This window comes from Camelus bactrianus, chromosome X (genome assembly GCF_048773025.1).
Source record: "Camelus bactrianus isolate YW-2024 breed Bactrian camel chromosome X, ASM4877302v1, whole genome shotgun sequence".
In the NCBI taxonomy this organism is placed as follows: domain Eukaryota; kingdom Metazoa; phylum Chordata; class Mammalia; order Artiodactyla; family Camelidae; genus Camelus; species Camelus bactrianus.
In genome coordinates, this window is record NC_133575.1 from 47,348,464 (window position 1) to 47,420,552 (window position 72,089).

Sequence of the window (72,089 nt, forward strand, 5' to 3'; positions counted from 1 at the left end):
CAAGAATACAGAGTCCAGCAGCCAGCCTGCTGCTCTGCTACCATAGATGCCAATGAGAACTAGGACAGGTTGCTGCAAAAATGAAACATAGATGAAAGCATCTGGTAAACAGCAAAGATATTAACACACAGGTGAACACAGGTCTTGGCAAATCCTTCTGACCATTACTAGCTTATGTTTTGGTGGGAGGGAAATATTCAAGGAGTCAAAAAAAATTACAAAGATTAACCAGCTCCTTTTGCTCCCTAGCAATCCTAAAGGATACCACTTACACCATGATAGAATCCCAGAATGACTGAGCTAGAGTACCAGACCAGCTAGTCCAATCCCATTGTGTTAGGAATGTGGGAACAGAAGCCCAAAGAAGGGACCAGACCTCTCACAGAGAGTTAATGGCAAAGCTGGACAGAGAACCCAGGTCTCCTGCCTCCTCTTCCTCCCATTTGAGTGACTCTGAGTAAATGAGGAATTAATGAGGAAAGGATTGGTGGCAAATGTTTCCACTAAGTTGATGAATTTTAAAAACCATATCTAGTAAAAAATATAATCTCATAATGTCAGCACTACATAAGGCCCCAGAGTTCACCATCTAGTGAGATAATTATTTTACAAATGAGTAAACAGACCCAGAGAAGGTTTGATTGGTTAGTGGTGCAGTCAGTCCCTCAACTCAGCTCTCCTGCTTCCTTAGTCTACCTCTTCATGGAATCAGATCAGCACAGATTTAGAAAACCTGCATACATTTATTTACAAAATAAATATAACAAAAGCAAGTGTTCACATGATTTCTCTTCTTTCCTGATTAGAATGCAAGTGCTGTGGGAACAAGCACATAAGGAAAAAGTTCAGGGAAATGAGAGAATGACTGCATCCTTTAGAACAGGATCAATAGGAAAGGACAAGGGCAGATGGATTAAATGACTCATATCTACCAGGAGTTGAGGGGATTGGGAGGATGGATGACACAGGGCAATAAACCAGGGAGGGCTCTGTGCTTACATCTTATTGGGCTTAGAAAATGAGGTTTCAAGCATGTATCCTCTGTCAACTAAAATTTGTCACTCACCATCTGCCTCTACAAGGATGAAGTCACTAGCCACTTCAGTTGCTGACCTTCAACACATCCTGAAAGGAGTTCAGGGTGGAGATCAGGAATGAGGTCTTCAGATAGTTAGATATTTTCAGGAGGAGTTTTTATAAGTCCAGTTTCCTACACCTCATATCTAGAAAAGTACTAAAACCATTAACGGAGATATCTGCTCTTCATGACTAGCAGCAACCTTCCACCAAAAGTGTGCTTGATTGCATGTACTCCCTTCACCAAAATCACATATATAATGACTTCTCCTATGATCTCCAGAGCAGTTCCTCAGAGATATCCAAGAGGCTGTCTCCCAGCTATAGTCCTCATTTTGCCCCCAAATAAAACTTAACTCACAACTCTCATGTTTGCATTTTTTTTTTTTAGTTGACACCTCTGTTAAGTATTTTATTTTAAGTTCTAGGTGACATTAGAGTTCCATCCTATTGTTTTACAGATGGGAAGACTAAGGCAGTGTCAGAGCTGGGATTTGAATCCAAGGTTCTGGACTCTGCAGTATGTCTTCTCCTCCCTTGAGTTATGGAGGAAACTGATAAATGTTTACTAAGAAAATTCAGTAGATGTATACCAGGCTACTTTTATAATAGGGTTTTTCACAACAGAGTTTACAGACTTGGAGTGGGGCTCCCTTACTCTGCCACCTCTTCTTTATACATTGTACTTTGCATGTGGGGGATCTAGGTCAGTGACATTGGGTAGTTGAGAAAGTATAGAAGGGTAAGAAAGTTCAGAGACACAAAGCCATCAAAAATAGCAAGAATATCTAGCACAATCCATGTAGGCTTATGCAAATTATATGCTAATTACCCACAATTCCCATCTACTAGGGGAATCTTGGGGAAGGCTTCCATTATTCCTCTATCATAATTATATGAATTATTAGGCCAGATTAATTGAAGTGATGGAAGGCATGCAAGTTTCTGGAAGAGTGTGAAAATGAAATTACCCATTCACTGGTTGTCCCCAGGCAGGTCAACGATAATTTTTACTCTATGTGCCCTTCCGATTCTAACATCCTATGTTCTCTTCCAGTCTTTCCTGTCTCAGTGAATGGTACTACCCTATTGCCCAGGCCAAAAATCCAGAAGTCATTTTAGGAGCCCCTATCTTTCCCTCTATAACTCCTCATCCCATCTATGAGCTAATTATATCAGTTCTGCATCCAATAATATGTTTCCAGTCAGCCTGTTTTTCTTCATATTCACTGTTATACTCCAATCCAAGCCACCATCATCTTTTTCCTGGATAACTGCAATAGTCTCCTGGCTGATATTCCTGTTGCCATTATTGCTCCAGTACAATCTATTTTCACAGCAGTCTGAGTGACCTTTAAAAACTAGATCCTGTTACTCCCCTACTTAAAACCCTCAATGGCTGTCTATTGTAATTAGAATAAAATCCAAACTCCTCATCTTGATTTACAAGATGCTGCTTGTCTCTGCCTATTTCCTCAATATATTATTGCTCCCCTCCATCAGACAGAGCCCTGCCTACTTTCTTTCATAGGACAAGCATGTTCCTGCTTCATGCCTCCTATGAAAGAAGGCTCATTGCACTGGCTATTCCCTCTGCTTGGAAGACTTTCTCCAGATCATTGCATGGCTGGGTCCTTCTCAGGTCTCTACTTCAATGTCATCTCTGAAGAGAATCCTTCTCGAACCATCCTACCTAAAACATTTCCCCTTCTGCCACCACTCTATTCCATCATCTTCTTTTAGTTTGTTTATTGGTCTTATCTCCACCTAAAATTCTCATATTTATTTGTTTTTTCTTTTCCATGATTATTGCCTGGCAACTCCAACAAGAAAGTAAACTTCATGAGGACAGGAATCTTAGGGAAGCAATATATAACATAGTGGTTAAGAGCATGGCTTCTGGAGCCAGACTGTCTAAATTCAAATCCCAGTTCTGCCTTATTAGCTGAGTGACTCTGGGACAAAGTTACTTAAATTCTCTATGCCTCAGCTTCCTCTTCTGTAACATGGGGATAATAATAGTAATACTTCATAAGGTCATTACAAGGATTAAATTGACAATACATGCAAAGCACTATATCTCCAGTACTTAGAAGAGTGTCTGGCATGTAGTAAGTGCCCAAGAAATATTTGATGGCTGACTGCATGAATGAATCTTTGATGACTCCTGCTCCTCTCCTTCTTTCCTTCCTTGTTTTCCCTCAGGACTCTTCCTTCAGAAAGCTTTTCCCTGACTGTTCCCTTTCCTATTTCCTAAGACTAAGTTCATTCTCTTGTTTTGCATGCTCACAGAACCCAGACTTCTTCCAATTCCTAATTGCTGGATATAGCTATATACTTATGTGTGCGATCTTTATAATAACAGGCCTCTCCAATTGTAGGCTTGGTGAGGGCAGGGCCTATGTCTGTCATATCTACTGTGGGATCTCTGCTGCCTAGCATAGTGCCTGACACAACAGGTACATAATAAATATTTCTTGGCTGAATGACCCCAAAAATTTGGCTCATTTTTCTCTTAGAAATACTGATTAAGAAATATGACTTGAGAAATTCAGTAAGTATTTTGCAGCATTTTTTGAAAGGCAATTCAAATTGAAAGCTACTGTAGCATCTCTGCCTCCTCTCTTAGTTCAGTTTATTATTGAAGCACAGGGAATGATATATGAATTCAAATATTCTGGCCTCCATTCTTTAAATCTTAATCTATTCTTTGAAAGTATCAGGTCAACAAGAGACTGGTTGGCTTCCCCTTTGCTAATACTTTACACTTTAATGGTATTCATCCCAACATACCCTGCCTCATTATCTGTTTCTTAGCAATAAGGACAATGTTGATTCTGATAGGACCAAGATTTTTCATTCCCACAACCTCAAATCAATCAGTTTTTTTTTCTGATAAAATAACACATTATAACTCACTGCTAGTACAACTCCTAAATATTCTCTCATTTATTATAGGCTTCTGATCAATCGAGAGTTATTGAATACTTACTATAAGGCTACCAGCTTGGCTTAAAGATATTGTTTTAAGTACTGCTTCAAGAGAAGAGACAGAAGGTGATGGTTCCTTTCTATTCCCCTCTCTATCTGTAACATTTTCCTTCCTGTCACTGCTAGCCTGGTTTCTTACAACTTGGCAAGGAGCAGGTGAGACACCTGTTACTAAAGAGGTCAAGAAGCCAAGATAAATCCATGGAGGCTAAGAGGCTTATGGACCCTTTCCTTAATTGGACACCTTGACTGTTACAAATAGTAAAAAACTTCTTCCAAGCTCTAAGTGCTCCCAAGGCCCCTTCTCCTAGATTAACTGTCATCGTCCTTCAGTGTACTTGGATTGGGAGCATGGAACATACTTGGCCTTCTTCAGGGTCTCCATATTGCAGTATACTGTCTGGCTGAAGTAACACAGACATTTGGATTCCATGGGGGCAGCAACAGCTTGATACAGGCAGTGTGGGGCTATGGGAAAAGCATGAGTCCCTGAGTTCAAAGTTTGGTTTCTATATCAGACAGGCTGGGTTACCTTGGATAAGTCATTCACTTCTCTTGGCCTCTTTCCTTATCTGTGAAATAGGGCTTTGGTGAGGCTTGAAAGAAGATATTTGCTAAATTACTTTGAAAATCAGACTGTAAATCTATTAACACATTTAATTTAAACAGAACAAAGCCACATCTAGATCCTGACCAGACACATGAACAGAGCATGAGGTAAAGATTCTAAGAGGAAGTGGATGATGAAAGAAGAGACATTAGTTTTAAAACCTCAAAGATCATTCCTAAATTACTTCCCTCACACCCTCATACACTCCCTCCATTTCTCCTTAAACCAAAGTTAACCCATAAAGTAATTTTTTGACATAAATATATATACTTAAGACCTCATTTTACTTCTGTTCTTTGTATTTTTTTCAGAAATATTCCCTTCCTTAATCTGTAAATTCCTTTGTCCAACCTGAGTCCAGGCTTTAGCTTTGTAACTAATTTTGTGGCCTTGGCCAAGTCAGTTTTCCTGAGTCAATTTTTCTTCCTTGTAAAAAGGGATAAATCTACTTACCCTCTCCACAGTAGTTGAGAGGATGAAATGAGGGACTGTACATACAGCTCTCAGCACAGTAGTTGATACATGCCAGGCACTTACCTGGATTCATTCCCTTCCCTCTCCTCTTATAGAGCAGAGCTGCAACCAGTTTCGGCACTGAACTCTAAGGTAGAGTAGCTCAGATCCACAGTTTTTGTGACCAACCAGTTGTCTTCAAATGCCTGTTAGTGGCACTATAAGACAGGTTTCTTCAAACCATCAGGAAACTGTTAGGCTAGACACCAGAGAGAACTTCCTAGTTGTGAAAGGGATGTCTGGGATCCAATAATGAGAAGGGATTCAATTCCTTCCCTAGAAAACTCATAAAATCACTGTGGACATCCAGATGTCCTGAGACTCGTGCTCTACTAACTTCTCTCCAGCTTCCCAAAATATCAAGCCCTGTATTTTAATACCCTCTGGGGATGATCTCATTGAATACTCAAAACAAGTCTTTGAGGTGGGGCCAAACAGGTCCATTTTTCAGGTGAGGAAACTGAAGCTCAGAAAAGCAAAGGGCAAGCAAGCTCAATCAGAGAGAGATCCAGCTCACTTTTAGTTGGGAATGAGTCAAAGTCCTCCTTTAATCCAAAACCCAGCTCTATGGGCCTGTCCATGCTCTCTGAGCAACTAGATCTTACATGTTCTCATCTCCTCCAAATCATTCTCCACTTTGCTTCTAGAGTCATCTCCCTAAGACATCTCTCCAACCTTATCACTCTCTGGCTTTGAAACGTAAAGTAACTTGGCATTATTTGGCACACAGTAAGCACTTAATAAATGTACTGGATAAATGTGTGCCTATACAATTAAATCTAACTCTTTAGTTTGGATTTAAATCAAAGGTCTTTCACAATCTGTTTCCAACCTACATCTTCCCATTTCTCTTTCCCACCTCCCCACTCGATATATGATCCTTATGCTTCAGATATCTTACCCCACTTGTCCTTTGCTTTTTATATGTGTTATGCCCTGTTCTAGAAAGTCAATCCTCCTCAAAGTCCTGGAAAATTCTCAGTTACCTTACATCTTCTCTGCTCAGGTTACACCTTATTCATTCCTGTATTATGACAGCACAATTAACTGTAATTAGTGGGTTACCTTTCATTCTCTCCTGCTCCTCAAAGGCAAGGACTTGCTTTTATTTATCTTTGCTTCACTCAGTGCTTCCCCTAGTACATCTCCTTTATAGACTGGCAAAGTTTGAGGTCAATAACTGTGGAATGGTTGGAGGGCTTTAAGGAACGAGGTCACCACAGCCCCATCCCTCAGCTTTAGCAGCTGCTCCCTCCTCCCTTCCCCCTCTTCTCCACAGCACCCCCGCCCCGCTCCATCTCTGTCTGCATGCGAAAGCCACCAATTCCCAAACAGCTGCGAGAACGCGCAACATCTCAAAAGCGAATTCACCTTCAGGGTTTCTCTCCAGCCCCAAACTGTCCACTAACTAGAGAATCCTGGTAAGCTTTTGTTGGAGTGAGGGGCCCCGGCGGGGTGCGAGTATGTCTCTCATCTCTCCAGTTACCTTCTGGGGTATTTCTTCCCCATTTTTTCCCGCGCACCTGCCAAATGAATATCGCCATTCCCTTGTACTCCTCACAACCTTTGACACAATTATCTGTAACAAATTGATTTAAAGTGCAGATGCAGGAAGAGAAACAGGCATGTCGCGCTTAGCCTTCTGGGAGTTGTAGTCCTGCAGGTCCCTGAGCTGCCTGGCTGTTCCTGGAGCTGCGGACTACAGCTCCCAGGCCTTCTCCAAATTCCTACCGCACAGGCTCAGATCCCCATGCCCGGAGGAGGTGGCTACATTGTGTCTATTGTATCTCTGGGCTTGTGTGTTTGTACATTTCGCAGGACGTGAAATTGAGAGTGAAAAGCATGGCAGATGAGCAAGAAATCATGTGCAAATTGGAAAGCATTAAAGAGATCAGGTAAGTGGAACGTTGCAGCACCCCTCAGACCCCCTCCGAAGCCCCCCAAATCCCTCACTGTGGGAGAGGGCTGAGGTACCTATGGAAAGTATCTATTGTTGAGCTACTTGCGGAGGGAGACGGGAAAGGATCCTATTCATCGCGGAATCCAAGGATGGGAAGAAGGCTAGGGGAAAGTCGGAACAGAGACAAGCAGAGAGAGAGAGGCAGAGAAACAGAGAGACTAAGTGAGAGAGATCTCTTGCTAGATGTGTCTGAGAAAGGCAGCTGGAGACACAGTATGTGTGTTTGGAGGCAAGGGTGTTGGTCCCAAGACAGCTTTGTTCTTCTTGGGTGGAAGTTGGGGGACGGCATTCTTGGACCTATTATTTTTTTTAAGTGTTTGTTCGCTCCAAGGTGTATTTGGCTCTTTGGTTTTCAGGAGACTAGTTCTTTTTCAGTCTCTTGTTCAACTTCAGGACCTCGAGCTCAGGCGAGCCTTTTGAGCGGCAGAGTCTAGCGCATCCGTGCTGGTGGCGGCTGGCTGCCAGGGACTGCCTGCTGGGGATGCGGAGGAATCCAGCTAGGCTGGGACTGGGAGGACAGAGAGCACTGGCTCGTGTGTATATATATATATTTTTTGTTTTTGCTTTCAATCGCCACTTTCTTCCTCTCCTACTCGGTGCTCTGAAGGGGTATAGGAGCGATGGAGACTGGGGAGGCAGTCTCCGCGCCTCTGGTGAGATTGCAGCAGTTGCTCTTAGTCCCTAGAGGTGATGGGTTCATGGGAGGGCTGGTAAAGTGGTTATTGCCTGTGTTCCCTACCCCTTGTCTCCAGGAGTGGCTTTGGCAAGGCAATGATACTGTCCTTGCTCAGAATACAATAGCGCCGGTTGAGTGGACTGCCAGTACTGACCCCAGGCCTTCTTTCACCTGCCATCCTCTGCCAGACCCCCTGCCGCCCCCACTCCCTGCACCAGTCCCGTTCCCTCTACTCACCTCGTCCCAGCTTCCACACTTCTCCTGAGGGTGCTCTGGGTCAAGCTGTCTACCTTTACTATTTTCCAGGAAATCTGAAGAAAAAAGAGGGGGATATCAAGTGTATCCCTTTAAGAAATAAGACTTTGACCAAGAGATTTAACCCTTAGAGTGAATGCTTTGGGTGAGACTCACACTTGAGATGCGGAGTGGGGAAGCACGTTGTTTTTTGTTTTTTGTTTTTTGTCCTTTGTAGGGGTTTATCTCTACTACTGGAGAGTAAAAGGAAGGGAAGTACTATTTATTGAGCCCCTGGTTTGCCAAGCTCTTTGAGCTACTATCGCTCATGTAGCAAGAGTCCTGAGAACTTTCTACTCCTTTGCAACTGGGAAAATGGAGACTCAGACAATTTAAATAACTTATACAGAGCCAAAGAGTTTGAAAACGCCAGATTTTGACAGGAATCTAGTCAATTTGCATGCAGAGGCTGTGGTCTTCCCTCTCTATCCCATGGTGGGTCTGGGAAAAGATAGAGAGGGAGGGTATATTGCAATTTTTCTCTGCAAAAGCATCAGGAGACAGGGAGTGAGATACCATGGTGCAGGAAAAGGTCAGCTGTCATAGTAACAATGCAGCTAATAAGAAGTTTATGCCTGCAAGTGAAGAGCCTAGACTTATTCTTACTGGACTTTAAAGAAGTCCCTACCCAATACCAAGAGAATGAACAGTTCAGAACAAGAAAGTGACTCCTCTCAGTGGAGACCAAATGGGGGGCCATGGCTTCAACCCACACCAGTGGTAAACCTGGCATTCCTACCACTACTAGCTGGGATGGGATCCTCAGAGGCCTAGAGAGAGGCTTGATCTCCCACACTCAACCAGCAGTAACAAGGAGCCTCTTTCCAACCTGGATGTCAATCAGAGACCCACTGGAGAACCTGGACTTATACTGCCCCCCTTCCCAGCAAAAGTAGCATGTCAGAGGCCTGCAAAAACAATAGTATTAAGAGAGATCCAGAGTGTCCAAATTTAATTTAAAAAATAATTTGCCATACCAAGATTATCAATTTCAATGACAAGGAAAAGTAAACAGATGCTAGGATTGAGGTGACACAGATGTTAGAATTATCTGACAAGGATTTTAAAGCAGCTATCATAAAAATGCTTCAGAGAGCAACTGCAACACACTTGAAACAATTGATAAAATAGAAAAATCTCAGCATGTAAATAGAAAGTCTTGACAAAGAAGTATAAAACGCAAAGAGCCAAATGGAAGTTGGAGAACTGAAAAATATGATAGCCAATAAATAAATAAATAAATAAATAAATAAATAAATAAATAAAGCAAACAAAAACCTCTAAAAACTCAATGGATGGGCTCAACAGAGAAGACAGAGGGTTGAATCAGACAACTTAGACATAAAACAGTAGAAATCAACCAATCTGAACAGAGGGAAATTAGATGCAAAAAGAAAAAAAGAAAAAAGAAAAAAAAAAAGGAATTGAGCTGAGCCAGAGCCTCCAGACCTGTGGGGACTGTAACAAATGATCTAACATTCATGTCAACAGAATTTTAGAATGAGAAGAGAAAAAAGGCAGGGTGATAAAAAATACTTGAAGAAATAGTGGCTAAAAGCTTCCCAAATTGAGCAAAAACATAAACCTCCAGATCCAAGAAGCTAAGCAAACACTATCAGGATAGATCCCAAGAAATTCACACCAAGACACATCATAGTCAACCTTCTGAAAGCAAAAGCAGAGAAAAGATCTAGGAAGCAGCCAAAGAGAAACACCACCTTTAGGGAAAAAAAAAAAAAAAAAGAATGTAAGCAGATTTCTCATCAGAAAATGATGAGGCCCTAGTAGGAAGTAGCACAATATTTTTCAAGAGCTGAAGGAAAAGAATCAACCCAGTAGCCTATGTTCAGTGATAATATCCTTCAGGAATAAAGGGATAATCAAGACATCCTCAGATGAAAGGAAACATGAGATTTATCAGTAGGAGATTTACTCTATAAGAATAACCAAAGTAAATCTTAAAACAGAAAAGAAATGATAAAGAAGGAACCTTGGAAGAAGGACCCAGTAGACAAAAACATGGGTAAATACCACAGAATTTCATTGCCTCTTGAGTTGTATGAATCATATTTGATGATTGGATCAAAATTTATTACATTGTCTCATGTGGTTCTCAATGTATATAGAGGAACTATTTAAGACATTTATATTATAAACAGGGGAGTGTAAAAGGATGTAAAAGGGAGGAAAGTTTCTATAGTTTACTCAAACTGCTAAAATAATGACATCAGAAAACTGATAAATTATGTACATATAATGTAATACTGAGAGAAAATCAATAAAAATGTTTCATAGATATGCACTGAAAAACATGGATAAATCACTAAGCATAATACCCTCAAGGTCCATCCATGTTGTTGCAAATGGCAAAATTTCATTCTTTTTATGGCTGAGTAATATTCCATTGTGTGTGTATATGTGTGTGTGTGTGTGTGTGTGTGTGTGTGTGTATATATATATACCACATCTTCTTTATTTATTCATCTGTTGATGGAAACTAAGGTTGCTTCCATATCTTGGCATTTTTAAATAATGCTGCTATGAACATTGGACGCATATATATTTTCAAATTATTATTTTTGTTTTTTTAGATATATACAAGAGTAGATCTATTTTTAGTTTTTTGAGAAGACAAATTCTGTATGTTATCACTTATGTGTGGAATCTAAAAAATAAAATAAATGAATAAATATAACAAAATACTGAAACTGACTTACATATTTAGAGAGCAAACTAATGCTTACCAGTGAGGAGAGGAAAGGGGATGAGGGGCATAATGGGGTAGGGGATTAAGAGACATAAAATACTATATATAAAGCAAATAAGACACAAGGGTGTATTGCACATACAGGGAAACATAGCCAATAGTTTATAATAACTTTAAATGGAGTATAATCTATGCAAATTATTGAATCACTATGTTGTACAACTGAACCTAATATTATAAGTCAACTATACTTTAATTTAAAAAATTATAGATACATCAAAATGGAATTTGAAAAAAATATTCAAGTCACCCACAGGTAGGCAGGACAAAGAAAATAGTAAAAACTAGAAACACAGAGAACAAACAGGTAAAAAAATGACAGACAGCCTTAACATGTCAATAATTATGTTGAATATAAATGGTCTAAATAAACCAATTAAATGACAGTCGATTTAAAAACATGACTGAATTATGTGAGAAAGGGTCAATCCACCAAGAAGACATAACAATTATAGATGTATATGCACCAAAAGGGATTTAAATTCCCCTGCTTTTCTCAATTTTACAGTAATATGCAAAAGTTACTTCGCTTGGTTTAAGAATTTAAAATGGGAAAGTATTATAAATACATACTTGATGTTCACATATGGACAGGTAAAACATGTATAAGAGGTGGAGAGAAGGCAGGGGTAGAAGGAACTGGAGAAAACAACTAACGTTTGTTGAATACTTACTGATTTAAAAGCTTTTGGCTCATTTAATATTTAATCTTGCTAATGGAAATCTGAGGTAGGATTTATTGTCCCCATTTTACAGATAAGGATACTGAAGCTCAGGGAGGTTAGGTAATCTATCTATGGTCACACAACTAGGAAAAGAAGAGAGAATATATCTTCCAATTCACATGGCATATTCATTTCAGTAAATGCTGATAATCTAATTAACCATTATTCACAGTTCTTCAACTGCTCTAATCCTAAATCCCTTAAAGCTATAAATAAAGCAGCCTATTTCTGTTTAAAAAAAGTAATAATGTTACTTATGGGCTGAAGTAGCGGTGGTGATGGTAATATCACCTCAAGACCTGGTTAGGTCAGGCTGAGAGCCAGACTCACTCCCAGGCACAGAAATATATACATTCATAGTCAGTGCTCACATACATTGATGGCAGAATTTGAAGTGGGAAATGTCTCAGGAATAGATTCTCCCACCACAGACCATTCCCCACTTCTGACTCTGACCACATGCTCACAGCCCTGTCTTTCTTCCCAATGCAACTACACTCCAACACTATGCTCCAGACTTCAGCCCCCAAATCCCACACTGGTCTATTTTGCCCATCTGTTCCTTGAGCTTTCAAGTGGTGATAAAGGAGCATGTGGATATGCGGAAAGGGGAAGGAAAGAATGGAACAAAAGAAGGGAGATGGAAAAGAGGGAAGGAAAGAAGTCATGAGTTAAAGAAGGTGAGCACAGCCATCACTAGATGAACCAGAGCCCTTCACCAGCTCCCCAAATGCATACTAATAACTCCTTAACATGCATGTGCCATCCATAGACACATATGCACACATCCATGCCCCGATGCACACATACCAATACATAATGAGCTTTCCTAACTTAAGAAAGGAAAAACTCATTTTGGAAGTAAATACTGTGGTGTTAAGTAGTTCCTCTTAAGTCTAAGTTTCTGCCCTGGATCCTCTATGTTTTCTCCCTCTAAACATTCTCCTGGGTTACCTCCTGTACTCTTATGGCCTCAAATATTACCTCCAAATTTTCAATCTATACCCCCTACCTTCCTTCCAAGCTGTATCCTGATACAACCCATACCCAAATGGGCTTGTCCACCTGGTTGTTCCACAGGCACAACTCAAGTTGGCCAACTCTTTTTTTTTTTTTTAACATTTTTTATTTACTTATAATCATTTTACAATGTCGTGTCAAATTCCAGTGTAGAGCACAATTTTTCAGTTATACATGAACATATATATATTCATTGTCACATTTTTTCTTTGTGAGCTACCATAAAATCTTGTGTATATTTCCCTATGCTATACAGTATAATCTTGTTTATCTATTCTACAATTTTGAGATCCCGTCTATCCCTTCCCACCCCCCCCGACCCCTTGGCAACAACAATTTGTATTCTATGTCTATGAGTCTGTTTCTGTTTTGTATTTATGCATTGTTTTTTTTCTTTTTCTTTTTTAGATTCCACATATGAGCGATCTCATATGGTATTTTTCTTTCTCTTTCTGGCTTACTTCACTTAGAATGACATTCTCCAGGAGCATCCATGTTGCTGCAAATGGTGTTATGTTGTCGGTTTTTATGCCTGAGTAGTATTCCATTGTATAAATATACCACATCTTCTTTATCCAGTCATCCGTTGATGGACATTTAGGCTGTTTCCATGTCTTGGCTATTATAAATAGTGCTGCTATGAACATCGGGGTGCAGGTGTCATCCTGAAGTAGGGTTCCCTCTGGATATAAGCCCAGGAGCTGGATTCCTGGATCATATTGTAAGTCTATTCCTAGTCTTTGAGGACTCTCCATACTGTTTTCCATAGTGGCTGCAACAAACTGCATTCCCACCAGCAGTGAAGGAGCGTTCCCCTTTCTCCACAGCCTCTCCAGCATTTGTCATTTGTGGAGTATTGAATGATGGCCATTCTGACTGGTGTGAGGTGAAACCTCATTGTAGTTTTGATTTGCATTTCTCTGATAGTTAGTGATATTGAGCATTTTTTCATGTGCTTATTGATCATTTGTATGTCTTCCTTGAAGAATTGCTTGTCTAGGTCTTCTGCCCATTTTTGGATTGGGTTGTTTGGTTGTTTCTTATTAAGTCGTATGAGCTGCTTATATAGTCTGGAGATCAAGCCTTTGTCGGTTTCATTTGCAAAAAATTACTCCCATTCTGTAGGCTGTCTTTTTGTTTTACTTATGGTTTCCTTTGCTGTGCAGAAGCTTGTAAGTTTCATTAGGTCCCATTTGCTTATTCTTGCTTTTATTTCTTCTAGGAGAAAATTTTTGAGATGTATATTAGATAATGTTTTGCCTATATTTTCCTCTAGGGGGTTTATTGTATCTTGTCTTATGTTTAAGTCTTTGATCCATTTTGAGTTTATTTTTGTGTATGGTGTAAGGGAGTGTTCTAACTTCATTATTTTAAATGCTGCTGCCCAGTTTTCTCAACACTATTTGCTAAAGAGACTGTCTTTATTCCATTCTATATTTTTGCCTCCTTTGTCGAAGATGAGTTGGCCAAAAGTATGTGGGTTCATTTCTGGACTCTCTATTCTGTTCCATTGGTCTATATGTCTTTTTTTGTGCCAATACCATGCTGTCTTGATGACTGTAGCTCTATAGTATTGTCTGAAGTCTGGGAGAGTTATTCCTCCAGCCTCTTTTTCTCTTCAGTACTGCTTTAGCAATTCTAGGTCTTTGATGGTTCCATATAAATTTTATTATGATTTGTTCTAGTTCTGTGAAATATGTCCTGGGTAATTGGATAGGGATTGCATTAAATCTGTAGATTGCCTTGGGCAGTGTGACCATTTTAACAATATTGATTCTTCCAATCCAAGAGCATGGGATATCTTTCCATTTTTTAAAGTCTTCTTTAATTTCCTTCATCAATGGTTTATAGTTTTCTGTGTATAATTCTTTCACCTCCTTGGTTAGATTTATTCCCAGATATTTTATTACTTTGGGTGCTATTTTAAAGGGGATTGTTTCTTTACTTTCTTTTTCTGTTGATTCATCATTAGTGTAAAGAAATGCAACTGATTTTTGTACGTTAATCTTAACCTGCTAACTTGCTGAATTCTTCAATCAGCTCTAGTAGTTTTTGTGTGGACCTTTTAGGGTTTTCTATATATAGTAACATGTCATCAGCATATAGTGACACTTTCACCTCTTCTTTTCCAATTTGGATCCCTTTTATTTCTCTCTCTTGTCTGATTGCTGTGGCTAGGACTTCCAAGACTATGTTGAATAGGAGTGGTGATAGTGGGCATCCTTCTCTTGTCTCAGATTTTAGTGGGAAGGTTTTCAGTTTTTGACCGTTGAGTACTATGCTGGCTGTAGTTTTGTCATATATAGCTTTTATGATGTTGAGATATGTTCCCTTTATACCCACTTTGGTGAGAGTTTTTATCATAAATGGGTGTTGAATTTTATGAAATGCTTTTTCTGCCTCTATTGAGATGATCATGTGGTTTTTGTTCTTTCTGTTGTTGATGTGATGTATTACATTGATTGACTTGTGTATATTGAACCAATCTTGTGTTCCTGGGATGAACCCCACTTGGTCATGATGTATAATCCTTTTTATGTGCTGTTGGATTCTATTTGCTAATATTTTGGTGAGGATTTTGGCATCTATGTTCATCAGTGATATTGGCCTATAATTGTCTTTTTTGGTAATGTCTTTGCCTGGTTTTGGTATCAGGGTGATAGTGGCTTCAGGGAATGAGTTTAGGAGTATTACCCCCTTTTCAATCTTCTGGAAGAGTTTGAGAAGGAAGTCCTTCTTTGTATGTTTGGTAGAATTCCCCGGTGAAGCCGTTCAGTCCTGGACTTCTATTTGTAGGGAGGTTTTTTATTGCTAATTCGATTTCATTTCTAGTGATCAGTTTGTTCAAGTGGTCAGTTTCTTCTTGACTCAGTCTGATGGACAGTATGTTTCCAGAAACTTGTCCATCTCCTCTAGGTTATCCAATTTGATTCCATAGTTTTTCATAATATTCTCGTATGATATTCGGTAGTTCTATTTTATTTGTTGTAATTTCTCCATTATCCTTTCTTATTTTGCTAATTTGTGCTCTCTCTTTTTTCTTCTTTGTGAGTTTGGCCAGAGGTTTGTCGATTTTATTTACTTTTTCAAAGAACCAGCTTTTGGTTTGATTGATTTTTTCTATGGTCTTTTTAAGCTGTATTTTATTTATTTCCTCCCTAATCTTTATCATTTCCTTCCTTCTGCTGCCTTTTGGTTTTTTTTTGTTCTTCTGTTTCTAGTTTATTCAGCTTGTGGGTTAAATTGTTTATTTGAGGTTGTTCTTCTATTTTGAGGAAGGCTTGTATCACTATAAACTTACCTCTTAGCACTGCCTTTGCTGTGTCCCATAAACTTTGTGTGGTTGTGCTTTCATTGTCATTTGTCTCAAGGTATTTTTAAATTTCAGCTTTGATTTCCTCATTGACCCTCAAGTTGGCCAACTCTTAAAACTTCATCTCTCTCTATCCCAATCTAGCTCCTTCCTCTAAACTTCTTGTTTAGTACTATCATTAACCCCAGAAACGTGAATGTTGATTTTGATTACCCTTTCTTTTTTATAACTCACCTCTGGTCATGTAGTATGTCCTGTTGTTTCTACCTCCAATATCTCGCTCAAATTCCTGCCCTCCTCTCCATTTCCACATTCAGTGCCCCATTTTAGGCCTTTAAAATGACTGGCCAAGATAATTGTAGTGTTGTGCCCATTTCCACCTATAGAATTACTTTCCTATCTTCAATCTTCCCCCTATTTTCAATGCCATCCACACTGCTCTGAGAACTGCCTTCCTGGTGTTAATAACATAACAAGTAGTGTTATTACATTATTCCTCAAACACATTCACTGACTTCCCGTTGCCTGTAGCAGTATTTTTCAAAACACAGGTTATGAACTATTAGTAGGTCATGAAATGAATTAGTCAGTTTCTAGTAGCATTTTCAAAAACATTTTTTTTAGACAAAACAAGATAGACAATATCAGCATAGGTTGCATAATAAATGGTAGGTATTCCCTGTGGGAACTTTTGTGTTTCAGTTTTATATCTGTGTATGTGTGTATTGGGTCACGATCTAAGATTCACTTCTCACTGTAAGTCACTTCTTACTGTATGACCATAGATACTTGCCTATTATCATTGCCATGACATTCATGCCCCTCTCCTCCACGAGTCTGGCCTATACCTACCTTTCTGATCTTATCTGCTACTACTTTTCATTCACCTTATCCTTTATCCACATAGAAGTTTCTCACTGTTTCATATACTTCCATTCTTCCAGGTCTTTGCTAATGCTGATCCCTTATTCTTTAATGATCTTCCCTTATTCCAAGCCTGTAAATTCTACTCATTCTTCAAGGAAGACCCAGAACAAACACCACTTCTTGTTCAAAACCTTCTCAAATTCCCCAGTCCAAATTAATAACTAACCCTTTGGGCTCCCACAGGGAGATTTATTATAGCACTCAAGTTATTCTGCCTTATAATAAAATTTTGAATTGACATATGTCTCCTTCCTTCCTTCTATCCTTCATTCCTTCCTTCCACCTGCCATTGCTTTGGCAGCTTTAGCAGGCTCCACTATCACCTGGTTTGAGAAGTAACTCAGCCCCTGTGCTCAGTAAACAGCAAGTCATGGCACAGCTGGGAATTCTGGGACTTAGGAATGGGCAAGTCAAGCCAAACAATTCTGACTTTAGGGTAGAGAATGGAAAGGGATTGACATTTGGTGCTGAGCTGTAAGAAAGTCTTCAAGGTGAACTATTCCAAGAAAACTGCTTTTTCAACAGATGCTTTCCCAGATAAGCAAATAAATATTAAATGGAAGAACACTTGGTATTTAGATAGTAGTCTCACCAGACTAGAGTAGGCAGGAAAAACTGGCTCCTTTTTCTTCCTTCAGTGCCATTTACTAAACACCTGTTCTGGAACATACACATGGCTGGGATATTCTGTGAAGACCACTAATATGAATTAGACGTGCTCTCAAGGATCTTAGAATCAAAGTCAATAGCTCTGATCTCTCCCTTGAGTTCCATACTCACAAATCCAACTTCCTACCTAACCAACCCCACTGGTTGTATCACTGGCATCTCTAACAGACCCCAACAAAACTCTCAACTTCACCCCTGTCCCTACTGCGAAACAGTCTCCTTTCCTAGTTTCCCATCAATAGTAAATGTGCTCTATCCCCAGAGCTGGAATTATTCTTCATTCTTCCCTCTCTTACCCCATGTATCTGAAACACTAGCACAGTGGTTATCAAACTTGAGTGTGCATTAGGCTCTATCTGGAGGTTCACTGAAACATAGATCACCAAGTCCCATCTCCAGAGTCTTTGATTCAGTAGATGGGCTGAGAATTTGCATTTCTAACAAGTTCCCAGGCAATGCTGTTGCTGCCAGTCCAGGGACCACACTTGGAAAAAACTACTGCATTAGTAAGACCTGGCAGGTTATATCTATATTATATATTATAGATCTGTCTACCTCTCACCATTCCCCTAGCTCATCAACAAATCTAAGCAGTTTTCCATACATCTCTGCTAGCCAGTGTCTTCGTTTGGTATGCCTATCCTCAAGTCTTACAGGTCCCAGCTGTGCAATTTGACTTGTTGAGTGAATGTTGGGCCTAAGTTGCCTCTGAAGCTGGCTCAACATTTCAGTAAGACTGCACCCTAGTGATTGTGGGAAACCCCAAGGATGTATCCTGTGGTTTTCCTGGGATTCTGTGGCCACACCAGCAGCACATTGGCCTCTTGGGAGGATTTCATTAGGAAATTTTCCACATGAAATTGGGTCTTTAATGACTTGGATGCTTTCCTTATTTGTATTCCACAATATTCCACAGATTTCATCTCATGGAGTCATCCAACAACTCCGCAAGGCTATGCTGAGTCCTACTTCTCAGGTAGATAGAATTTCCAAGCTTCCAAGAGGTTCCATGATGTACCCAATTTCACCCTGAAAAAAAATTGTTGACTAACCCAGGACAAGAGTCACCCCATTGACTTGTTTTTCATGGCTTGAAATACATCATATGAGGAAAGTTCCTTTATATGGTGGAAAGGTGATTAGGTTCAGCACACTGAATTCTCTACTTTCCAACTTTGTGATGTTGGGCAGGTTATTTTACTTCTCTCAGCCTCAAGCTTTTCATTTGTAAAAATGAAGCTAAACATACCTATTTATATTGTCATGATGAGGATTGAATTACCATATAAAGTGCCTAGCACAGTTGCTGGAACATAGTAGACACTAAAAATAGATAGATAGATAGATAGATATACATAGATAATTTCTGTTAAATACCTTTCTTAACAACCATTACTTCCCAGTTCCTGGCACTTATAGATTCTTAATAAATGTTAACTGAATGAATTAGCCCCCCACCTATTTTAATATCTTTCTTTTTCTCTGAGATTAATGAAATTACAATCAGTACCCTGGACTTACCATCTATTTTCATTCATTTTTGTCACTCCAAATGAAATTGTTGAGCCCCACTTATAGTCAAAGCAGCATGAGAGATGACATGGAATTTACAGAGAGAAATATTTTGCAGTGCCAGTCTCTAGAAGGCTCTTGTATATATAATTAACTGAATTTCAAGTTGCTTCATGCATAAGTCTGTAAATTTAGAGGACCCAGAGGACCAAAGCTGCATGCTCTTGAATTAGTTCCTTTCCCATTCTAGATATTTGTTCCTTCATCTCTGAAATTAAGAGGATTGATTTGCTTGGTGGCTTTGGAATAATGTTCTGAGGAGCCCTGGGAGTTCCAAGGAGGTCTATCAAGGGTCACTGGTAGAGTCAGGCAGGGCTGGATTTGAAGAGAGAATAAGGACTCTGGGACCCACTTCTACTTCAACCATAATAGTTCTGATTCAATCTATTTTCTGTATTGGACCACAATCAATTATTTTACTTGAAGGAAGATGTCTTCTCATCAATCACCCACAGGATTCAACACACTGTTGGGTGAATTGTACTTGCTTAATAATTTTTTCTCTGCTTGACTGATAGAAAATGTAAAGAGAAGGAAGCTAGCACATGTGTGTGTGTGCGTATAAGTTGTGGCTGGCATGATGCCCACTCTGTAGATCTGAGCAAGGAATGAACTTTTACTTAAGTTTAATCTTAGCCCAAACTACCCAGTTGCTGGACAGAGCATGGAAGGCTGGGCATTTGATCCTACTCCTGAAGAATGTGGTAAAGTCAATCAACTACAAGAGTAACAAGTTTCCATTTCTTTTCTTTTTTTTTTTTTTTTATCATTAATCCCCTTCCCATTCCTCTTGGGTACCTCAGTCATCCAACTCCATTTAAAATCTGTTTCCTATACACAAGCCTTTTGACAAGTCATTTATTTTCCTGGGAAAACAGGAGCAGAGGTGAAGAAGTAGCTTAGAATTTGAGTTCAGATGGTGTTGTGGGTTTAGATTTAATACTGTGAAGCTATTGAAGGATATATTTTTAACAGCTTTATTGAGTTGTAATTTATATACCAAAGAAACCATCCATTTTAAGTGTACAATTCAATGATTTTTTAGTAAATTTACATAGTTATTCAACTATACCACAGTGCCATTTTAGATCATTCCCATCATCCCCAAAATAAACCTTATGCCCAGTTTCAGTCCACCTCTGTTCCTACCCATAGCCACAGGCAACCAGTTATACTTTCTGTCTCTATAGATTTGCCTTTTCTGGACATTGCATATAACTTAGCGTATTGTTTTTGTGATTCATACACATTATACCATATATTAGTATTTCTTTCCTTTTTATTGGTAGACCGTATTCCATTATATGAATATACTGCATTTTGTTTATTCACTCACCAGTTGGTGAACATTGGGGTCATTTCCACCATTTGGCTCTTATGAACAATGCTGTTCCAAACATTTGCATGTAAGTCTTTGTATGGAACAATATTTTCATTTCTCCTGGTTAGAGTCTTACAGTGAAATTTCTGGGTCGTATGGTAAGCATAGGTATAACTTTTTAACATATTGCAAAACTGTTTTCCAAAGTGGTTGTGCCAATTTTCATCCCTAGAAGCAGAGTATAAACGTTCCAGTTTCTAATCTTGTTGAGCATCTTCCTCATGGATTTATTTGCCACTCATCTATCTTCTTTGGTGAGGTGTCTATTCAAACCTTTTGCCCATTTTTCATTTGGGTTGTTTGTTTACTTATTGTGAATTTTTAGTGTTCTTTGTGTATTCAGGATATAAGTCCTTTATCAGATACATGCTTTGCAAAGATGTTCTCCCAGTCTGTGATTTGTCTTTTCATTCTTTTAACAGTGTCTTTTGAATTGTGGAACTTTTTAATGTTGATGAAGAAGTCGTATTCATCAGTATTTTCTTTTAAATAAGGAAACAAGTTAAGGAGGGAAGAAGATATACCATGCTAACACTATTCAAAAGAAAACTGTCTAAATGCAGTGTGCTATCTTGGATTGGATCTCAGAACAGAAAAAAGGGCATTATTTGAAACACTGGTGAAATCCAACAATTTAATCTGTCCAATCAATGCAATCCTATCAAAATCTCAGCAGACATTTTTATAGAAATTGATAAATGAACTCTAAAATTCATATAGAAATGCAAAAAGCCTAGAGTAGCCAAAACAACTCTGCCAGAAGAATAACAAAGTTGGAGAACTTACACTGCCTGATTTCAAGAATTATTTTAAGTGTAGTAATCAAAGTAGTGAAGTACTGGAATAAAGATGCACAAATAGACCTATGGAGCAGAATAGAGAGTCCAGAAATAAACCCACAAATATATGGACAACTGATTTGGACAATGATGCAAAGGCAATGCTATGGAGAAAGGATGATCAAACAAATTAAACTATGGGCTGCCTTTTTGTTCCTCTCTAGGTAATGTGCCTTTTGCCCCTCAGACTGCTATTAAGATTTTCCCTTTATCACTGGTTTTGAGTAATTTGATTGTGATATGACTTGGTGTAGTATTCTTCCTGCTTCCTGTGCTTGAGGTTTGTTGAACTTTTTGGATTCATTCATGTATAGTTTTCGTCAAATTTGAAACATTTTTTTGTTATTTCTTCTTCAAATATTTTTTTTCTCCCTCCTTCTTGATCTCCAGTTACATGTGTTTTTAGCCATTTGAAGCTGTCCCAAAATTTGCTGATGCTGTTTATTTCTTTAAATCTTTTTTTTTTCTGTATGTATTTCATTTGGGAAACTTTCTTTTGGTATATCTTCATGTTCTTTAATCTTTTCTCCTTTATTGTCTAAATTGACTAATATACTTTTCATTTTGGACATTGCAGTTTTCATCTCTAGATATTTTAGTTGGTTCTTTTTCATCTCTCCCATGACTCTACTTAATATGGACAGTATTTCCTCAAGCTTTTTGAATATATGAAATGCATTTATAATAACTATTAGTATCCTTGCCTACTAATTCTATCAACCATGTCATTTCTTAGTTTTTATTTATTATTCTCTACATTATGGATTTCATTTTTTCTGCTTAATTGCACACCTGGCAAGGTTTGGTTGGATGCTAGACATTTTGAAATTTCTCTTGTTGACTCTGCATATTTTTTTTATTCCTACAAATATTCTTAAGCTTTGTTCTGGAATGTCATTAAGACACTTGGAATCGGTTTTATCTTTCTGGGCCTTGCTTTTCAGCTTAGGTGAGTGGGACCATAGCAGCATTTATTGTAGAGCTCATTTCTCCTAGCAGTGATGCAGAATGTGTCTTTGTACTTTGATGCTTTGTAAATTGTGAAGTTTTTCTGTCTTGGCTGTTTGGAATAGTCACTATTCTCGGCCCTTTGTAGGCTCTGATCACTGTTCCCTCTAACCCTTTGGGGTGTTTCTTTTTTCCTTGGCTTCAGGTACTTGGTTTTCTTACACACATGTGCTGATCAATATTTCAGTGAGTACTTTAGGTGGATCCTCTGAAGACTGTAAGCATTCTGTCTCTACACAGGTCTCCCCTCTCCAAAACTCTTTACTATGAACTCCAGATGCCTTGGCTTCTCCAGAATCATAGCTCCATTTCAACTGAGGGAGATGGCCAGGCTCTGTCTGAGTTCCATGTCCCTGCCTTTCAGCCTAGAATATTTCTCTAGGCAGTATGATGGGACAGTCCTCAGGCTCATCTAAGCTTTTCCATCTCTCAGATATCATTGATCTTACTTGCCTGATATCCAGTGACTTGATCACTGTTTTCTTTTTCATACATTTTTGTCTTGATGTTTTTGTTTGTTTGTTTTATTTAGTTTTGTTTTAGTTATTTTGCACAGGACAGTGAGTCTGGTCCCTGTTACTCTATCTTGACCCAAGTGGAAGTCAAGGTTATTCCCCAAATTTGGTTTTAAAGGATCATATGTTACCATTTAAGATGCACATGTTTTATATTTTAAAAGTCTTAAGTCAGAATGTGTCCTAAATATAAGCTACCTTACAACTGCTGTTGGCAAAGAGGGAATTGTGTTACTGTCAGTGCATGAGCACATATGAACTTGACCATGAATGTTCACATTATCATCCCTTCAGTTGACTTATATGCATAATTGCCACTGTATGTGCTGAGTTTAATTGCTGTTTAAAATATCTTCAAAAAGATTTCATCATGGTTCTCCCTTAAAGTAAAAAGTTATTGTGTATGAGAAATGACACAGACCAGAAAAATCTGATTAAAATAGTATCTTAAATAAATCTACAAGAGCTCTTTCAAGAACTATTAAACAGTAATTTAAATTATAAGAAAATATTTTTGTCATAATACAATTGATAGAATTTTTTTTCTTACTAGTCCATAAGATAATGTGTACCTTATGTTCAATGGCATCTTAGATTCAATTAAATACAGCAACCAATTAGCAAGGATATTTATTGGTAAAGCTAATCTAACTAGGTTCCAAATTAACAGTAGTTAAAACAAGACAGAAGTTCATTTCTCTCTCACATTATCAGCCTGGGAACAAGCTACCTGTGGATTGTATGTCTGCCTTGTCATGGGGACTCAGGCTCTTTTAATCTTGTTGTTTCACCATGTACAGGGTGTAACCCTCATCTAGATGGTTCAAGATGGCTTAATGTTATGTACACATGCTAGGTGGTGGAAAAAAGGCAAAGGGGAAGTGGATGGCATCCTTCTTCCCTTTAGGGTCACAGCCTAGGAGTTGCACATATCACATGTGTTTTCATCCCACTGGCCAGAACAATGTCACATGGCTACAAACAGCTGCAAAGGAGAGAGGGAAATATAAACCTTATTCTAGACATCACATGGCCAGATGAAAATCTGAGGTTCTATTATTAATGGAGAGAGAGGAGAATGAATTTGAGGGGACAAGGAGCCTTTGTGCTCTGTGTGACCCTAGGGTTTTCAAATTGTTGGAGCTGCCTATGGATGGAATGGATTGTCTAGAGAAGTAGTGAGAGCTCTGTGACTAAATTGTTCAAGGAAGGCCTAATTGAACACTTAGAAGTGATGTTATAGAAAACACTTAAGCAGTGGTTGGGGAAGGGTCAATACATGCCTTTAAAGATCCGTCCCAGCCGGAGATTCACATGTGCTCAGGTCCTACCCACACTGGTCTGTGTATCTGGCTTGCTGTATGTGAATCACTTGGCTGCTGTCTGTGTCCACCATTGCTCCATATTTGGCTTCACTGAAAATGACCAAATACATACAGAGACCTTCAGGTAAAATTCTCATTTAATCCCCAGAGATCGGATGGAGGGTGGGCACAACAGCAATAAGTAGGCAAAGCTCTTAATCATATCTTGGTGGTAGTGGGTTAGAGCTACTAGGTGAATCTGGCAGAGGTTATTTAAAAGAAAAATGATTTCCTTTGCTGTGCAGAAGCTTGTAAGTTTCATTAGGTCCCATTTGTTTATTCTTGCTTTTATTTCTTCTAGGAGAAAATTTTTGGAGGGTGGGAAGGGATAGACTGGGATTTCAAAATTGTAGAATAGATAAACAAGATTACACTGTATAGCACAGGGAAATATACACAAAATGTTATGATAACTTTGAGAGAAAAAAATGTGACAATGAGTGTGTATATGTCCATGAATGACTGAAAAATTGTGCTGAACACTGGAATTTGACACAACATTGTAAAATGATTATAAATCAATAAAAAATGTTAAAAAAAAAAAAAGAAAAATGAGACCAACTCAGGGTACATTCTGTTACAGATCTCCAATTGGCTGGATCTCCTAAGTTTCTCCATTGTTTCTGTTTTCTGAGTACAAACACAGATATAGGAGCCCTTATACACTACTGGTAGGAGTGTGAACTGCTGTGGCCATTCTGCACAACAAATTGGCGCTGCTTAGAGGAAATAAAAATATGCATTACCTGTGCCCCAGATTTCCCACTCTGGGGATATAGCCCCCTAAATTTACTCAGACAAGTACAAGAATATTTGTTGAAGTATTGTTTGTGGAGGGGGGAGATGGAAGCAAAATAAGACTCCATCTTTGGAAGGGTGGACAGGTAAAATGTGATGGATGGCCATACTTAGAAGCAAAGAATCCTCGATCTCTTAACATCAGAGTGCCATGTAAAAACTGTATATTATATTTAGTCTCTACTGTGTGTTTCTGTTTATTAGTCTGCTTAGCCTGCCACAATGAAATAACACATTCTGGGTGGCTTAAATAGCAGACATTTATTTTCTCACAATTCTGTTGACTAGAAATTCATGATATAGATACTAGAAATTTTGATTTATGGTAAGGGCTTTCTTATTGTCTTGTAGATGGCTGCCTCTTCCTCATATCGTCACTCCTCTGTTATATGTAGATAGGGATCACATGTCCCTTTCTCTACTTATTAGAGCATCAATAATATGAGATTAGAGCCCTACTGTGATGACCTCATTTAACCTTATACCTCCCTAAAAGTTCTCTCTCCAAATATTTTGGAGGTTAACTTTTATACCTCCCTAAAAGTTCTCTCTCCAAATACTTTGGAAGTTAATAAGGCTTGAATGTATGTATATTAGGGGACTCAATGCATTCCATAACATTCCACCCTATGCCTCCCCCCAAATTTATGTCCTTCTCACATGCAAAATTCATTCACCCCTCCTAACAACCCCAAATGTCTTAATGCATTCCAGCAACTATACCCAGTCCAAAGTCTCATCTAAATATTATCTAAAGTAGATTTGAGTGAGACTTGAAATATGATTCATCCACAGGCAAAATTCCTCTCCAGCAGTGAGACCAGACAAATTATCTGCTTCCCAAGTATAATGATACAATAGGCATAGGAAAGAAATTTCCTTATTAAAAGGGAGAATCAGAAAGGACATAGGGTAATAGGTCCCAACCAAGTGCAAAACCTAGCAAAGTAAATTCCATTAGATTTTTCAGGCTCAAGAATAATCTTTGGTTGGATGCTTTGAGCAATATCATACCCATTCCCACAGCTCTTTGCTGTCCCTTTATCCTAAGGCACTAGTCAGAGGCATTCTGGCCCACTGAAACTGAAGATGACACAGCTCACAGGGCCTGTTGGGCCTGGGCCTAATGGTGGGAGTGGAAGCCCTGATGATCTCTTAATCAACTTTGTTGTCATTCTTTCCTTTACTTGAAGGAGAAAGCAGATGTGCAGTCAAATAACTCTATTGTCCTGCCTTGTAGAATCCCAGAATCCCAAACTTTTTCCTTTATTTCATCCTTTCTCTGCTCCCTTTGGTCCATCCTGACAGTGTCTGTGCTTGTATAACCTCATCTCTATCCCTGACTTGTGCCGAGATACCTAATTAAAACCACAAGTAATCTCAGGGAGTGATTTTCTAGCCACACTTTTAGTGTTCTCTCCAGAACATGCTTTATCGTTTTTTTGCAAAAGGGATAGAATGAGAATTTTCCAAATCTTCTAGTTCTGGTCCCTTTTGCTTAATGATTCTTTTGATTTAGCTTTCTCTTGCATTTTAATATAAGGAGTAAGGAGAAGCTAGGCTCTACATTCAACACTTTGCTTAAAAATCTCTTCAGCTAAATATCTAATTTCCTTGCTCATAGGTTCTACCTTCCACAAAACACTAGAACAAAATTCAGCCAAATTCTTTCCAACTTTATAGCAAGGATCACCTTTTCACCAGTTTCTAATGGCATGTTCCTTTTTTCTCTTTTAGTCCTCATCAGAAGTAACTTTAATGTCCATATTTCTACCAACAGTCCCTTCAATGCAATGATAAGCTTTTTCTAGCATGTACCTCAAAACTCTTCCAGCCTCTACCCATCACCCAGTTTCAAAGCCACTTCTAAATTTTTAGATTATTATTAAGGTATTACCCCATGTCATGGTCCCAAAATTGGTATTAATCTACTTCATCTTCCACAACAAAATATCACAGATTGGGTAGCTTAAATAACATACATTTATTTTATCACAGTTCTGGAAGAAATTAAGGCATTCTCAGATGAAGGAAAACTGAGAGAATTTGTCACCAGCAGATCTATCCTAAAATAATAATAGCTAAAAGAGTCTCTCTGAAAGGAAGAAAACATGGAATATCAGGGAGGAAGAAAAACCAACAGAAAGAGTAAAAATATGATTAAAATACAGTTCATTTTACTTTTCCTGTTTAGTTTTTTAAATCATTTCTGATGATGGAAATAATGATATAGTGCTGTCTAACATGGGCCTCTACATACATAACTTGTATATAGAAGCAATCTTTCAGATAGTTATGTTATAAATGGTAGAGGGTAAAGGGAGCATAAAGGGAGGTAATGTTTCTACTTTTCACTCACCCTATTCAAATGATGACACAGAAGACTATGATAAATTATGAAGTATAATACCTAAAGCAACCACTAAAAAAACTATAGAAAGAGATACACTTAAAAATAGTGTAGATAAGATATAATTATAAAAAATGTTCAATTAACCATAAGAAGGCAGCAAAAAGGAAAGAGAATCAAATAAGAGATCAAATCATAAACAAAAATAAAGTGATATACTGAAGCCCTAACTTATCAATAAATACACTAGGTATAAGTGGCCTAAATACTGCAATCCAAGTACTGATTAGCCAAGATGATTAAAAAACATGACCCATCTATACACTGTCTACAAGAATCTCACTTCAAATATAAAGATATAGGTATGTTGAAAGACTGGAAGAAAGTATACCATGGAAACATTAATCAAAGGAAAGCAGGAATAGATATATTAACATCAGATAAAGTAGACTTCAGAGCAAATAAAATTACTAGATACAGAGAGGTACATTAGATGACAAAAGTGTCAATCCACCAAAAAGACATAGTAATCCTAAATGGGTATACACCAAACAACAAAACTGTAAAATACATGAAGCAAATCTGATGGAACTGAAGAAAGAAATAGACAAATCCACAATTATAGTTGGAGTCTTTAACATACCTCTATCATTTGATAGAACTAGATAGAAAATCATCGAGGGTACAGAACTCCACAACACCATCAATGACAGGATATAATTAATATTTATGGAACACTCCACCCAACAACAGGATATATATGCTTTTCAAGTGACCATGAAACATACAGAAACATAGATAGACCACATCCTGGAATACAAAAAAAAAAAATTCTTCACTTTAAAAATTTGTGGAAATATACAGTGTGTTCTCTGACATTAATAAAGTCAGAGTAGAAATCAGGAAAAAAAAACAGGAAAAATCTGTAAATATTTGAGCAATAAACCAATAAATAACATATTTATAAAATAAAGCATGTTTCAAAGATGAAGTCTCAAGGGAATTAAAAATACATTGAACTGAGCAAAAATGAAAATAAAACATATAAAAATGTGTGGGATGCTGCAAAAGCAGTGGTGAGAGGGAAACTTATAGCACCAAATGCTTACATTAGAACAGAAGAAATCCCCTAATTAATAATCTAAACTCCCACCTCAAGAAACTAGAAGAGCAAAATAAACCCAAGGCAAGCAGAAAATAGGAAATAATACAGATAAGAACAGAAATCAATGAAATTAAAAACAGAAAAAATAGAAATCAATTAAAAGGCTGATTATTTGAAAAATATATAAAATTTAAAAACCTCTAGCAACCCTAACAAAGAAAAGAGAGAAACCACAAATTATTGAAATCAGGAATGAAACAGCCTATCACTATGGACCCCACAGACTTCAAAAGGACAGCAAGGGAACACTATGAACAGCTCTACTCATGTAAATGAAACCAGTTACGTGAAATGGACCAATTCTCAAAAAACACTTAAGTACCACAACACTCCCAATATGAAATAGATAATTCAAATAACCCTGTAACTATTTAGAAAATTAAAATTTTAACTTAACAACTCCCCAAACTAGAATCTCCATGTCCTAGAGAATTCTACCACATGGTTAAAAAGAATTAACCCCAATTCTAAACAACCTCTCCAGAAAGTAGAATTGGAAAGAACACATCTCTGTTCATTTTATGAAGCCCTTAATATCCTGATACCAATTCCAGGAAAAGACAGTACAAGAAAACTACAAACTAATATCCCTCTTGAATACAGATGTAAACATCTTTATCAAAATATAAGCAAATAGAATTCAGCAATTTATAAAAATAATTGACACTATGACCAAGAGATGCAAGGCCAATTTGTTATTCAAAAATCAATGTTACTTATATTAAAAGACCAAAGAAGAAAAATCACATGATAATGTCAATTAATACAGATAAAGCACTTGACAAAATTCAGCACATATTTATGATAAAATCCCCTAGAAAACTAGGAATGGCAAGGGGACTTTAGTAAAGTGCATTCACTTTGAGGTATCACCACATACCTATTATAACAGTTCAAGTAAAATGGCTGGCTAGATAGAGGAACTGGATCACTCATACATTGTTGGCGAGCACGTGAAATAGCATAGCTACTCTGGAAAAGAATTTGGCAGTTTGTTGAAAAACTAAGCATGCAGTTACCATACAGTCCAGCAATTGCCTTGGTCATTTCTCCTAGAGAAATGAAAACTTATGGTCATACTAAAATTTGTAGATGGATATTCATAGCAGCCTTATTCATAATTGCCAAAAACTGGAATCAGTCCAGTTGTCCTTCATTGGACATTATTTAGAACTGTCAGTGCATGGTGATAATAAAGAGCAGACCAACTTTAGTTGGTTCTATTATTATTTTTTAATTCTCTACACACAATGCACCCCTTTATTGTCTGCACCCAGGGTGGACTGTTTTCACTGCCCTTCCCTTGGTATACCACTGCTGAGAGGTAACAGTAGTACCATCAAAGCCTGCAGTGACACTGCTGTCCCTCCACTAAAGCATGGGCCAGGCTCCCCACCCCTTGAGAAACTGACTTTAAAAACAGCAGTAAATAGAGGCTATTTCTGAACCTCATTTTCATAACTCTTGCTTCCTGTTCCTAACCAGGAGCCTTGGCCCTTCTGCCCCTTAGTCAGGGTCTCTAGTCCTTGCTATTTCTTGCCACAATGGACAGTAGAAAAAGGCTCCAAAACACCTTGGATTGTGGCTTCCCTGGGCCTCATACCCAAAGGATAAAGTTGCCATTTTGCTGGTGACAGCCCTCCTCCCCAGGGAGAGAAAATACCACACTGTTTTGAGGGAGGCTTTCTGCCTTTAATTTTCCAGTTCCAAGCAACACTTGACTGTGACCCTTTGAGGTGAAAAGCCTTGGTTTACTTTTTTAAAATCTGGAATTGCAGTGTCTCTTACCTGTAATAGAACACAACATGACATGTCCTATAAGCAGAATTAGGTATGGAGGGAGAGGGGGATTAGATGAGAGACATTCATCCAAGCAGGGAAAGATGTACTATGTTTCATCTCAGACACCCCTCCAGTCTTTTGCAGTAGATGCTCTAGAGCACTAACCTTTTTTCAGTTCCTCTAATGTGCCATATTCTTTTCTGTTTCAGGGCCCTTGCTAACACTATTCTCTCTGCCAAGACTGTTTTCCTCTGTGTCTGCTTGTACTCACCAGCTATCTCCTACCCATTATCCAGATCTTAGCTTAGATGTCATATCCTCACATTTTCAGAGAAGCTTTCACTGACAGCCCCCTTGGCTACAGTGTCCTTTAGACTATGTTAGATCCCTTTGGTGTGTCTTTCCATTGCATTCTACATCTCATCCCTACTGCTTATTACTTAGTTTCACATATGTTCAGAGTCTATTTTCCTCATTAGATGAAGCTTCCTATCCACAGACTATCCTGTTCTCTGTTCTATCACTAGCACGTAGTGCAGTGCCTGGCACATGATAAATGTTCCATAAGTATTTGTTGAATAAATGTATATTTAAACCCTCTATAATTGTCATATAATCAGTGCTCTATAAGTATAGTTGTTATTATTATTGTCCAAGGGCAAATAGCTAGTCAGGGGCAGAACCAGGATTTACACCCAGGTCTGAACCTAAAGCACATGTTCCTTTCACAATATGGCTTCACCTGCAGAAATGAGTTCTAGGCCCAGCACTGCCACAAACTGGCTGTATGAATTAGGGTGAGACACTGTATCACTCTGAATATCAGTTTTCACATCTGTAAATTGGGGTAGGGATAAGTGAAGGTTAGATTGCTCTGTATGTAATCTACAGGAGGACAATAGAAGCTTAGATAGGAAGAGCTCTAAATAGTTAATAACTGACCAGTACAAATCATTACCATCCCTCTGCAAGATAATTGAACAGGTATACCAAGAACCCTCAATATGCTTATGCCCTTTAGCCTGGATAACCCCACTCACGCAGTGTGGAATAGTAAGTGATATCAGAGAGCCCTGGGTTCAAATCCCAACATCCCATTTACTAGCTCTCTGGTGTTGGGCAAGTTACCATCCTGAACCTCAATTTCCTTCTTTACAAATGGGATAATAACACCCATCCTTTTAACCTTTTCTAAGGTAAACAGCGGTATAACTTGAAAAGAAAGTTTTAAATATTGAAAGAAAATTTTATCCTATCATCCTACACACCTAACACAATTTTTTCTGTGGTACTGTGCCATTGAGGGTCACCTCTTGAGGCAGGAGCCATAGGCTACTGTTGAAGATAGGACACAAAGACTAAAGACAGAAGCAGGCTGAGGTCAGAGGCCAGAGTCTAGGGTGTGGGACAAGAGTATCCACTGGGATGGGATGGGGCAAAGGAGAAAGCCAGCTACTGAGGCACAATAAAGGGGATGCCAAATCTGAGTAATGGATAATGGCAATACAGAACCTGAAAACCAGGAAGTAGAGAGTGAGTGGGTGGGAGGACAACAGTGTGACCTAGAGGGGCCTCCTTCCAAAGTTTTGTGGCTCTTTCACTTGGGCAGTCTTCAAATGGTCTTAAAGATCCTTGAAATTGTACTCTTGCCAATTCCTTTTGTTTAGTCACATGCAGGTGTATTTTGAAATTGCGATCTTAGTGTATATATCTTTACATTAAGTAGCATATCTTCAACATTTTCCATGCCACAAGTCTTCATAATGATTCCTTTTAATGGCTGCCAAATATTCCAATTTTGCCTGTGGCCCAGAAAGCACAACCCTGTGTACTAACTGTTTGCTTCCTCGACTTATTTCCTTAGAATAAATTCTGAAACATGGGATAACTGAGCCAGAGGGTATGTAACTGGAATTTAACCACCAGAAACAGGTTTTATTTTTCTGAGAAAAGAAATGAGCTGCAGTTCTTCCCTTCCCCTTTCCCTTCTGGAACTGATAAGGGTACCCTATAGATCTGTGCTGTCCAATATGAGAGCCATTATTCACATGTGGCTCTTTAGACTAAATTTTAATTGAATAATTAAAATTAAATACAATTCAAAGTTCAGTTCCTCAGTTGCACTAGCCATATTTCACATGCACAGTAGCTACACATGCCTGGTGGCTACTGTATTAGAAAGCATAAATACAGAAAATTTCCATTCATTGTAGAAAATTTATTGGATAGTGCTGCTCTAGGGTTTCTCAAGAGGTCATGTTTGGCATCTTGGGTGGGAGTTATTTGTGGTGTAGAACTTCCCTGTGCATTGAGAGAGAGGCAGTTTAGCATCTTCAGCCCATGTCCACTAAATGCCAGTAGTACACTTCATTGAATCAATCTAACAGCTAAAACTGGTTCCATGTTTGCAAAGGCTCCATAAAGAAACAAAATATCCTCATTTGAGACTCACTGAGCTTTTATCTTAGAAGAAAGTATCTGCTACCTTAGGGTGATGGCTTCAGGTTGGCTCTATCTGAAGAGAGGGAAGCTTAGAAAGATGGCTTAAAAAGATAGCCCTGGCTCAGGGCCTATCTCTGTACTCCATTCCCCTTTTCCTTCCTTCTCCTGCTGGTCTGTTTCTTGCTTTTTGGGAATTGCAGGAACAAGACCCTGCAGATGGAGAAGATTAAGACCCGTTTGAAGGCAGAGTTTGAGGCCCTTGAATCAGAAGAGAGGCACTTGAAGGAATACAAGCAAGAGATGGACCTCCTGCTACAGGAGAAGATGGCCCATGTGGAAGAACTCCGACTGATCCATGCTGACATCAATGTGGTATGTGGCTGGCTGCCTGAATCCTGTTTCTGGGCCCTTTGAGGAATAGGCAGTAGTGAGTACTATAGCCTTTCCATGAGATGTGGTGTGGCCAACTTGAGGGAGTAGTCATTAGACTGTGGTGAAGTAGAAGAACCCAGGAGTTCTGAGATCCAGCCCCACCTCTGTCACTGATTGACTGCATATCACTAGACAAGTTCCTTCTCTCTGGATCTCAGTTTTTCTCTCTGTACCTTGAGAGGGATTCAGTCACCTCTGAGGTCTCATTCAGCTCTAATGTGCTTTCATTCTAGGAGTCTGGGAGTTGAGAGCTAGCTTTGGGGGAAATCAGAGCAGGCAGATGCCTCTGGGGTCTACCTTAAATGACTCCAAAGCTTCCAACTAGGCCAAACAAATCATCTTTGCCAGTCTACCAAAATGAGGCTCCCTCATTAGAGTCTCTCTTTTGGAGACTTGGGAAGTGGGGAATGAACTGCCTGCCAAAGTGATACATTCCCTGCTTACTAGAGTTATTTCAGAGTCCAAATGATCATCTGTCTTGGGTACAGTATTGGTGATTCTTTCTCCAGGGAGGGAGGGAGGAAGGTTGGAGAGGCTGACCCATAGGGCCCTTTCAAACCCTTAGCGCCTATGATAATGAGAAATATTTTTAAAAAATTACTTTTGAAGGAGATAAATTACTTTTCTTGGGTAATTCATTTCTGTGGCAATATTTATTTTCTGATATTGCCAGGCCTAGAATCTTCAATGAAATATGAATGCAATTTGGACAGGAGTTACTTAGGATTTTATATGTCACAAGATCACAGAAAATCAGGATCTCATGAGGAGTTGGCAGTTCTGCTGCCAGCTAACCAAGGATAGAGAGCCAATGAAATAAACAATATTTTAGTCACAGAGGGGCTGAAAATCTAGGCCAGTGGATCTCAAACTTGAACAGGCATCAGAGTTACCCAGAGAGCCTGTTAAAACACAGATTGTTGGAATCCATCCCAGAGTTTCTGATTCCTTATATCTGGAGTGATACCTGAGAATTTGCATTCTTGATGAGTTCCCAGTTGATGCTTGCTGATGCTGCTGATCCAGTGGGCATATTTTGGGAATGACTGATCTAGGAGAAAGGTCACTGGTCTGGGAGGCAGATGCCATGAGTCTTTAGATTTTGCCCTTAAGAAGAATTTCTCTGAGGAAGTTCCTTTTTCTGTCTCAGTCTCAATTCTCTGATCTGTAAAATGGTAGTGGGGTGCACTACATGAGCTCTAAGGGGAATTCCAGCTCTAAGATGCTATATTTGAATAATAACCACCATTCATCAAGCCTTTACTCTGTGTTAGCCCTTGTACTGAGAGTTTATATGAATTCAATCATTGAATCTTCACCAAGATTTTATGAAGTAGGTACTATTATTATCCCTGTTATACAGATGAAGAAACTGAGGCTTGACAAGAGTCACATAGAATATGAGGTAGATTGACGACTTGAACATAGATTGGTCTGGCTCTGGAGTTTGTGCTATTATCCACTCAGCTATAGAACCTTGCTAAGAATCTTGGGGTCTTTTTTCTGTGCCTACTTCACTCTGTGTTCCAGATGGAAAACACCATCAAACAGTCTGAGAATGACCTAAACAAGCTGCTAGAGTCTACCCGGCGGCTACATGATGAGTATAAGCCGCTGAAGGAACATGTGGATGCTCTGCGCATGACTCTGGGCCTGCAGAGGCTCCCTGACCTATGTGAAGAGGAGGAGAAGCTCTCCTTGGAGTAAGCTGCCTGCCTCCTGTCCCTGCAGCATACACCACACACACACACACACACACACACACACTCACACACACACACAGTTGTATATATACACATAAAGTTTGTTCTGAAAGTCAGGGTATCCAGTCCTAGCCCCAGGCCTGTCAGTGGCTGACTCATTACATGGTCCTTGGGTAAGTCTCTGTGCTGGGCTGTTGCACTGAAAGAAGGATGATTAGACTAGAATTGCTAGATGGCTTTTAAAATTCTTCGTGCAGTTTTGACAATACAAGAGTATGTCTATGACTCTTTTTGTATGTGTGTGTATCTATGACTGTTAAAAGGTCACTTCCCAAGTCAAGGTCTAGAAGAGATGTTCAGAAACCTTTGAAAACACAGAAGGGTGAGCTTTCATGCTCTCCAGGGGCTAGTCTGGAACTTTATCTTAAGACCCAGAGTTAAGAACTAGGCTCACCTTATGGAGATACAGAGTTCAGTTCAGTAGAAGGAAGCATACATACTTCCTTAAGGTAGATCAGGCTGCCTGTGGAAGTGGTGAGCTTCTTATTCCTAGAAGTATGACAGTAGAGGCCTGAGAGCACTTAATAGGAATACTGCAAAGAAAAATGGAATGGAGGATAGGCAAATGCTCTTTGAGGACTTTGCTAGCCCTGGGATTTCTTGATTTTCTGGGTCTGTCAGAGTTAAGGACCAGGAGGACTATACTTCCCAGAAGACAGTGAGCCTGGTACCTAGGGAGAAGAACTTTGTGCTGGAGAGGGTGCAGGAACTTTCTACAGTGAGCCATAGCTGAAACCTCTTGGTTCTGTAGCATGGAGTTTTTAAGAGGGGCGAGGTTCTCCTTGCTTTCAGAATGATCCAGCTAATGTCTCTCATCTCAAAAGTTACTTTGAGAAGCAGAAAGCAGAGTGGCAGACAGAGCCTCAGGAGCCCCCCATCCCTGAATCCTTGGCCGCTGCAGCCGCTGCCGCCCAACAACTCCAAGTGGCTAGGAAGCAGGACACGCGGCAGACAGCCACTTTCAGGCAGCAGCCCCCACCTATGAAGGTGAGTGAACTGAGTATGGGCTGTGGAGGAAGAAAGGTATCCTCAAGCAGCCCTGGGGAATTTTGGGTCTGGGGCTCTGGCCTAATGTATTTGGGGTCTTCCTACAATAGGCTTTGCTTGGGACACAGAGGAAGGGGTATTATGTGTATGTGCCGTAGTAGACCCGCTGGTCTTGTTGCCTCATATTCCCAGAGGGGTTAGAATGCAGGAATATTGCCAAGCTCTACTAAAGTATAATTCTCAAAAAGTTAGAAACATGGCTCATGCAAATATATAGTAAGCATGTGTCATTAATGAGGGATCCAGCATGATTACAAAGCTGGTTCCAAGAGCATTAGAGGAACAAACGATCGTATAGTCAGGAAAGGAAAGGAATGCTGAAATGACTGCAAAGTTAAATCCAAAACTGGTTAATGTCCTATAAGACAATAAAACTGTAATCTTTATCTTTCTTTGGAACAGAAATAATTTGCATCTTTACTAGGCAAAAACCACTTTCACCTTATCAATATAAGTCATAGGATCTGGGTCCTGATCAATAGTAAATAGCAAAACAAAGAGACATTCTCCTAGAGCAAGGGTCGGCAAACCAGAGCCCATATACCAAGTCTGGGTACCCACTCCCTGTTTTTGTAAACAAAGTTTTATTGACCCACACACATGTTTGTTTGTTTATATATTGTCTGTGGCTTCTTCATCTAAAGCAGTTAGAGTTGAGTAGTTGCAATTAAAATCATATGACCTGAAAAGAGATTCTAAAATATTTACTATCTTGACCTTTATATAACAAGTTTACTGATATCTGTCCTAGAGAATTAAATAATCCTTGAGTGGGCCTGTTAGACCATGCTCCAGTGTCATGCTTAATGGACCTTTAATTCTCATTTTGCCTTATTTCCAAGTTTTGGGTATTTTTCCTCAATATCCCTCTTTGACTCTCACTCCCTTATATCCTTTACATCCCTTACATCCGGCACTGATCTCGCTGCTTCGGTCTCAGTCACTGATTACTGCTCCTTCCTTTGGAGAAATCACAATTGGTTTTTGAGTCCCTGGGGATCAGAAGGATGAACCATGGCCCAGAAGAATCTAAACACTAACTTTCTTTGTCCTGTGTCCCCCACCAGGCCTGCTTGTCATGTCATCAGCAAATTCACCGGAATGCACCTATATGCCCTCTGTGCAAAGCCAAGAGTCGGTCCCGGAACCCCAAAAAGCCGAAACGGAAGCAGGATGAATGAAGAGAGGGAGAACACATAGAGCTATGCTGCTCATATCCCTTTCCCTTGGCCAGAGCGATTGATGTCTTGATGTGAAACACCCTTTCCCCACCTCTATGAAGTCTCCTATTTAATGTGATGGAAGCACAACCATTCTCTCACTTTGCTCTTACTTCTTTCTGCTCTTGGGGTTTCTGGCTTAGGAAGAGATGTAGTTCAGGTTCTAATGTCAGTGTATCTGGAGATCCCATCTCTGTCACCTACATTTCAACCCCTGCCCTTGTTTGTAGCTAAGGGAAGGGCGGTGGAAGGTCCAGATGTGATTCTCTGTCTCTTATGCCTGAGGCCTGGGGCTTACGTTCTGAGGGCTGGGGATGCCCATATCCTCTTTCAGGTGAAGGCTCCAGGGTGCCCCCTCCCTGTACTTTTGCCTTAGGCTCTGAAGGGACAATAGTCTTCTTGCTGGACTTTCCTATAGGCTTGTACATATACCTCCCCCACCCCTACCTTCATCTCATCCTCAAGACCCAGAGGTACCTTGGACAAGCTCTCTTTTTCATATTCATTTGGGAGGCCTGACTATGATTATTGAATTCACCACCCCACACCCTTGCAGTCTCCCAGATATGTTGAAGTTCTCAGGTACCAGGTTGTGTCTGGGGATCCTGAAATCTGTGGACTTTTCCCCCATAACCCTACTTTTTATAAATCAGTAGTAGAAGTTCCCCACAGTGAAATCAGGTGGCCAGACCCACTCTATAAGTCCTGCTTAACTCATTGCCTGTCATTGGTCTGAGGACTCTACTATAGGGGCTGACTTAGGCTGGAGAGGCCCCAGGCTGACATTTGTGTTGCCTTTTATTCAAAACCATTACTCTGGCACTTAGTCAAATGGTATATCTTGGAGATCAGAGTAGTGGATCGAGATTCAAATGAATGCCAATCACTTTATACAGGTAGGTATGTGGAACTTCTACTACAGTCATCCCTCCATCTCTTGGGTCTTCCCTCTTCTCTAAGGCAGCCTCAGCTCAGGTCAGCTTTTGGCCAACCCCTTTCCTGTGGATTGTGGAGGTGACTTTCCCTCTCAAAAGAAAAGGCACCAGGCTCCCCAAACCCTACAGCTAGTGCTTCCACCAAAGCCAGATCTCTAGTTAAGTCATTTTCAAACTTAAGGGATGGGGATGGGGACTAACTGACTGAAAAACTTTTAGCCCCAGATATCAGTCCCAGGCTGGGGAGGGGGGATATTTTTCCTTCATTTCTTAACTGTAGTTTTAAGTTGCCCGAGAGTCTGTGTGTTCATAGTATATAAAAGGTTCCTCTGCTCTTTGAAAGTAAGAGCATTATGTCTCTACAAATTCTTTTAAATAAACATTTGTTGGTTGGAGTAAATGCTGACTGAGTGCCTACTAGTGCCAGGTAATAGAAAAGATGAAATGTCCTTTCCTTTTCTGGGTAGCTCTTCTTCTTTCTTATACTCTCCACCCTACAAATGAGAAAACCAGGCACACCATTGCACAATAATTTACCCTATAATTATAATTTCCATTTATTCAGTACCTACTCTGTCAGGTCTCTATATAAGATGCTTTATATAAATGATTGTATTTGATTTTCAAAACAACCTTTCAAGCTCAGTATTCTTATTGCCATTTTCCAAAAATGTAAACTGAACCTAAGAGAAGTTAAATAACTTGTACAGTGTTAAACAAACAGCTAGTAAGAGAAGTTTCAGGATTTGAACTCAATTTGTCTGGTTCTCAAGTCTGTTTGTTTTCTGTATTTTTTCTCCATGATAATTTTTTAAGCTTTTCTCCCTTTTGGGATGGATGGATGATAGGAGTAGTTAAAATAACTCTGAACTAGAAACCAGGGACCAGGAATCCAGTGACTGATGCAGGAATGTAAAGGCCTGGTTCCCTATAGGAATATAATAGGGAATAACTCTGGAAGAGCCATTCCAGCTTCAGAGCTCCCCATAGGTGGACTGTAGTTTCCATTAAGACTGAGTTGCAGTTCAGCAGTCCCTCTGTCCAATCCTGCCTTCTTCTCTTCTCTTCTCTTCTCTTCTCTTCTCTTCTCTTCTCTTCTCTTCTCTTCTACAAGTGTTGATCCCAAGGATGCCCCAATTAATATTCTGTATATTAAACTGTCCTAGTGTTTTCCAGAAACCCAACAGTTGAAAGAAACTTCTCTATGCTTCAGTGTCCTCATTTAGAAAATGGGGAAAATAATAGTGCCTACTTCTGAGGCTGTTGTGAGCAATGCCAGCATATCAGAAGAACTCAGTAAGTGTTAATTTCCTTCTTCCCCTTGTGCTTCTGGCATTAGGTAGGTTGGATGACCAAAAAAAATACTGTTTGTCTTAGCTGACATTCCTCTATCACTCCAGATTTTGTTCAGCTACAAGTCTGCTTTTGAAGTGGCCTAGACTCACTCTGGGCAAAGGGAGGACACTCAGCTGTGTGACTTGGAGTATACCTTAACCTATAGAGGCCTCAGCAAGTCCCTGTAAAGTATAGGAGGAGTGGTCACTGTTCTGCATCCTTGGCACACTGGAGATCATATCTGTCAATTCAGTAGTAGCACTACTAACCAGGTCAGCTATTTCTCAGGGAACACTTCTGAATGGGAGGAGAACAATCACATGTTGAGCACCTATACCTACCAGCTACTGGATAAAGTGCTGCTATCTAGTGTTTTCAAGTTCTACTGCTGTAAAACAAACAACCCCCCAAAACTTAGTAGTAGTAGTTAGTAGAGCATGTAGTATTACATTTTACAGAGACCCAGAGGGGGAACTGACTTGCCCAATGTCACTTAGCAGATTAAGAGCAAAGCCACAACTAGAACTCAGGTCTTCCAATCTGGGAATAACCCAATCTGGGGCCCTCTTTACATGTTTGACATAGTGAGGATGAATTGTATACATGTTTTGTGTCAGAGGTCGCTTTTACATTGAGGATAGGTGCTCACCCCACAGGGGAAGTCCAGACAATTTTAGCAATTTTGCTCTTAAAGTCCAGTTCCTTGTTACTATTATGCCCTCAACTTTCCCATAGCAATTATCAGCATGTTTGCAGTGATCAATATCTCCCAAGGTTAACTCTGGGAAGGCTGTTAACTCAGGGCCAGGCACCCTTTGATCCCTTAGATTAGTTACTTAACCTCTCCAGGCCTCCAATTTCTCATATGTGAGGTAGGAATAGTAGTAGTCCTCTCCTTGCAGCGTTGTTGTGAACATTTGATGAACTAATAATATATGTAAAGTGCCTAAAACAGCACTTGAGAAGCATTCAGTCAATGATAGCTATGAGGAAGAAAATGATGACTGACTTCTTGAGAGGCCAAAGATGATGATAAGGAGGAGAAGGAGGAAAAAGGAAGAGAAGAAGGAAGGAGAAGGGAGGGAGCAGCGGGAAGAAGAGTAGGGGTACAATAGGGAGGGGATTGCCCCCATGTAGGGCTTCCCATTGAGAGAAAGCTGATGGCTGAGAGTCATGGTTCCTTTCCTGGAGATTGATGAGACTCTGAGGTTCTACTGCCACCTGCCATTGAGTCTGTTTCATGGTTATAAAAGACACAGACCCCTCCTAGGTACTAGGCAGAATCCCCTCTTTTCACCACATTCTTTTCTGCTGTGGCTGGGGAGGGAAGACCATCCCTAAACAAGAATTCCCCAAACGTGGTCTAAGCACATGTACACTTTTAGTGGTTTCTGTACTTCACAGGACAGGGAAATGACACTGACCCAGGGTCCAGTTGTTCCTGGGTTCAAATCCTAAATCTTTTACTTATTAGCAGTGTATTCTTGAGTAAGTTATCAAACTTCTCCAACCTCCACTTTCCTCACCTGTAAACTAGAGATAATGCCTACTGTGTGGAGTTGCAGTGAAAATTTTAAAAACAAAGAAGGTGTGGATCACCATTCACTGGATGTCTATAATTTAGTGGGCACTGTGCTAAGTATTTTCACATGCTTTATCATATATGGGAGACAGCATAGTGTAGTGGCTAAGAGCATGGATACCAAAGTCAGAGAATCTGGATTCAACTCTCAGCAATGCCATTTGCTGACTGTGTGATCTTCAGTGAGCTCATTAACGTCTTTAAACCTCATGTGTACAATGGGGGTAATAATAGAATTAACCTCATTGAATTGTTATTAGGATTAAATGAGAGAATACTTATGGGTTGCACATAAAAACATTGAGTGTTTGATAAAGTAAACAAATCAAGTCTTCCTTACAGTGCCACCAACTTAGAGATGAGGAAATTAAAGCTGGTAGAAGTCAAGTGCCTTCAAATTTGGATCTGTCTGACTCCACTAAACAACAAAAATGCTTAGAAGAGTGTACTGATGTCTGCAATTTATTTATTTTGAAGTGCATAAAAACTTAGGTGGATTGGTGGATGGATAGAAGGATAGGCATGTGATAAAATAAGCCCAGTAAAATGCTAATTGTAGGATCTAGGTGGGGGCATATGGGTGGTAACTGTAAAATTTGCTGTAGATATAAATTTCTTTATAATAAAATGTTGGGTGATAAAACATCTATCTGGTAATGTTACTTCTCTGCCTAAAAGCCATAGTTTGTTCCCTAGCATTACCACTATATAATTTGACCTCCTGTATAATCAACATAGTTTTCACTGACCCCCTTTTGGAATTGGCAGAACACAGGTGATAATGGAGAGAGGAAGAGAGAGAGAGCGGACTGTTCTGGTTTTAAAACTGAAAGTCCTACACCCCGATAAATCCCGCAGTCCTTGGCAAACTGGGATGGTTGGTAACGCTATTACACTTTTGGGCCCAGTTGTGCCTTCTTTCATTCTGGTAGTGCTAAGGGCAAACTGTCTATTGTTTCTAATCCATGTGATAGCATTCTCAGGGGTTCTTGACAGTTTGAGCTCTGACCCTGACCCACTCACTCTGCCATCTGAGTAGGTGCGGCCCCCTGCTGATGATGGGTGCACCTGTTACAGATTCTTTCCCCACATTGCTGTGCACACCCAATGCAGCAGCAGTTATGTCTGAGCCTTTCTCCACCATACATCACCTTATTCTAGACTTCTGAGCTTGAAATCCTATAACCCTGACAACTACAAGGGCCTGAGACATTGCTGTTGATCTCTAGATCCTACTGCCAGCCCCAACTCCAGACATTCTTCAACATCCTGACCAAGTAACTCACTGCCAAACAGTAGGCATCTGGGTTCCATCCAGAAAGCCAGAAAGGATGCCTCAACAGCAGGTAGGTGGTCATATTTTTTTAAACATTTTTTATTGAGTTATAATCATTTTACAGTGTTATATCAAATTCCTGTGTAGAGCACCATTTTTCATTTATACATGAACATACATATATTCACTGTCACATTATTTTTCTCTGTGAGCTACCACAAGATCTTGTACATACTTCCCTGTGCTATACAGTATAATCTTGTTTATCTATTCCACATTTGCCTGTTAGTATCTACAAATTTTGAACTCCCAGTCTGTCCCTTCCCAACCCCCACCACCTTGGCAACCACAAGTTTGTATTCTATGTCTATGAGTCTGTTTCTGATTTGTATTTATGTTTTGTCTTTTGAGATTCCACATATGAGTGATCTCATATGGTATTTTTCTTTCTCTTTCTGGTTTACTTCACTTAGAATGACATTCTCCGGGGAAATCCGTGTTGCTGCAAATGGTGTTATGTTGTCGGTTTTTATAGCTGAATAGTATTCCATTGTATAAATATACAACAGCTTCTTTATCCAGTCATCTGTTGATGGACATTTAGGCTGTTTACATGTCTTGGCTATTGTAAATAGTGGTGCTATGAACACTGAGGTACAGGTGTCTTTTTGAAGTAGGGTTCCTTCTGGATATATGACCAGGAGCAGGTATCCTGGGTCATGTGATAAGTCTATTCCTAGTCTTTTGAGGAATCTCCATATTGTTTTTCACAGTGGCTGTACCAAACTGCATTTCCACCGGCAGTGTAGGAAGGTTCCCTTTTCTCCACAGCCTCTCCAACATTTGTCATTTGTGGATTTTTGAATGATGGCCATTCTGACTGGTGTGAGGTGATAACTCATCATAGTTTTGATTTTCATTTCTCTCATAATTAGTGATATTGAACATTTTTTTCTTATGCCTACTGATCATTCATATGTCTTCCTTGGAGAATTACTTGTTTAGGTCTTCTGCCCATTTTTGCATTGGGTTGTTTGTTTTCTTCTCATTAGGTCATATAAGATGCTTATATATTCTGGAGATCAAGCCTTCATCGGTTTCATCGTTTGCAAACATTTTCTCCCATTCCGTAGTTTGTAGTATTGTTTTACTTTTAGTTTCCTTTGCTGTGCAGAAGCTTGTAAGTTTCATTAGGTCCCATTTGTTTATTCTTGCTCTATTTCTATTGCTTGGGTAGACTACCCTAGGAGAACATTTTTGAGATGTATGTGAAATAATGTTTTGCCTATGTTTTCTCCTAGGAAGTTTATTGTATCTTGTCTTATGTTTAAGTCTTTGATCCATTTTGAGTTTCTTTTTTTTTTTTTACATTTTTATTGAGTAATAGTTATTTTACAATGTTGTGTCAAATTCTAGTGTAGAGTACAGTTTTTCAGTCATACATGAAAATGTATATATTCATTGTCACATTCTTTTTCTCTATGAGCTACCACAAGATATTGTATAATTTTCCCTGTGCTATACAGTATAATCTTGTTTATCTATTCTGCATTTTAAAATCCCAGTCTGTCCCTTCCCAACCCCCGCCCCCTTGGCAACCACAAGTTTGTATTCTATGTCTATGAGTCTGTTTCTGTTTTGTATTTATGTTTTGTTTGTTTTTCTTTTTTAGATTCCTCATATAAATGATATCATATGGCATTTTTCTTTCTCTTTCTGGCTTACTTCACTTAGAATGACATTCTCCAGGAACATCCATGTTGCTGCAAATGGCATTATGCTTTCGGTTTTGGGGGCTGAATAGTATTCCATCATATAAATATACCGACTCTTCTTTATTCAGTCATCTGTTGATGGACATCAAGGCAGCTTCCATGTCTTGGCTATTGTAAATAGTGCTGCTATGAACATTGGGGTGCAGGTGTCATTTTGAAGTAGGGTCTCTTCTGGATATATGCCCAGGAGTAGGATTCCTGATTCATATGGTAAGTCTATTCCTAGTCTTTTGAAAAATCTCCATACTGTTTTCCACAGTGGCTTTCCTTGCTTCCCTCTCCCACTCTTGATTTAGAAATCTTCTTTTACAATTTTGTGTTTATTTTATTTGTAATTCATGGCAATTATCTCCTTTCCAGTTATGAGTTTCTCATTTTTGTAGCATCCTGCTTCTTTTCTATTTAGAATAGACCTGTGAATATTTCTTTTAGCATGAGTTTAGTGTTGCTAAACTCTTCTAATTTTTGCTTGTCTGTGAAGTTCTTTATCTCTCCTTCTGTTCTAAAGGATAGCCTTGCTGGATAGAGTATCCAAGGCTGCATTTTTTTTAAATTCAGGACTTTGAATATATCTTGCCACTCCCTTCTGGCCTGTAAGTGTTTGTGTAGAGAAATCAGCTGAGAGCATTATGGGGGTTCCCTTGTAACTCACTCTTTGTTTTTCTCTTGCTGCCTTTAGGATCATTTCTTTATCCTTGACTCTGGCCATCTTGATTATGATATGTCTTGGTGTGGTTCTGTTTGTGTTATTCTTGTTTGGGATCCTCTGAGCCTCCTGTACTTGGATATCTGATTCCTTTAGGTTTGGGAAGTTTTCAGTCATGATTTCTTCCAATACCTTTTCAATTCCCTTTGTTCTTTCTTCCTCTTCTGGAACCCCTATTATGCATAGATTGGCATGCTTTATATTATCCCATAGGTCCCTTCTATTGTTTTTATTGGTTTTTGTTTGTTTTTCTCTCAGCTGTTCTGCTTGGATGCTTTCTGTTGTCCTGTCTTCTAGGTCGCTTATTCATTCCTCTACATTATGTAGCCTGCTTTTACAGTCTTTAGGTCAGCTCTCATCTCAGCAAATGAGTTTACTAATTCTATTTGGTTCTTATTTATAGCTTCTATTTCATTTTTGACCTATTTTATCTCTTCAAACACTATTTCTTTTAGTTCCTTCAGTACTTTGATCACTCCTTTTTTGAAATCTTGATCTAGTAGGTCATCAATGTCTATTTCCTTGATAGTGCTTTCAGGGGACTTTTCTTGATCTTTTAATTGGGAGTAGTTCCTCTGCTTCTTCATATTGCTCGTATCTCTCTGGCACTGTGGCTTAAGGAGTATCAGTTATCTAGTTCTCCTGGAGATGGTGTGCTCTTAATGATTTTATTGAGACATCTCTTGTCTTTGCCCTGTTTTGCAAACTCAGATTGCTGTTTCCAGAGGCCCTCTGTTGGCGCACTCATCTGTGCTGCTCCCAGTGGCTGTTGGCTAGCAGATCATGCCCCCTCCTAACACTGGGTCAGGTGCTTAGCTCTTACCCGGTGGGTGGGTGGGTCACTCCCCCTCCTGATGCCACAGTCAGATGCTGCACTTGGGGGGAGGCAGGTGGGCAGATCGTGCCTCCTCCCAGCACCGTGGTCAGGTGCTGCATTCCTGCCAGGAAGGGGGGTGGCCACCTGCCCACTTCCGGCACCGGCCGCTCCGCTGCTGTGTGCAGTTGCCCACTCTGCCTCGGGTCGACACTCTGAAGGCGGGCTCTGGGAAAACAGAACAGCCCCGCCCCTTCTCCATGCCAAATCTCATCTCCTTGTTTGTCTTGGCAGTGCAACTTCTCTGAGGTGCTGGAGCAGAAAGATCCTATCTGCCTCGGGCTGTAAACAAGTCTCAGTCCTGCCTAGGAGGTTGTGGAACCCCGGGGTGCAAATTCAGGTCTTGGCCCTGCCCCCACCCGGGCACTGTGCACAGGAGGAGATGGCTGCTGTGCCTGAGCCCCGCCTCTCTTCTCACGAGATGCACCAGTAATGGCAGCACAGGTCTGAGTAGACAAAGGCTACGGCGCCCCTTCCCCCAGGGCACGCCAGCCATGTTGCTTTGCTTTTTTTGCAATTTGTGGGGGACTGATGTTGTTCTGCTCTGTATCCCCTCACAGCCATGGTGCGCAGCACCCTGCAGTCCCCTGGGGCTGCCTCATTGCAGCTGCCTCAGTCCTCCACCTGGCTTGGGCAGCCTGTCCCAGCCCCAGCTGCCAGCTCGCGTCTCAGGCTGGGTGTCATGGGGACCCTTTGTGCCCTTTTAACTCAGTTCTGTCAGTCAAGGGTTGCTCAGGGCAGATCTGAGCCTCAGGGGCTCCCGTTCGGTCCCGCTGGCCTCTCTGTTGGAGCGGGGGGACCCAGAGAACGAGTGCCAGTTCTCCTTTGCTGCTCCCCCCCCCCCCCCCGCAGGATCGGTCTCACATGGTTTTGCTTTTCTTCTTTCTTTTTTCCTTTTCTCCTAACAGATTTTTGGCGTCTTTGTCTATTGATGAGGGTGATGTTCTGTCAGAGTTTGGCAGGTGCTCTGGTTGGCTGAGTAGGTCTGTAGATGTGTGTTTTTGTGTATTTGTGGGAGAGGATAACCTACAAGCGTCCTTCTATTCCACCATCTTGCTTCTCTCTCATTTTGAGTTTATTTTTGTATATGGTGTAAGGGAGTGTTCTGGCTTCATTGATTTACATGCTGCTGTCCAATCTTCCCAACACCATTTGCTGAAGAGACTGTCCTTATTCCATTGTATGTTCTTGCCTCCTTTGTTGAAGATTAGTTGACCAAAGATTGTGGGTTCATTTCTGGGCTCTCTATTCTGTTCCATTGGTCTATATGTCTGTTTTTGTACCAATACCATGCTGTCTTGATGACTGTAGCTATGTAATATTGTCTGCAGTCTGGGAGAGTTCTTCCTCCAGCTTCTTTCTTTCTCTTCAGTAATGCTTTGGCAATTCTAGGTCTTTGATGGTTCCATATAAGTTTTAGTATGATTTGTTCTAGTTCTGTGAAATATGTCCTGGGAAATTTGATTGGCATTGCATTAAATCTGTAGATTGCCTTGGGCAGTGTGACCATTTTAACAATATTGATTCTTCCAATCCAGGAGCATAGGATATCTTTCCATTTTTAAAAGTCTCTTTAATTTCCTTCATCAGTGGATTATAGTTTTCCATGTATAAGTCCTTCACCTACTTGGTTAGAATTATTCCTAGGTATTTTATTACTTTGGGTGCTATTTTAATGGGGATTGTTTCTTTACTTTCTTTTTCTGTTGATTCATCATTAGTGTAAAGAAATGCAACTGATTTTTGTATGTTGATCTTCTAACCTGCTAACTTGCTGAATTCTTCAATCAGCTCTACTAGTTTTTGTGTGACCTTTTAGGGTTTTCTATATATAGTATCATGTCATCTGCATATAGTGACACTTTTACCTCTTCTTTTCCAATTTGGATCCCTTTTATTTCTCTCTCTTGTCTGATTGCTGTGGCTAGGACTTCCAGGACTATGTTGAATAGGAGTGGTAATAGTGGGCAGCCTTGTCTTGTCCCAGATTTTAGTGGGAAGCTTTTGAGTTTTTCACCTTTGAGTACTATGCTGGCTGTAGGTTTGTCATATATAGCTCTTATTATGTTGAAATATGTTCCCTCTATACCCACTTTGGTGAGAGTTTTTATCATAAATGGGTGCTGAATTTTATCAAATGCTTTTTCTGCCTCTATTGAGATGATCATGTAGTTTTTGTCCTTTCTGTTGTTGATGTGATGAATTACATTGATTGATTTGCATATATTGAACCAGCCTTGTGTCCGTGGGATGAACCCCACTTGGTCATGATGTTTAATCTTTTTTATGTGCTGTTGGATTCTATATGGTAATATTTTGGTGAGGATTTTGGCATCTATGTTCATCAGTGATATTGGACTATAATTCTCTTTTCTGGTAGTGTCTTTGCCTGGTTTTGGTATCAGCGTGATGGTGGCTTCACAGAATGAGTTTGGGAGTGTTCCCTCCTTTTCAATCTTCTGGAAGAGTTTGAGAAGGACTGGTATGAGTTCTTTGTATGTTTGGTAGAATTCCCCAGTGAAGCTGTCCAGTCCTGGATTTTTATTTGTAGGGAAGTTTTTTTTATTGCTATTTCAATTTCATTTCTAGTGATCAGCTTGTTCAAGTGGTCAGTTTTTTCTTGATTCACTATTGGTGGACTGTATGTTTCCAGAAACTTGTCCATCACCTCTAGGTTATCCATTTTGCTTCCATATTGTTTTTCATAATTTTCTCTTATGATATTCTATATTTATATTTTATTTGTTGTAATTTCTCCATTTTCCTTTCCTGTTTTGCTTATTTGTGCTCTCTCTTATTTCTTCTTTGTGAGTTTGGCCAGAGGTTTGTCAATGTTATTTACTCTTTCAAACAACCAGCTTTTTGTTTGATTGATTTTTGTATTGTTTTCTAATCTTTGTTTTCTTAATTTCCTCCCTGATCTTTATTATTTCCTTCCTTCTGCTGCATTTTGGGGCTTTTTCCTCTTCTGTTTCTAATTATTTTGGCTGATGGGTTAGATTGTTTAATTGAGATAGTTCTTTTTTGAGGAAGTCCTGTATCACTACAAATTTCCCTCTTAGCACTGCCTTTGCTGTGTCTCAGAAATTTTGTGTGGTTGTGCTTTCATTTTCATTTGTCTCAAGGTATTTTTTAATTTCAACTTTGATTTCATCTTTGACCATTGATTTTTTAATAGTATATTGTTTAATCTCCATGTTTTCCTTTTTCACCTTTGTTTCTCTGTAGTTGATTTCTAGTTTCATGGCATCATGTTGAGTAGAGATGCTTGAGACAAATTCTATCTTCTTAAAATTGTTGAGGCTTTTTTTTGTGCCCAAGTACATGATCAATCCTGGAAAATGTTCCATGTGCACTTGAAATGAATGTATACCCTATTTTTTTGGGGGGTGTAATGCTCTGACAATATCCACCTAGTCTAATTTTTGTATTGTATCATTCAATTTCTCTGTTGCCTTATTTATTTTCTGCCTGGAAGATCTGTCTAGTGATGTTAATGCGATGTTAAAATCTCTGACTATCATTGTATTCCCTTCAGTATCCCCCTTTATCTCTGTTAGTAATTGTTTTATGTATGTAGGTGCTCCTATATTGGGTTCATATATATTAATGAGTCTAATATCCTCATCTTGTATTACTCCTTCAATCATTATAAAATGTCCTTCTTTATATTTCTTTATGGCCTTTATTTTAAAGTCTATTTTGTCTGAAATCAGTACTGCTACAACAGCTTTTTGGGCTTTCCATTTGCGTGGAATATCTTTTTCTATCCTTTGCTCTCAATCTATATGTGTCTTTCTGCCTAAAACAGGTCTCTTGCATGCAGCACATTGAAGGTTCTTGCTCTATTATCCAGTCTGCCACTCTATGTCTTTTAAGTGGAGCATTTAGTCCATTTACATTTACAATAATTAATGATAAATGTGTGTTTATTGCCATTTTGAACTTATTTTTGCAGTTGCTTTGGTATTTCCTCTTCGTTCCTTTTTTCTTATTTGTGTGGTTTGATAATTTTACTTCGTTTTATCATGGATTTTTTTAGTTTTTATAACTTACTTGTAAGTTTTTGGATTGTGGTTACTCTCTTTAGTAAGTCTTTCAATACATTACTGTAAGTGTTTTTATTAAGCAAATAGTAATATAATCTCAAAATCATCCTACCAAGAACAAAAAAATGTAAAAAAGAAAGAAAAAGAATAATCTATATTTTCTTGCTTCCTTATCCCACTCTTAATGATTTATATGTCTTCATTTTTTACAAGTTCATGTTTGTTCTATTTGTAATTCATGTGTTATCACTTTTCCAGTTTTGACTTTCTCATTTCTGTAGCATCCTGCTTCTTTTCTATTTAGAGTAGACCTTTCAGTATTTCTTTTAACATGGGTTTAGTGTTGCTATACTCATTTAGTTTTTGCTTGTCTGTGAAGTTCTTTATCTCTCCTTGTATTCTAAAGGATAGCCATGCCGGATAAAGTGTCCTAGGCTGCATGTTTTTTTCTTTCAGGACTTTGAATATATTTTGCCACTCCCTTCTGGCCTGTAGTGTTTGTGTAGAGAAATCAGCTGAGAGCCTTATGGGAGTTCCCTTGTAACTCTTTGTTTCTCTCTTGCTGTCTTTAAGATCATTTTTTTATCCTTGACTCTGGCCATCTTGATTATGATATGTCTTGGTGTGGTTCTGTTTGTGTTCTTCCTGTTTGGGATCCTCTGAGCTACTTGTACTTGGATATCTGATTCCTTCTTTAGGTTTGGGAAGTTTTCAGTCATGATTTCTTCCAATGCCTTTTCAATCCCCTTTGTTCTTTCTTCCCCTTGTGGAACCCCTATTATGCATAGATTGACATGCTTTTTATTATCCCATAGGTTCCTTATATTGTTTTTATTGGTTTTTATTTATTTTTCTCGCAGCTGTTCTGATTGGGTACTTTCTGTTGTCCTGTCTTCTTAGTCACTTATTTGTTCCTCTGTATTATCTAGCCTGCTTCATACAGCCTTTAAATCAGCTCTCATCTCAGCAATTAAGTTTACCAATTCTACTTGTCTCTTCTTTATAGCTTCAATTTCATTTTTGATGTATTTTTATATCTGTAAACACTATCTCTTTTAGATCCTTCAGTACTTTGATCACTCCTTTTTTGAAATTTTGATCTAGTAGGCCATCAATGTCTATTTCACTGATCATTCTTTCAGGGGATTTCTCTTCCTCTTTTAATTGGGAGCAGTTCCTCTGCTTCATCATCTTGCTCATATCTCTCTGGCACTGTGACTTATAGAGTATCAGTTGCCTATTGTTGTCCTTAAGTTGCTTGTTTACTTATCTATCTAATGCCTATGCAGGAATAAAACTAAAAAAAGAGAGAGAGTATTTTAAAAGAAGGCGAAAAAAGTTTGAAAACAGTGTATAATGAATAATAGTAAAGCAAGTTGAGTCAGAATAACAATCGAGTTGAGACATCTTTTAAAATCCTTAAAAAAAAGGAGGAAAGCACAATAAACAATATTTGAAACCTGTGTATAATCAATAACAGGAAGTCAAATCCAAGGGAATTAAAAGTGAAATGAGGTGGATATTTAAAAATAATAATAAAAGAAATTTAAAAGAGAAAATCAAGAAAGATCTAAACTGGAGACATATACATTTGTTTAAAAAGTAAAAATTAAAAAGGTAATATAAAATAGAACATAAAAAATAAAAGAAAATGAGAGAATTTTAAAAGAAGGGAGGAAAAAAGTTTTTTAAACTATATATAATCAATAATATAAGAGCACGTTGAAGCAGAATAGTAATTGGTTCAGGCGTCTTTTAAAAACCTTTTAAAAAGGAGAAAGGGCCAAAAAGAAATTTGAAACCTGTGTATAATCAAAAACAGGAGATCAAAACTAAGAGAAATAAAACTGAAATGAGGTGGATTTTTAAAAATAATAGTAATAAAATATTTTTTAAAAAATTTAAAATGGTTTAAGACTGGAAGCGTATATAATTGTTTAAAAAGTAAAAATGGGGGGGAGGGTATAGCTCAGGGGTAGAGCGCATGCTTCACATGCATGAGGTCCTAGGTTCAAATCCCCAGTACCTCCATTAAAAAAAAAAATAATAAAGAAAGAAACCTAAGTACCTCCCTCCCCCCCAAATAAATAAATAAGTAAAATGTTTTTTAAAAAAGTAAAAATGAAGAAGGTAATAGAAAATAGAACAGATTAAAAAATCTAAAGGGGAGGATGTGTTCTCCTGGAGACTATGTGCTCTTAATGATTTTATCGAGAGGTCTTTCTGCATTTACACTGTTTCACGAACTCAGCTTGCTGCTTCCAGATGCCCTGCATTGGCCCCCTCATCTGTGCTGCTCCCAGTGCCTGTCAGCAAGCAGATCACGCCCCCTCCCAACCCTATGGTCAAGTGCTATGCTCTTACAAGGTGGCAGGTAGGTCACTTCCTCTCCAGATGCACCAGTCAGTTGCTGCGGTCAGGCGAGGTAGGCGGGCAGGTCGCACCCTCTCCCAGCACCACGGTCAGGTGTTGTGCTCCTGCCAGGAAGTGGGTGGCCACCGGCCCTCTCCTGGTGCAAATTGCTCCCCTATTTTGTTCATCTGCCCACTCTGCCTCGGGTCTGCACTCCATAGGCTGGCTCAGAGAAGACGATGGAACAACCCTGGCTCTGCTCCATGCCAAAACTCAGCTTCTTGTTTGTCTTGGTGGCGTGAGTTCTCTGAGATACCAGGGCAGAAAGATCCTATCTGCCTCGGGCTGTAAACAAGTCTCCATCTGGCCTTTGAGGCTGCTAAGTCCTTAGGTATGGATTCAGGTTTTGACACTACTACCACCTGGGTGCTAAGTGTTGGAGGATATGGTGACAGTGGCTGAGCCCCACCTCTCTTCTACTGAAAACCTTCGGTGGGTTTTCAGAGAAAGGAGGTATGGCACCCTCCCTCCCCGGGCACATCAGCCGTGTTGTTTTATGGAGGGCCCAGGTTGTTTTGCCCTGTGTACCCACTCATCCACAGCCTGCAGCACTGTGCAGTCCTCTGGGGTTGCCTCTGTGCAGCTGCCCCAGTCCACCACCTGGCTCAGGCAGCCTGTCCTGTCCCACACCTGCCATGTTGCCTCTAGGGCTAGGTGTCCTGGAGACCCTCCGTGCCTGTTTATCTTAGTTCTGTCAATCAAGGGCTGTTCCGTACAGATTTGAGACTCGGAGGCTCCCCCTCTGTCCCTCTAACCTCTCTGTTTTAGAGGGGGAGATTCAGTTAACAAGTGCATTCCTCCTTTCCTGCTACCTCCCCGTGGGACTGGTCCTGCACTGTTTCTTTTTATTTTTATTTTTTTCCTTTTCTCCTACCAGATTCTTGGCATCTTTGTGTTTTGAAGAGGGTGATGTTCTCTTGGAGTTCAGCAAGTGCTCTGGTTGGCTAGGTGGGTCCATGGATGTGAGTTTTGGTGTATTTGTGGGAGAGGGTGAGCTACGAGTGTCCTTCTACTCTGCCATCTTGGCCCCTAGGTGGTCATATTTATTCAAAATGAGCAAGGAACAGACGTCCATACATGGCAGCCTCAGCAAAAATGAAGAGTCAACCTAGGGTTACCCAAAGGTAGAAATGGCTGCTTATATAGTCCCAAGAGAAAAGCCTACATAGACGTGCACTCCTCCAGCCTAATGCTAGTCTGGCAGGGCACCACATCCCTTAAAAAATACAGCTTGCTGGGACCCTGGATGGCTCTGAATTTTCCCTGATGCCTTCTAATATATGTCCTTCTGTAACACATGCATTGGGGTGAAGACAGATCTGACAGAGCCAAAGTATATTAGCTTCTCTTTATTGAGTGAGTATTTACTATGGTCTAGTCATTGAACTATGTGCTTCACATATCACTCACATTTAACCCTCACAGCAGTCCTAAAAGATATGTGCTATTATTATACCCATTTTACAATTTTTTGAAACACCAAGTGGTTAGGTTTCTTGTCCAAGGTCTTGCAGTAAGTTGAATAACTGGGACTAAAACCTAAGAACTCAGAAACCAAAACTCAAGTGTGTAACCAGTCTCCCAAAGAAATCAAATATCTGATTTTCGATGGAAAGACTCCTGGATAAAATCACCAAGAATTTTATAGCGGACTTCTGTGTCCTCCTAAAGCCACAGCAGGGTTGAGCAGTGATGATACAATTGAAAGTATTGTTCAGTGCCCTCTCCATCTCTGTCTTTCTAGCCTATCAACTACAACCCAGGAATAGTCATAGCCTAGCAAGAGTGCCTCAGATGTTACACTCTTTACTGACAGTAAGCTTGGTCAATCTATATCACCATTGCTGAAACTGTGAGTATAACTGACTGCTGTTCTTCATTCTCCCCTAATGGCGGCATTTGCTCCTGTTACTATCCCCACCCTTCAGCACACTACCTGCAGCCTGCCAATACTTGCAGCAAAGCTTCAAAAATTTCTGTAGGACCCACTGGAGTTTACAGAGGAATTGTGTAAAGCCAAAACTCATCCCTGAGCACCAGAGAAGACATTCTCCATACATAAGCCATCTTTATCACCTTTACTCCTGCAAAAACTGGAAAAAGTTACTAAGGAGACAAACCCCATGGCATTTTGTTTCCAGCTGTCAATGTCACGTATCTGATATTGCCGCTGCTCCACCTGGCCTTTCTAGAGCACATCCCCCATCTTCTAGCCTTGTGACCAGCCCCAGCTAGTTGAGATGGAAAACTGGAGACCAGAATAGAAGATGTCTGAACTTCCACTAGCACCAAAGTCAGTCAGCCCCAGTTTCTGGTGCAGTAAAGGGTCATGGGGCCAGATGAAACCTTGTGAAAAGCCACCTTCCAACTCAGGAGCACCCATAAACCCATTAAATTCCTTAATCAATAAAGTGAAGCCAAGGGCAAACCCTTATGATAGAAGAACAGCATGTATGTGTTGGAGATAGGGGTACTTCATCTTTGCTCTATCCATTTAAGCCAACTGAAGGAATGCACAAACTAGGCACCCTATATCTAATAAATGCCTTGAGACTGCTTATGACAAACGTCTGATGCAACCCTCCTCGGGCTACTTATTCCTGACCTACATTTGCTCCAATCTCATCCTTTGGTGATGCACATTCCTGGCTCTTGACCTTGATTCTATCACTGGTCCTCCTTAAGTCTTGCAGTTTGGAATGACTGAGCAATATTGGAACTTCTGGCATGATACCTTGGGACTTAATACTCTGGTTGTGGCCTCTGAATACAACTATTTTTAAAATATTTTTAAAAATATTTTTTATTGAATTGTAATCATTTTACAATATTGTGTCATTTTACAATCATTTTCAATATTGTGTCAAATTTCAGTGTAGAGCACAATTTTTCAGTTATACAAGAACATATATACATTCATTGTCACATATTTTTCTCTGTGAGCTACCATAGGATCTTGTATATATTTCCCTGTGATATACAATATAATTTTGCTTATCTATTCTAGATAATACTGTCAATATCTACAAATTTTGAACTCCCATTTACCCCTTTCCACCCCCCTCTTCCTTGGCAACCACAAGTTTGTATTCTATGTCTATGAGTCTGTTACTGTTTCATATATATACATATGTTTCATATAAATATATATGTATTTTTGAATGATGGCCATTAGGACTGGTGTGAGGTGATAACTCATCATAGTTTTGATTTAAATTTCTCTGAAAATTAGTGATATTGAGCATTTTTTTTCATGTGCCTATTGAACATTTGTATTTCTTCCTTGGAGAATTGCTTGTTTACGTTTTCTGCCCATGTTTGGATTGGATTGTTTGTTTCTTTCTTATTAAGTCTTATGAGCTGCTTATATATTCTGGAGATCAAGCCATTGTCAGTTTCATTTGCAAAAATTTTTTCACATTCCATATGTTGTCTTTCTGTTTTACTTATGGTTTCCTTTGCTGTGCAGAAGCTTATAAGTTTCATTAGGTCCCATTTGTTTATTCTTGCTTTGATTTATATTGCTTGTGTAGGCTGTCCTAGGAGAGCATTTTTGAGATGTAAGTCAGATAATATTTTGCCCGTATTTTCTTCTAGTAGTTTTATTGTATCTTGTCTTATGTTTAATTCTTTGATCCATTTTGAGTTTATTTTTGTGTATGGTGTAAGGGAGTGTTCTAGTTTTATAGATTTACATGCTGCTGTCAGGTTTTCCCAACGCCATTTGCTGAAGAGACTGTCTTTATTCCATTGTATATTCTTGCCTTCTTTGTCGCACATTAGTTCACCAAAAATTGTGGGTTTATTTCTGGTCTCTCTATTCTGTTCTACTGGTCAGTTTTTGTACCAATACTTTGCTGTCTTGATTATTTTAGCACTATAGTATTGTCTGAAGTCTGGGAGAGTTATTCCTCCAGCTTCTTTCTTTCTCTTCAGTAATGCTTTGGCAATTCTGGGTCTTCGATGGTTCCATATAAATTTTATGATTTGTTCTAGTACTGAAATATGTCCTGGGTTATTTGATAAGAATTGCATTAAATCTGTAGATTGCCTTGGGCAGTGTGACAATTTTAACGATATTGATTCTTCCAATCCAGGAGCATGGGATATCTTTCCATTTTTTTAACTCTCCCTTAATTTCCTTTATCAATGCTTTATACTTTTCTGTGTTTAATTCTTTCACCTCCTTGGTTAGGTTTATTCCTAGATATTTTATTACTTTGGGTGCTATTTTAACGGGGATTGTTTCCTTACTTTCTTTTCCTGTTAATTCATCATTAGTGTAAAGAAATGCAGCTGATTTTTTAATGTTAATCTTGTAACCTGCTACCTTGCTGAATTCTTCATTCAGGTCTAATAGTTTTGTGTGGACCTTTTAGAGTTTACTATATATAGTATTATGTCATCAGCATATAGTGACACTTTTATCTCTTCTTTTCCAATTTGGATCCCTTTTATTTCTCTCTCTTGTCTGATTGCTGTGGCTAGGACTTCCAGGACTATGTTGAATAGGAGTGGTAATAGTGGGCAGCCTTGTCTTGTCCCAGATTTTAGTGGGAAGCTTTTGAGTTTTTCACCTTTGAGTATTACGCTGGCTGTAGATTTGTCATATATAGCTCTTATTATGTTGAGATATGTTCCCTCTATACCCACTTTGGTGAGAGTTTTTATCATAAATGGGTGCTGAATTTTATCAAATGCTTTTTCTGCCTCTATTGAGATGATCATGTAGTTTTTGTCCTTTCTGTTGTTGATGTGATGTATTACATTGATTGATTTGCATATATTGAACCAGCCTTGTGTCCCTGGGATGAACCCCACTTGGTCATGATGTTTAATCTTTTTTATGTGCTGTTGGATTCTATTTGCTAGTATTTTGGTGAGGATTTTGGCATCTATGTTCATCTGTGATATTGGCCTATAATTCTCTTTCCTGGTAGTGTCTTTGCCTGGTTTTGGTATCAGCGTGATGGTGGCTTCACAGAATGAGTTTGGGAGTGTTCCCTCCTTTTCAATCTTCTGGAAGAGTTTGAGAAGGACTGGTATGAGTTCTTTGTATGTTTGGTAGAATTCCCCAATGAAGCTATCTGGTCCTGGACTTTAATTTGTAGGGAGGTTTTTTTTTTTTTTTTTATTGCTAATTCGATTTCATTTCTAGTGATCGGTTTTTTCAAGTGGTCAGTTTCTTCCTGATTCAGTCTTGGTGGACTGTATGTTTCCAGAATCTTGTCCATCTCCTCTAGGTTATGCATTTTGCTTCCAGATTGTTTTTCATAATGTTCTTGTATGATATTCTGTATTTCCATGACATTTGTTGTAATTTCTCCATTTCCTTTCTATTTTGCTTATTTTGCTCTCTCTTTTTTCTTCTTTGTGAGTTTGGTCAGAGGATTGTCGATTTTATTTCCTTTTTTAAAAACCAGCTTTTGGTTTGATTGATTTTTTTGTATTATGATTTTAATCTCTATTTTACTTATTTCCTCCGTGGTCTTTATTATTTCCTTCCTTCTGCTACTTTTTGGGGGTTTTTGTTCTTCTTTTTCTAATTCTTTTTCTTGTGGGTTAGATTGTTTATTTGAGATTTTTCTTTTTTTGAGGAAGGCCTGTATGTGTATAAACTTCCCTCTTAGCACTGCCTTTGGTGTGTTGCATAAATTTTGTGTGGTTGTGTTTTCATTTTCTATTGTCTCAAGGTATTTTTTAAATTTCAACTTTGATTTAATCATTGACAAATTGATTTTTTTTAATAGCATGTTTTTAAATCTCCATGCTTTCCTTTTTTTCTCCTTTGTTTCTCTGTTGTTGATTTCTAGTTTCATGACATTGTGGTCAGTAAAGATGCTTGAGATAATTTCTATCTTCTTAAAGTTGTTTAGCTTCTTTTGTGCCCAAGTACATGATTGATCCTTGAAAATGTTCCATGTGCACTTGAAAAGAATATATATCCTATTTTTTTGTAGGTGTAATGCTCTGAAAATATCCACCAAATCTAATTTCTCTATTGTATCATTCAATTTCTCTGTTGCCTTATTTATTTTCTGTCTGGAAGATCTGTCTAGTGATGTTAATGCAATGTTAAAATCTCTGACTATGATTGTATTCTCATCAATATCCCTCTTTATCTCTGTTAGTAATTGTTTTATGTACATAGGTGCTCCTATATTGGGTGCATATATATTAACGAGTGTAATATCCTCATCTTGTATTACTCCTTCAATCATTATAAAATGTCCTTCTTTATCTTTCTTTATGGCCTTTGTTTTAAAGTCTAATTTGTCTGAAATCAGTACTGCAACACCTTCTTTTTTGGCTTTTCCATTTGCATGGAATATCCTTTTCCATCCTTTCACTCTCAATCTATGTGTCCTTCTCCCTGAAGTGGGTGTCTTGTATGCAGCATATTGAAGGTTCTTGCTTTATTATCCAGTCTGCTACTCTTTGTTTTTAGTGGAGCACTTAGTCCATTTACATTTACAGTAATTAATGATGTGTGTTTATTTCCTTTTTGAACTTATTTTTGTAGTTGCTTTGGTATTTCCTCTTTGTTCCTTTCTTCTTATTTATGTGGTTTGGTAATTTTACTTTGTATTATCATGGATTTTGTTTAGTTTTTGTGACTCCCTTGTAATTTTTTTGTTTGTGGTTACCCTTTTTTGTAAGTCTATAAACCCATTTCTATAGATGTTTTTATTAAAATGATAGTAATATAATCTCAAACCCATCCTACCTAGAATAAAAAATTTGAAAAAGAAAATAAAATTACTCTATATTTTCTTGCTTCCCTCTCCCACTCTTAATGATTTAGATGTCTTCTTTTACAATTTCGTGTTTACTTTATTTGTAATTCATGAGTTATCCCTTTTCCAGTTTTGACTTTCTCATTTCTGTAGCATCCTGCTTCTTTTCTATTTAGAGTAGACCTTTCAATATTTATTTTAGCATGGGTTTAGTGTTGCTATTCTCTTCTAGTTTTTGCTTCTCTGTGTAATTCTTTATCTCTCCTTCTATCCTAAAGTATAGCCTTGCTGGATAAAGTATCCTAGGCTGGGTCTTTTTTCTTTCAAGTCTTTGAATATATCTTGCCACTCCCTTCTGGCCTGTAGTGTTTGTGTAGAGAAATCAGCTGAGAGCCTTATGGGGGTTCCCTTGTAACTCACTCTTTGTTTTTCTCTTGCTGCCTTTAGGATTGTTTCTTTATCCTTGACTCTAGCCATCTTGATTATGATATGTCTTGTGGGTCTGTTTGGGTTCTTCCTGTTTGGGATCCTCTGAGCTTCCTGTACTTGGATATCTGCTTCCTGATGTTTGGGATGTTTTCAGTCATTATTTCTTCCAATATTTTTCAATCCCCTTTGATCTTTCGTCCTCTTCTGGAACCCCTATTATGCATAGATTAGCATGCTTTATATTATCCCTTCTGTCCCTTATGTTGTTTTCATTAGTTTTCATTTGTTTTTATCTCAGCTGTTCTGATTGGGTGCTTTCTGTTGTCCTGTTTTCTAGGTCACTAATTCGTTCCTATGCATTATCTATTCTGCTTTGTACAGCCTTTAGATCTGTTCTCATCTCAGCAAATGAGTTTGGCAGTTCTACTTGTCTCTTCTTTATAGCTTCAGTTTCATTTTTGACATATTTTATATCTCTAAACACAATTTCTTTTAGTTCCTTCAGTACTTTGATCACTCCTTTTTTGAAATCTTGACCTAGTTGGCCATCAATGTCTCTTTCCTTAATCGTTCTTTCAGAGGATATCTCTTGTTCTTTTAATTGGAAATGATTCTTATACTTTTTCATCTTGCTCATCTGTCTCTGGCACTGTGACTTACAGCATATCAGTTATCTATTGTGGTCCTTAAGGAGTTTATTTATCTATGTAATGCCTATGCAGGAATAAAACTTTTTAAAATGAGAGAGAAAGTGAGTTTTAAAGGAGGGAGAAAAAAGGTTTGAAAACAGTGTATAATCAATAATAGAAGAGCAATTTGAATCAGACTAGCATCAAATTGAGATGTCCTTTTATAAACCTTAAAAAAAGGTAAAAATAGCAAAAAACAATATTTGAAACCTATGTATAATCAATCACAGGAGATGAAAATCAAGAGAAATGAAAACGAAACCAGGTGGATTTTTAATAATGATAATAATAATAATAATAATAATAATAATAATAATAATAATAATAATAATAATAATAATTAATAATAATATTTTAAAAGAAAAATTTTAAAGGTTTAAACAAAATTGTAGAATAGATAGACGAGATTATAATGTATAGCACAGGGAAATATACACAAAATCTTATGGTAGCTCACAGAGAAAAACATGTGACAATGAGTGTGTATATGTCCATGTATAAAAAATTGTACTGAACACTGGAATTTGACACAACATTGTAAAATGATTATAAATCAATAAAAATGTTATTAAAAAACTAGAAGCATGTAAAATTGTTTAGAAAATAAAAATTAAAAAGTTAGTAGAAAATAGAACTGATAAAAAAGATAAAATAAAAAGGGAATTTTCAAGGAATGTAGGAATGAAAGGTTTGAAAACAGTGTATAATCCATAATATAAGAGCAAGTGGAAACAGAATAGCAAGCTGGTTGAGACGTCTTTAAAACCTTTAAAAAAGGAGGAAAGAGGAAAAAATTTTTTGAAACCTGTATATAATCAGTAACAGTAGATCAAAACTAAGAATTAAAAATGAAATGAGTTGGATTTTTAGAAAATACTAATAGCAAAAGTATTTTAAAAGAATAATTTAAAAGGGATTAAAACTGGAATCATATATAATTATTTAAAAGTAAAAATTAAAAAGGTAATAGAAAATAGAACAGATTAAAAATAGATTTTTAAAAAAGTTTGTGTTCTCGTGGAGACTGTGCACTATTAATGAGAAGCCCTTCTGTCTTCACCGTCTTGCGAACCTAGCTTGCTGTTTCCAGAGGTCTTTGGTTGGCACCCTCGTTTGTGCTTTTCCCAGAGGCTTTCGACAAGCAAATTGTGCCGCCTCCCAATACTGTGGTCAGGTGCTGCTCTCCTTTGCTGTGAGTGGGTGGGTCACTCCCCCTCCCAATGCTGCAGTTAGATGTTGCTGTCTGGCGAGGTAGGCGGGCGGATCTCGCCCACTCCCATCACCTGGGTCAGGGTCAGGTGTTGCATATTCCTGCCAGGAAGGTGGGTGGCCACCCGCCCTCTCCCGGCTGTGGTAGCTCTGCTGCTCTGTGCAGCTGCCCACTCCACCTTGGGTCTGTGTTCCATGGGCAGGCTTGGGGAAGACTGTGGAAGAGCCCCGCCCCTGATTCTTGCCCAAACTCAGCTCCTTGTTTCTCTCTGTGGCATGAGTTCTCTTAGGTATCAGGGCAGAAAGATCCTCTCTGCCTCGGGCAGTAAACAAGTCTCTGTCTGGCCTTTGAGGCTGCTAAGCCCTTACATACAGATTCAGGTTTCGCTGCCGACCCCGCCTGGTTGCTAAGTGCCCTAGGACATGGCGGCTGTGCCTGAGCCCAGCCTCTCTTCAACCAAAAACCTCCCATGGGTTTTCAGAAATGAAGGTATGGCACACTTCCCCCCAGGTCACATCAGCTGTGTTGTTTTATGGAGGGCTCAGGTTGTTTTGCACTGTGTACCCACTCATCCATGGCACACAGCATGCTGCAGTCCTTGGGACTGCCTCAGTACAGCTGCCCTAGTCCTTCTCCCAGCTCAGGCAGCCTGTCCCATCCCCCAGCTACTGGCTCGCGTCTGGGGCTGGGTGTCATAGGGAACATCTGTGCCCGTTTAACTTAGTTCTCTCAGTTAAGTGGTGCTCCATACAGATCCGAGCCTAGGAAGCCCCCCGTCTGTCCTGTTGGCCTCTCCTTTGGAGAGGAGAGACCCAGTGAATGAGCGCTATTCCTCCTTTGCCTCTCCCTCCCGGCGGGACCAGTCCTGCACTGTTTTGCCTTTTCTTCTTTCTTTTTTTCATTTTCTCCTACCAGATTTTTGGCGTCTTTATCTTTCGAAGACGGCGATGTTCTATCAGATTTCAGCAGGTGCTCTGATTGGCTAAGTGGGTCCGTGGATGTGACTTGTGGTGTTTTTGTGGGAGAGGGTGAGCTATGAGCATCCTTCTGCTCTGCCATCTTGCCCTCCTTGATCTGAATACAACTTTGACTTCCATCACTATACTTTCTGGATAGGTGGGCCAATCCTGGACCTCTCTTATGAGGGAAATAATCAAGTGCTGCTGGGAACTCCTCCCAGCCCTGTATAGCCTCGCCCTGCTTAGCACTCATGTTTCCTAACCCCATCTGCACTGTGTAGTTAGATCCTGACACTTTCCTTTCCTCTTCCCTCAGTGAAGAGAAAAGAGAGCTGCCACCTAGAGGCCACATGTGTGCTTAAAATTACATGCATTAGGCAGCATGGACAGGGGAGAAGGGAAGTTTTCAGTTAGATTGATTTGAGTTTGAATCTTGTATCTTCCACTTATTGGTTGTATGACCTTTGAAAAGTCAATAATCACTCTTAAGCCTCATTTTCCTCTTCTGTAAAGTATGGGAAATAGTGTGGGGAATTTGCCTAAGGGATTAGAGGAATATTTGGCAGATGGTAGGTACTCAACAAATGGTTGCTGTTATTCCCGAGTGAGTTGTGCAGTACTCTGATTGGCAATGCACCTTAATTCTAAGTCTGATTGCTTAGTAGGAAGAAGCTGCTGACCAAGTTGTTACTCTGATGCAGACTGGCTCAGGACCCATGATGGGCTTGAGCCAGCAGGTGGGCACATGAAGGGCTTAGGTAGGGAAGACATGGATAAAAGACCCAAAGATGTAGTCTGGGGTCAGACAGATCTGAAATCTTTGTGATGTGGAGGAAGTCACTTTACCTTCCTGAGCCTCAGTTTACTCTTGTGTAAAATGGGAGTAATAGTTATTGCTCAGCACACCTCTCAGGACTTTGGGGAGGGTCAAATGGCATAATGGATGATAAACTGATTTTGAGAATTATAACAAACTCTCCTTGTTTTAGGGGTGTGTGTGTGTGTGTGTGTGTGTGTGTGTGTGTGTATTCTTTCATAAGGGCTATCTATGTTCTTGAACCCAGACTCAGAAGGTGGCAAGAAGCAGCATTGGGATGACCACCATAGGATATCACTCTGAGTATGAACTTCCCCAGAAAAACAAACTGCAACATTAGCCAGGGTTCAGTTAACCTGACCCTTCTTTTTATATTCTGGAAGCAATTTAGGGTGAAAGACTTGAAACCTTTTCCCAAGATTTAGGCTACCCTATGGGCTAAAGATTGCCTCAATGACCCTTTGAGGATCCATCTAGTCCCAGGATTTGGTGATGTAATGAAATTCAAATCAGAATTATAGTCTCATCTCTGCCACTAGCTTCCTGGGAAATCTTGTGTGGGTCCCATCTTATTTCTGGGCTTCAATATTCCTACCCCAGAATAATAGAGGTTAGACAAAATCAGTGGTTTCCAAATGCTTGTCCATGGACTGGATGTTTCAGAATCACCTGAGAAAAGACGTCCACTCAATACCTATGTAGTACCCATGTTCATAAGTTGAACCCAAATCTGATCAAATATCTAGATTAATTACCAGTTCATGGTGTATACAAGGGACAGAAGATCATGTTAATTGACACCACAGGAGAGCAATTAGCAAAATTCAGAATGTAGGAGATTCTGTAGGACAAATGTGGTTTCATCAAGAAATAAATAGAAAGAGAGGAAGAAGAGTAAAATTATGAATTAGTTTTTAATTTGCTGTTGTAACAAATTACCACAAACTTGGTGGGTTAAAACAACTCAAATTTCTTAAATCATAGTTCTGTAAGTCACAGGTCCAACATGAGTATCACTGGTAAAATCAAAGTGTTGGCAGAGTTATTTTCTTTTCCAGATGCTCTAAGGGATACTGCATTTTCTTGTCCTCTCCAGCTTCTACAGTCTGCCCACATTGCTTGGCTCATGGCTCCCTTCCTCCTTCTTCAAAGCCAGCAATGTTGAATCTCTCACATTCTTCTGACTTGCATCTACCTCTGACTCCTATCCTGTCTCTCTATTCTACTTTTCTGGACCCTATTACATTGGATCTGCCCAGATAATACAGGAAAATATCTTTATTTTAAGGCCAGCTAATTAGCAAGCTTAATTCTACCTGCAACCTTAATGTCCCTTTGCCACAACTTCACACATTCACTGCTTCCAGGAATTAGGATGTGGTCATGTTTGGGGGGACATTATTCTGCCTATCACTGAGAATTTATAGCTTAAAAGAGAATTAAGATGTGAATCAACCAAATGCAATGTCTAGTTCTTGGATTGGAACCCAATTAAAGAAACAAACAAACTGTAAAATATAAGAAAAATTGGGGAAATCTGAGCAGGGATTGAATATTTGAAGACATGAGAAATTGTTAACTCTTTAAGCTGTGATATGATACTGTGGTAATATTGGGGGAGAAAGAGTACTTATCTTTTAGGAATACATACTGAAGTATTTTAGGATGAAATGAAATAATGTTTGGGACTTGCTACAGGATAATCCAATAAGGAGATGAGAGAGTAAAGGGGGATAAAGAGTGGCCATGTGCAGACAAATGTTAAAACTGGAAAATGAATACACACAGTTTGATCATACTATACGTTCTCTTGTGTATAGACTTGAAAATTTTCATTATAAAATCATCAGAGGAAAAGATGGGCCACAAATAGTAACAATTTTTTTAACTGTACCCAGACCCTCTCGGTGGGAAGTCTAGTACACTGAAATGCCTTCTAAAAAGATCTGGGAATCCCCAGGATGTTCTCATGTATCTCAGTAATATAGTCTTTCTGATTACTACCTTGTGTCAGTCATTTTACTTCATTTTCCTCTTGCTCCCTGGTATGATGCCCCTTTTCTCTCTTTGATTCTTGGGCCACTTTGTCTGGTTTATGAAGAAAATCAGATTCTACTCTCACTAGTTTCATGTAACACAGGCAAAGGTTTTAGTGAAATCTCTAAGTCCTAAGTCCTGATACTTAGGAATGGGTTCTCAGAGACTGGGCAAATGTGAATGGCAGACCTTATACTGTACTCAGAATATTTCCACTAAACACTGAGCCATTATACTTGACACTCCCATCCTTTAGAGTAACTATTTCCCCAGAAGTCTCCTTGGTGAAGGGGTCATCTTATTGGCATTTCAGTTTTTTTCTGATTTCTGAAGTGAACATAATTGGAATCCCTGTTATACTCATAACAACTCTTCTAATTAGGCATGAATAGCTCTACTTTGCTAATGAAGGAACTAGGGCTCAGAGGGTAAGTAATTTACCTAAAATCACAATACTAGTAAGTGATAGCCCTGTGATTTGAACCCAGGCAGCCTGCTTCCTGGGTCAGTATTCTTTCTCTTTCCTTACATTATTATATACCCACATTGGGCTTAATTTCATCTGCTAATTATTTTCATTTTTCATGATATATATGTTGGTGAGTTGAAGACAGTGAAGATAATGGCCTGATGATAGTGGAAGGTCTATGTTAGGGTGGAGTAAGAAGTAAAATTGGAGTGAGCCCGATTACAGGTGGCCTGGAACACCAGGCTGAAGAGAATAAAATTGCTTTGAGAGTGAGACACTAGGGAAACTTTGTGATATCTGGAATAAGGTGGAGTGTGATGAAAACAAACTCCCAGGAATGTGGAGGTTGAGGAAAATTAGAATAGAGGCCTTGTTACTTTAGTTGTCTTAAGTGTTATAGAGACAAGCTTCAATCATTGGGTACTCAAACCAACAGGATCACAAAGAAGTCAGATCAGAAATAGAAAACTGTCTCTGAGTAATCAATAACTTTCATTTATGTCTATATTTCACATTCACTTTTATTTCCTTCTGAAACAGTCTCCAGGAGGCAAACTAAAAACTTAAATGTAAGAGAAAAATATGCTCCTGGATATAATTGGGGAAGAAAAATAAGTGTTTCTTTACTCGTTAAAGTTCTTGGCTGGGGCCTCTGTAACAAAAGACAGATTAACAAGAGAAAAACAAACAGAAGGAGTTTATTAAAATGTATGTCTCATGTATTCAAGGAGATACCCAGGGAAAAATAGGTAATCACAAATACATAGAAAGCTATTAAAATGTCTGCAGAGCAACACAACCTGATTGTTACTATGACATGCATACAATTTAGAGGGTGGATAAATAATAAGTTGACCTCTCTCTCTCCCTGCTTCACCACCTCATAGAACAACCCCTTCACATTCACACTCACACACAGAGACTGGGGGAAGGAGAAGCAATAATGCCACTGTCTTCTTTCATAAAAATTTTCTGGACATTTAACAGATTTTTTAATGTCACATTATACAATTTGCATGTACAAATATAGTCTTTGTTCTCTCCCAAGCCAATATAACATTGGTAAACTTTGCGTTTACCAATATAAATAACAATACCAAAGCAGAGAGGGAATTCATAGAAGGGGCTAGTTTGAAACCAGGAGCCAAGTTCTGTGGCAGAATTGAGGAATGAGAAAGAATAGAGGGAGAAATGGAAGATGGTTGGAAGGAAGAAAGTATTTACTCTCTAGTAGCTTCTTATGACATCCCAGTAACATTTCTGAGGTAGGAGGCAGGTTCCCATACTTGCAATTCAAGCCTAAGCCTCTCCTAGTGGACCAGGTTCTGGAGTTGTCTGGGAGGTGAAGTCACTGGAGACCTTGATTCTCTTCAATTTACTTATGTCCCCTATCTTAGGTCAGCTGGAGTGCCACTACCCTACATGTTACTTTTGGAAGATTAAAATGATTAGAAAGATTGTAAAGATTAGGAGATTGTTCTTTAGGGAAGCCAGAGCCCTGGGCAAGAGAACACACAATGACAGGTGGAATATGGGCTGCATCTTATTCTCAATTGCCTCCTTACCTGTGACCATGATTTCCTTGGGGCTTAGCACTCATTGCAACAATTTCTTGCCACAGTCCCTGGTGTACCAGCAGGAATCCTAAGACAGGAGCTGAATGACCCACAGTAAGAAAAACCTCTTACCTGGCAACCAGGTACATACCCACCTACGCCCACACACACAGACATATTTATAACTTGAAACCAAAGTTTTACCAAAAACCACTTTGATGCACTTTGATATTTCTATTCTATTCAAAAAGCTGGTCCATGAAAATTTAAAAGATCCATGAAAATGACTGCATGATCCTCTAAGAAATTGTAACCTGTTGTTTGAAAAACCAGTGTTGTACTAGGGGTAATAGCTATTCCAAGGATTGCCATATAAGCTTGATGGAGGGAGACATGCCAAGCCTCAGTTTTATCATCTGTACAGTGGGAATAGTAGTGCTACCTACCTCATATGGCTGTGGCAAAGAATGAATGAAGATATATATAGAACACTCAACACAGGGTCTGACACATGCTAAGTTCTCAAATAATTGCAGTAAGCTGTTTTACATTCTGTGGCAGCGAGGTGAATGGACTTAGCCATGTTGGCAAGTGAATGTTCACCATTAGGGGTGTTTAGGGCAGTTTTTTTATCTTACACCTTTATTGTGGTATGATTTCTGTACAGTAATCTGCACATATTTCTGATGTACAATTTGATTAATTTTGATAGATGTATACACCAATGAAACCACTACCACAACCAAGATAGTTAACACTTCCATCATTCCCCAAGAAGTATAATTTTCAAATTCCCAATTTATTGCTTCCCATCCCCTCTATATCCTGGTAATCATACATTCATACTCTATGTCTGTAAGTCTGTTTCTGTTTTGTAGCTAAGTTCATTTGTGTTATTTTTCTTAGATTCCACATGTAAGCAATATATGGCATTTTTCCTTCTGGTTTAATTCGTGTAGAATGATGATCTCCAGGTACATCCATGTTGCTGCAAATGGCATTATTTTATTCTTTTTTATGGCTGAGTAGTATTCCACATTTTCTTTATCCAGTCATCTGTTGATGGACATTTGGGTTCTTTCTATGTCTTAGATATTGTAAATAGTGCTGCTGTGAACATTGGGGTGCATGCATCTTTTTGAATCGTACTTCTCTCCAGATATATGCCCAGGAGTGGGATTGCTGGATAATATAATATTGTAAGTCTATTTTTAGTTTTTTAAGGAATCTCCATACTGTCCTCCATAGTGGCAGCACCAATTTACATTCCCACCAACAGTATAGGAGGATTCTCTTTTCTCCACAGCCTCTCCAGCATTTATCGTTTGTAGACTTTTTAATGATGGCCATTCTGACTGGTGTGAGGTGATACCTCATCATAGTTTTGATTTGCATTTCTATAAAAATTAGTAATGTTGAACATCTTTTTCATGTGTTTGTTGGCCATCTGTATGTATTCTTAGGAGAGTTGTCTATTTAGGTCTTCTGCCCATTTTTTGATTGGATTGCTTGTTTTTTTGATACTAAAGTGGACAAATCAATATTGTTAATATGGCTATACTACCCAAGGCAATATACAGACTCAATGCAATGCCTAATAAACTACTAATGACATTTTTCATGGAGCTGGAACAAAAAATGTTAAAATTTGTATGGAAACACAAAAGGCCCTGAATATCCAAAACAATCTTGAAAAAGAAGAAGAGCTGGAGGAAACATGCTCCCTGAGCTCAGACTATACTACAAAGCTATAGTAATCAAAACATTATGGTACTTACACAAAACCAGGCACATAGCTCAATAGAACAGGACAGAAAGTCCAGAAATAAACCCACACACTTGTGGTTGATTAATCTATGACAGAGGAAGCAAGAATGTACAATGGAGAAAAGACTGTCTCTTCAATAAGTAGTACTGGGAAAATTGGACAACAACCTATAAAAGACTGAAATTAGAACATTCTCTAATACCATATACAAAAATAAATTCAAAATGGATTATGAAAGACCTAAATGTAACACCAGATACTATAAAACTCCTAGAGGAAAACATAGGCAGAACAATCCTGGACATAAATCACAGCAATATTATTTTTGAACCAGCTCCTGGAGTAATAGAAATAAAAGCAAAAATAAACAAATGGGATATAATTAGACTTAAAAGCTTTTGCACAGCTAACAATATCATCAACAAAACAAAAAAAACTACTTACAGAATGTGAGAAAATATTTGTAAATTATGTGGCTGACAAGGGACTAATTTCCAAAATATAAAAATGGCTCATACACCTTTAGGGAAGTAGCTTTTAAACTGCTCTGAGAATTCCCTAATGGTTCCATTGAGTGTCCTCCATTACAGCCATCAAGGTGATGGTGTTGGCTAAGTGGGTACTACCCAAGGCTGTCACTCATTTCAACAAAGTAATTCTGTTTTTTAATCATGGCCTTTGATTGCCTTTGAATGGAAAAACTGTTTTTGAAAACACTTGAGGAGGAATAAAAGCCAATCACTGTCTGAGTGGCTGGACAATCCTTAGAGGCTGGAAATACTTGTAGTGAGCAAAATAACTGAGGCTGTTGGCAAGCTGGAGAGTGGAGTGGAGGCAGTGGAGGGGAGGCATCATTTTCCTGAAAATATCCACCAAAATTAAGATGTTTTCAAGGCAAGGGAAAGGAGGTAGACTGGGAAATTAAAATGTTAAAAGTATAAAAATACATGCCAATAAGTCTTTTTTCAGCATGTTGGTAACCACAGGTAGGGTTTCTCCATCAAAGAAGTTAATTCTTTTCCCACTAGTAGTTGCAGCTGAGTAGGGAAAGAGACAACATTCAGAGGTTTGTCATTGACATAATAGGGGTGTCACCACTTAAACAGTCGCATCTGTGGAAGAGGCTGAAAGTGGGCTTGAAAGACCAACTTGACCTGTGGAAGAGGCTGCGGGTGGATTTTAAAGGTTATTATTAATATTGTCAATTCTGAGAGTTCACTGATTAAGACCAAACAACTGGGTGAAAGTGAACAAGAGACCATCAACCAGTTGTTTGTTCAACTTCTCAAAGAAACAGCCAGAGGCTTGGTGACACTGAATGAGGGTGTGTCTTTTCAGTGCCATTCAAATGGAGGTCCTACAGAATAGGAAACAAAGGAGGTGGCTACCTGGGTCTGGCCTTTTTATCAATTTAGCCCCTGATCTTGAGATCATAACCTATTTCCCCAATTGTGTGTGTTGAGGGAGAATGTGGTGGAGGCTACGTTACAGTCTGTCTCCTAGGGTGGAGGGTGTTCTTTGCTATGTTTATGATCAATACAGGTACTGTAACTGCTGATTAGTGATATTGATCACATATAGATTAATAGGAAAACAGGACTGAGAAGTAAGTTGGGAGCTCCACAGCTGGCAGAGGGCTCTTAATTCAATTTAATAAGCAAAGATGGTACTGGAGTGAGGAGTTGGAGAGGAGGGAATAGAATGGAAAATTTTCCAAGATTTATAATACTCCAGAAAATCCTAAATCCTCCTCTTAATAGTTGAGCATCTTTGGGTAAGTTTATTCATTCATTCTCTCATTCATTCAATAAACAGTAATGGGGCACCTATATGTCAGGCACTGTGCTAAGAGTAGTTAGATAAACACCCTCACAATTTTACCACAATTCAGTCCATCAATCAACAGATATCATCAAGTACTTACTTTGTGCCAAGCTCTGTGCTTGCTGTGGAGAACTGAGCAGTGAACAAGACAGACAAAGACTCAACCCCTAAGGAGCTTTCATTCTAGTGAAGAGGGACAGGCGAGGGAGGAGACACATGATAAACATGCAGCAATTAAAAAAAGAAGAAAATTAACACTTGTAATATTCTGAGGGAATAAATGGGATGACATATTAGAAAGCAACTGTAAAAGGGGCGGCTACCTAACATAGGGTGGTCAGGGAAAGTTGCTCAGCTGAGACCTAAAGGATAAGAGGAAGCCAACTATGCAAAGAAGCAGGAGAAGTGCATTTTAGGAAAAAGGAACAACTAGTATAAAGGCCTTGAGATGAGAAGAGGGATTGGCTATAGAGAAATAAAAAGGAGGACAGTGTGGCTGGATTATGGTGAGAGGGGGTAGGTGGGCAGAAGAGAGTGGTGCCAGAAGAGATAGTGGAGATAGAGAAAGGATTCCTTCTGATCCCATTCCTTTGTTTGTAAATTAGAGATAATAATAATAATAGCTGGTTCATCTCTCTAACCCCAATGCCTAGTACAGAGCTTGACACAAAGTGGGCACCCAATGAGTTTCAGCTTGGTGGGTTTTTTTTTATTTTTTATTGAATTATAGTCAGTTTACCATGTTGTGTCAATTTCCAGTGTAGAACACATTTTTTTCAGTTATACATGAACATGCATATATTCATTGTAACATTCTTTTTTTCTTGAGCTACCACAAGATCTTGTATATATTTCCCTGTTTTTACAGTATAATCTTGTTTATCTGTTCTACATGTGCTTGTCAGCATCTACAAATTTTAAACTCCCAGTCTGTCCCTTCCCACCTCCTTCCCCCTTGGCAACCACAAGTTTGTATTCTATGTCTATGAGTCTGCTTCTATTAGCTTGGTATGTTTATTGCCTTATAGAGAAGTCAAAGTGAGGAGTGAAGGGAGAGACCTACTTAAAAGTGTCTCTCTAACATCTATGCCAACCAGTGCTAGGTATAGTGGGAAACACATGGGAAAAAAACACAAGGTCTCAGGGAAGTCAGCCTATGACCATCTCCAAGGCTGGCCCTTAGAAGGAAAATGCAGTGCTCTGGGATCACTAGAAAACCAAAGTTCCTAGGACCAAAAGGAGTTTCTGCTGGCACTCTTGGAGCCTGGAGTCAAGCCAAGTGACTGGGCCAGTGTCCATGTTAATTTCTGGGCTATAAAAAGCCTCCAGGTGAAGAGCTTAGGATTGGCAGCATGCGAGGCCCAGGAAAGTTTCTAAGAATCTATTTTTCCATCTGACACAGTAAAATGTTTGATCAGAATCTTTGGAGA

At 39.1% G+C, this 72,089-nt stretch overlaps 1 protein-coding gene and 1 non-coding gene across 3 annotated transcripts; both read left to right on the forward strand.

Moving 5' to 3' along the window:
• The first annotated feature begins 6,917 nt into the window (after positions 1-6,917).
• ZC4H2 (zinc finger C4H2-type containing) lies at positions 6,918-41,717 on the forward strand. Of its 2 annotated transcripts, XM_010973661.2 has the most exons (5): positions 6,926-7,086; positions 32,959-33,130; positions 34,721-34,893; positions 35,778-35,940; positions 37,068-41,717. In XM_010973661.2, the coding sequence occupies exons 1-5, from the start codon at positions 7,034-7,036 to the stop codon at positions 37,179-37,181; spliced, it is 675 nt and encodes a 224-aa protein (XP_010971963.1). In that variant the 5' UTR covers positions 6,926-7,033; the 3' UTR covers positions 37,182-41,717. The 2 variants fall into 2 exon arrangements, with proteins under 2 accessions (XP_010971964.1, XP_010971963.1); XM_010973662.3 differs by lacking the exon at positions 35,778-35,940 and having other exon boundaries at positions 6,918-7,086.
• A 9,992-nt stretch (positions 41,718-51,709) lies between these two features.
• TRNAV-CAC (transfer RNA valine (anticodon CAC)) lies at positions 51,710-51,783 on the forward strand. Its single transcript has one exon. It is a non-coding gene; the product is annotated as a tRNA-Val (tRNA).
• The last annotated feature ends 20,306 nt before the right edge of the window (positions 51,784-72,089 follow it).

What these genes read in the sequence shown, in the direction of transcription:
- ZC4H2 (XM_010973661.2), top strand. Translation starts at nt 7,034, where the DNA reads ATGGCAGATGAGCAAGAAATCATGTGCAAATTGGAAAGCATTAAAGAG. An exon ending in TCCATGCTGACATCAATGTG is followed by an intron (nt 33,131 to 34,720) that starts GTATGTGGCTGG and finishes TCTGTGTTCCAG; the next exon opens with ATGGAAAACACCATCAAACA. An exon ending in GAGGAGAAGCTCTCCTTGGA is followed by an intron (nt 34,894 to 35,777) that starts GTAAGCTGCCTG and finishes TCATCTCAAAAG; the next exon opens with TTACTTTGAGAAGCAGAAAG.